Source organism: Micromys minutus (assembly GCF_963924665.1).
Source record: "Micromys minutus genome assembly, chromosome: 4".
Taxonomy (NCBI): Eukaryota; Metazoa; Chordata; class Mammalia; order Rodentia; family Muridae; genus Micromys; species Micromys minutus.
In genome coordinates this window covers 25045371-25106318 of record NC_137973.1, presented here as the reverse complement: position 1 = coordinate 25106318, position 60948 = coordinate 25045371, and the positions used below count along the sequence as shown (strand labels likewise).

At 44.9% G+C, this 60948-nt stretch overlaps 4 protein-coding genes and 1 pseudogene across 5 annotated transcripts in view; 2 read left to right on the top strand and 3 right to left on the bottom strand.

The window, feature by feature from the left end:
• Positions 1 to 391: 391 nt before the first annotated feature.
• LOC308419983 (small ribosomal subunit protein uS5) lies at positions 392 to 32894 on the bottom strand (the record flags this gene model as incomplete). The annotated part of the gene is made up of 2 exons (XM_080915955.1): positions 32644 to 32894; positions 392 to 1128 (listed from the first exon to the last, which is right to left on the bottom strand). Exons 1-2 carry the CDS (start codon positions 32666 to 32668, stop codon positions 392 to 394), a joined length of 762 nt encoding a protein of 253 aa, XP_080772081.1. The 5' UTR covers positions 32669 to 32894.
• Positions 2846 to 23342, bottom strand: CCT3 (chaperonin containing TCP1 subunit 3). Its single transcript, XM_080916079.1, has 14 exons — positions 23212 to 23342; positions 21069 to 21130; positions 19949 to 19999; positions 19802 to 19864; positions 17790 to 17886; positions 16051 to 16168; positions 13322 to 13508; positions 11289 to 11438; positions 10008 to 10140; positions 9740 to 9821; positions 5640 to 5820; positions 3961 to 4206; positions 3483 to 3614; positions 2846 to 3169 (listed from the first exon to the last, which is right to left on the bottom strand). Exons 1-14 carry the CDS (start codon positions 23240 to 23242, stop codon positions 3065 to 3067), a joined length of 1638 nt encoding a protein of 545 aa, XP_080772205.1. The 5' UTR covers positions 23243 to 23342; the 3' UTR covers positions 2846 to 3064.
• On the top strand, positions 23480 to 29761 carry TSACC (TSSK6 activating cochaperone; the record flags this gene model as incomplete). The annotated part of the gene is given in 5 exon segments (XM_080915333.1): positions 23480 to 23576; positions 24615 to 24674; positions 27308 to 27430; positions 29510 to 29621; positions 29623 to 29761. Coding segments are annotated over 5 exon segments (531 nt in total).
• LOC308419442 (histone H2B type 1-C/E/F/G/I-like) lies at positions 30346 to 30716 on the bottom strand (annotated as a pseudogene). Its single transcript has one exon. The product of its transcript is annotated as a histone H2B type 1-C/E/F/G/I-like (transcript).
• Positions 32895 to 59596: 26702 nt separating the features above from the next.
• The window catches only part of RHBG (Rh family B glycoprotein), a gene marked incomplete at its 3' end in the record, with an annotated part of 11123 nt that continues 9771 nt past the window's right edge, over positions 59597 to 60948 (top strand). Inside the window, exon 1 of the mRNA XM_080916572.1 lies at positions 59597 to 59705. The remainder of the gene's footprint in view (positions 59706 to 60948) is intronic.

Sequence of the window (60948 nt, the reverse complement as noted above, 5' to 3'; positions counted from 1 at the left end):
AAATCTTAACTGTTAAGACTAATACACAGTACAAATTTGAACCAGGTGTCCTAGCACAAGCCTTTGAGCTAACCAGAGTTACATAGAAGACCTTGTCTTTTTTTTTTTTTTTTTTTTTAAATCAGGCTTACTTACATGAGAATGTTAAGCAAGTGCTTTGACCAAGCTTATACCTTCAACCCACTCGAAGACAAGGTTTCTCTGCATATCCCTGGCTATCCTTGAACTTGCTCTGTAGACCAGGCTGCCCTTGAAATCAGAGATCTGTCTGCCACTGATCTGCTTCAAGTGTTGGAATTAGTGGCATATGGCACCACCTAGGCCAGTTTTTGCTTTTTTTTTTTTTTTTTTTACAGATTTGGTTCATTTATTTTGTCTTTTATAAAAATCCTTATGTAGTAGCCACAGCTGGAGCCTGGGTCCTCTGAACAGAGACTCTGGTGTGGGTTTTCACAAGATGATCAGTGAATTCCTGATAAGGAGACTTGGTGAACACAGTTTCTTTCCAGAGGTCAGGGGTCAAGTAGCTGTACGTTTTTGAGATGGCATCAAAGGTGGCCTTGGCAAAGTTGCCCAGGGTGGCAGTGCAGCCTCTGGCTGAAGTGTAGCAGTCATCTATACCGGCCATCATCAGAAGCTTCTTGGGCACAGGAGCAGAGACAATGCCAGTGCCTCTGGGGGCAGGAATGAGACGCACCAGCACAGAGCCACAGTGGCCTGTCACCTTGCATGGGACAGTGTGGGGCTTGCCAATCTTGTTCCCCCAGTAGCCTCTCCTCACAGGGACGATGGAAAGCTTGGCCAGGATAATGGCCCCTCGAATGGCAGTGGCAACCTCCTTGGAGCACTTAACACCAAGACCAACATGACCATTGTAGTCCCCAATAGCGAGGAAAGCCTTGAACCTGGTCCGCTGGCCAGCCCGGGTCTGCTTCTGCACTGGCATGATTTTCAGAACCTCATCCTTTAGAGATGCACCCAGGAAAAAGTCGATAATCTCAGACTCCTTAATGGGCAGGGAGAACAGGTAGATCTCCTCCAAAGACTTGATCTTCATGTCCTTAACCAGGCGGCCCAGCTTGGTGACGGGGATCCACTCCTTGTCTTCAGCTTTACCTCCACAAGCCCCTAAGACCGCTGCCCTGGCCTCCTAAGCCTGGGCCCCCGGGTCCTCCGGGCCCTCCCGCTGCACCGGCATCATCCGCCATTTGGTGTTTTCCCGAAGAAGAAGAAGCCAGTTTTTGCTTTTGAAACCAGGTTTTATGTGTGACCCTGGCTGCCTTAGAGTTTACTATATACTTTCTAATTGCTGGGAATACAAATTATAAAAGGTTGTAAACCACCACCTAAATGGTGGGAATTGAGGGAGGAGCAACCAGTTCATGTACTAAACTTTAAGGTTATATATCTGTATGTGAGCATGTGTTTGGATACCTAAAGAAACCAGAAGAGGGTATCAAATTCCATAGAATTGTAAAGCATAGTGGGTGTTGGGAACTGGATCTGGGTCCTTTGGAAGAGCACTTGGAGCCATCTCTGCAACACCCTTCTACTCCATACATACACAGGCATACATGGACACACTAGGAGACTTGGGTTTCTCTTATATGGCCCTGGAACCCACTTTGTATGTCAATTTAGCCAAGTGCTGGGATTAAAGGTGTATACCAACAACATGCCTGGTTCTCAAGGACTGGATCATGTTTACCTCTGAGATTTATCAATTTATATTCATTTGTTTGAGAATCCATTTCTTTTTTTAAAAAAAGATTTATTTTATGTATATGAGTGCACTGTCGCTCTCTTCAGACACACCAGAAGCGGGCATCATATTCCATTACAGATAGTTGTGAGCCATCATGTGGTTGTTGGGAATTGAACTCAGGACCTCTGGAAGAGCAGTCGGCACTCTTACCCATTGACCCATCTCTCTAGCCTGAGAATCCATTTCTATAACCTTACAATTGCTGAACTGGGTATAGGTCCCTATGGAAAACAAATTATGTAGCCCTGGTTAGCCTGGATCAGGCTATATAGACCAGGCTGGGATCTAATTTTTATATGTGTATGTAATATCCATCAGGGTAACCAAGAACAATGAGCTACCAAATGTAGATTCTAGGAATTGAACTTGCAAAAGCTTCTTCTGGGAGAGCAAAAGCTCTTACACACTGAGACAAGGCATTTCTTTGCAGTCCAGTCTGGCCTTAGACCCAGGAGACTCCCACCTCAGCCTCCTGAATGCTGGGTTTTCTTGTTCCCTGGCTCTAGTGTGATGTCTACAAATGTAGGTGTACGTGCCACACGGGACATTGAGGTTAATAGACAACTTGTGGGAACCTCTTTATCTTCTATCTGATATGGGCACAGAGGACAGAATGAATGCCATTGGCTTTAATGGCAAGCACTTTTGTCCACTGGACAACCTCCCCAACTCTATATTTTGTCTGAGACAAGTGCAGCACAGGCTTGTCTCCTACTGGCTGTACAGCTGTGAAGATTAGTGTGGACAGAATGAGCTGGGGGAGGGACCAGACACCTTTCAAGGCACACCTGTGGGGGATTAGTTTGATTTAAAAAACTCACCAAGCCAGGCAGGTGTGGTGGAGCACTCCCCTTAAAATATCTCTTACCAGCACTCAGAGCACCCTGGAGACAGAGGCAGCAGAAACACCACATCCAGGTCTACTCCAGTCTACAAGGTCTTGTTTAAGACTGTGGGGATGTGCCGGCAAATAGTGACTTCAATTGTCTCCTTTGCCCCCAGTAAGGTTTTCTACCTCCTCTCTTGCATTGCTAGGAGGTAGAGATGTGGCCCAAGGTTGAAAAACACATGACAACTGTCTCAAATGACTTAGATTTAATCATTGGAGGCAAACTAAATGGAAAGCTTACAATAGAAGAGATACATGTCAGTGCTTTTTGCAAACCGAGATGGGACAGACTGGGGGCTGCCCCTCAACCTGATCCTTTGCAAACAAAGATGTCCACAGTGTTCCTGGAACTCTGGCTCAGGAAAGGGGAGACTGCTGGTTCTGTGCATTGAAGTCACCTTGCTCAGCACTCACTCCTGGCCAGCATCTGGAGCACTGGTTTGCCGGTTCTGGTCATCACCCTTTTTCTTGTGGCCAGAGACAATGTCATCAATCCGCAGAAGCAGAACTGCAGTCTAAGAGAAAAACAGGTCAGCAGAGAAGGGAAAGACACTGTTTTCTTTTAGCCTTTTCCTAGCTCCTCCCACAGAATTACCATTTTATCTGGAATCTTCCTTTTCAGAGTCTTGAATGAACAATGAAGTTCTACCTAAGCAAGGGATATAACTTGTCGCCTGTTAACACTGCGTTTGTATAAGCTAAAGGTAAGTAGGGAAACAGAATTCCTTGGGAGATCTTCGGGGAATACTTTGCCTTTTTCATGGCCCTTCCTTTTAGACAAAGCACAGAAGCTGGTTATCTGGACAGAAAAAACCGAAGGTGTCTTACCTCCACTGCTGTTTTGTATGTTTGTAGCTTCACAGCCAGTGGCTCCCAAATTCCCAGCTCTTTCATGTCCACCAAGGTACCAGTCTCACCATTCACACCCCAGGTCTCACAACTGTCCTGTGTGTGCTTGGCCTACAGGTGGATACAAACAGCGAGAGTACAATGAAGCCCACGTGTGTCAGAGAACACACCAAACAAAACCACTAAAACTGAACAGCAAACAAGGCAGACTACAAGATTTTGAAGAAACGAGCTATAAGAAAATCAAAGGGGCAAAGTTAAGGTTGATGGCTGCTGAGGAAAGACACCAAAGGTTCATCTCCAGCCCCCACACAACCCGCAACCAATCAGATGTGTGTGTGAACTTAAGCATACGAGCACTTATGAGTATAAACAAACTGTCAGAAAAAAAATTTCCCCTTAGGGTAAAAACAGTGTGCTTTACCTCGGCAAGGCATGAGCACAGAGAAGAACTTACCCGAAGGGAAGTAAGCAGACGAATGGTACTGGCCCCACAGTTCTGGATCAAGGTCCGAGGGATGACCTCTAAGGCCTGGGCCACCGCTCTATATGGCCATTGTTCCACACCAGTCATGGCCTTAGATTTTTCTGTCAAGGCATGGGCCACAGCCATCTCAGAGGCTCCACCACCAGGTACCAACTGAGGGTCCAGGAGAACATTGCGGCACACTTGCATGGCATCCTGGAGGTTGCGTTCTACTTCCTTGGAGAAGCAGAGAAATGGTATAGTCAGCTTAGTGAGTCACAGAAATATCAGAGGCAAAGGACTTCCTGACTGGCAAGCTTTTAGCAAACCACAAAAATAGGGCAACTAGGAAGATCCTTGTGACCCCTACTGGTGAAGGGCAGAAGTTATGTTCACATTCTAACTCAGGAATGTGAGCACAGGAGAGTCCCTGCAAGAAGGTTTATACCTCAACTATGAGATTGGGTGTTTATGCATTGCACCAGAGACAAACAATTTCTCCCTCCCTTCTTAGTTGTGCCCTCCAGCAGACTGTATGGTGTACTGCAAACTGTCCTTAGCTTAGCTAAATATTGTGGAGAAGTTACTCCCCTTTGGAGTAGGGATGGGGTTATAATTTCAATGTAAAAGGGCTGCAGCAATGGCTTAGTGGCTCAAGGCTCTCGCTAACAAGCTGAATCACCTAAGTTTGATTCCTGGGACCCAGATAGTAGAGGGAGGAGTAGTAGTAATGCTAGGTCTATGGCTTAACTGGAGCCACAATGGGCTACCACCTGAGTTCACACTGAGCCACCCAAGTCACACACACAGACACACACACTCTTGCTGACCTGGAATTTAGTCAAGTAGACCAGGATGGTCTTAAACCCACAAAGATCCACCTGTTTCTATTTTCCGAGTGCTGGGACTAAAGGAGTATACCACCATAGCCAGCCTTTGCCCTTTGCTGGCCAAAACTCTCATAGACAAGGCTTGCTTCAATCAAACTCAGATATCCACCTGTCTCCTTCTTCTGACTGCTGGGATTAGAGGCATTCACTACCATTATCTGGCCTGTTTTTATTTGTTGTAGTTTTTGAGACAGGATATTTATTTCTATATGGTTCTGTCTGGCCTCGACCTGTCTCTGTCCTCCCCATCGCCACCCAATACTGATGTTAAAGGCATACACACCACCACGGCCCAGCTTGTGCCTTTACTTTTTAAAGACAGGACAGTCCTTCACACTTTCAAACTTGTAGTGATCTTTCTGCCTCTGCTGGGATCTGCATACTCAAGTACAAGCTGCTATACAAGGCTTCCAACACACAGATGTTTCTAGCTTGTGCCTGTCTTCCATTCCTCTCTCTTTTAAGCTGAGGCTAGCCTCATACTCTGTATATAGAACAATCCATCTTTCTGATCCACCATCATGCTTAGATTACGTGGCAATAGGGGCAGAACCTGGCACTCAGTGCTCCCACAAACCTCTTCACCAACATATGAGTGGTTCTGCTCCTTCACACATCTATGCAGACATGCAGCCACAGGCCAGAGAATCAAGCAATGAAAAATAACTGCTAAAATTCACCTTTTTCTTTTAAAGTCGACACAATTAGTTTGTTACTGTGGTGACAATTCTAGGATGGAACAATATCCTTCCCTTGGTCACATTGCCAAGGCTCACTCACCGAGAGTATCTCTTTGCTGGCTCCTCTAAGAAGAATGGTGCAGGCCTTTGGGTCTTTGCAGTCAGTGATGAACGTGAAGTACTCATCTCCAATCTTCTTGATTTCCAACAAGCCTGCTCCTGTTCCAACATCATCTTCTCTCAGCTCCTCAGGTCGGCTGACTATCCTTGCCCCACAGGCTCTATTGGGTGGAGAAGATGTAACTTCAGATGCTTTTATCCAAATAGTGGTCCACAGTCTGTGGCTAGACTGATACATTACTAGAATCACTGAGGTCTGAACTGACTAGTAGGAAAGTTTTAAATGCATGCAGGTCAAGTTTTTTAAATTTGGCTTTAGTAATGAAATTATATACACACATGGCAACTAATCACAGCTGGATTCAAGTGTTTTTTTAGATAATAAAATCTGGCCAATGAATGTCCACACACACAACTCAGTTGAGTCTGAATGCCAACAAGTAGAATTATACCAAGTAGGGCCATGGGATAGCTCAGCAGGTACCATGATTGACATTCAATACCCATGTAGTGGTTTGAACAGGTTGGGCCCTGTACTCATGTGTTTGAATCCTCGGCCCACAGGAAGTGACAATATTTGGTGTGTCCTTGTTGGAATAGCCGTATTCTTGTTGGAAGAAGTGTGTTACAGTGGGGTGGCCTTTACAGAAGAGTCCCCTCCTAGCTGCCTTCAACAGCCAGTCTCCTGACTTTTTTTGGATCAAGATGTAAAACACTCAGTTCTTTCTAGAGTACTGTGTCTGCCAAGACTCTGTCATTCTTCCAACCATGATGATAGACTGAACCTCTGAAGTTTTAAGCCACCCCCAGTTAAATATTGTCCTTTATGAAAGTTATCTTGGTCATGGTATCTCTTCACAGCAATAAACCCTAACTAAGACAATCCAGAACCAAACAACCAAAGCAGGAGAGAAAACTTCAGAAAGTCGTCATCTAACCTCTATGCAAGCACATCACAGAAAGTGTAATAAAGAACAGACTATACTAAAAGATTCCAAAGTCAAGCAAAAGCAAGAATCTGGAAAAAAAAACTTGGGGTATATGTCTACAATTTTAGCATCGGAGGTTGAGGCAGGAGGATGGTGGATTTAAGTACAGCTTTGAATTCCAGACAGTTCACATTATAAACAAGATCCAATGAAAAATGTTAAACTTTTCCTTTGGGATAGTCTCATTTAATCCAGTTTGGCTTCCAACTCCTCATCCTGTTGACTCTACCTCCCAAGTTCTAAGATCACTTATGTATACGAGTACCAAGCAGGTTCCCTTCCCCCTCTATTTTTTTGAGACAGAACCTCTCTATGTAGTCTTGGCTGTCCTGGAGCTCACTATGCAGATGAGCACTAGTGGCTCAGTGTACCTGTCATTTGCCTCTGCCTGAGCTGGAATTAAAAGCCTAAGGTAGATCCAGTTCAGAGTAGCATTTTTTCTTTTCTTTCTTTTTTGGTCTTTTGAGACAGGGTTCCTGTATAGCCTTGGCTGCTCTGAAACTCGGTTTGTATAGCAGGCTGACCTTAAATTCAGAGAATCCCCCTTCTGTCACCTGAGTACTGGGATTAAAGATACCTACCACTCACTGCCCAGCTTACATGGATACCACGACACCTTTCATGTAAACTTCTAGGAACAAGGAGAAAAACTATGCATGTCTAGAACCATTATGGAACAAGCAGACAGAACTCTCCTGAATTGAGCTATGTGCCTGGTAGGTGGTAAAGTTGGGAATCTCAAGTATCTCCCAAAGCTCCACATTCTAATGTCTTGTTCCCTTTGGCAGAGCTGCTGGAATGGCAGTCTTTATGACTTTGGATAAATAGAAAGATTGCAAGACCAAAATCAACCAACAAAAGACTAGAACCTTCCCAAATGTAAGCCAAAATAAACCTTTTCTCAAGTATTTGTTTAGTGATGAGAATTAATCCAACAGGTTAGCTTTTTTAAAATTACATTTACTTTGTGCATTTTCAGTTCTATCCACTAAGTGGGTGCCAGGTATCAAACTCAGGTTGTCAGGCTTAAAGCAGGTATCTTTCCCCACCGAACCATCAGGACATTCCCCTTCCTCCCCCGTTTTGAGATACTCTCATTCAGTTGTAAAAGATGGGCTGGAAGTAATTTGCTCAGGCTGATTTCAAACTTAAGGTCATCAATCCTCTTCCCCCAGTCTTCTAGAGTCTTGAGTGGCTGTTCTGTTTTGAGCTGCCTCTTGTAGCTCAGGCTATCTGGAAACTCCCTATGTGACTGAAAATAACCTTCAGCTCTTGACAGCCTCTCTTGCTTTGTTGGGTCTACCCAGTGATGGAATGAGAAGTCTGTACCACTAAGCCAGCTTAGGAAAAAAAGCAAGCATACATACAAACACCACACCTATGGATACACATCAACAACCAGGGTGCACAGTGGGAAGCAGAAGATAACTGTGGAGTCTGTTCTCTCCTTCCATAGGATCTGGGGATCAAATTCAGTTCCTTCAGACTTTTACGGCAAGTCACTTTGTCAATGTCTAGACCCACCAGGTGTCTAACTTTTATTTCAGGCTGCCTTTACTTCACTATGCAGCAAAAGCTGGCCTCAAACTCACTTAGATCCTCCTGCCTTAGCCATTCCAGTGCGGGATTTATAGGTGTACACCTTCGCACTGGTTTCTCATAGATCCCCTACAAGAGCAGCTAGTGTAACAATAGCCCCTCTATCAGTTTTTTAAAAAATGAATTACATTTAGTTGTAACTAATTACGTTTAGTTGTGTGTTTTGAGTTCTCTACTTTCATGATCATAATCCCAGGGATTCAATTCAGGAGGTAAGCTTAAAGGCAAACAACTCTATACCCTAAGCCATTTTAACTACTCCTATTACCAAGTTTTATTTTTCTGGTTTTTGAGACAGGCTTTTTTTTTTTTTTTTTTTTTTTAAATAGCCTTGGCTATCTTGGAACTTGCTCTATAGACCAGGCTGGTTTCAAACTCAGGAAATCAGCCTACCTTTACCTCCTAAGAGCTGGGGTCAAGGTGTATGTCACCACATCCAGTATCAATACTTTTTTTCCTCTTTTTAAATAAAATTTACTTACTTATGTGTTTAAAAATAAAATTATTTATTTAATATATACGAGTAAAATGTAGCTGTCTTCAGACACACCAGAAGAGGGCATCAGATCTCATTACAAATGGTTGTGAGCCACCATGTGGTTGCTAGGAATTTAACTCAGGACCTCTGGAAAAGCATGCAGTGCTCTTAACCGCTGAGCCATGTATCTCTCCAGTCCCAAGTCTTTACTTTTATTTAATAAGTTTTGTTGGTATTTTTTTTTTTTTGACAGTTTCTGCCCTAGAACTCACTATGTGTAGATCAGGCTGACTTCAAACTCAAATAGTTCATCTTTGCCTCCAAGGGTGCAATCACCACGGCTGGTTGTAAAAGATGGGGGACTGGCCAAAAAGATAGTTCAATGGTCAAGAGTACTTTTCTAGAGGACCACAGTTTCATTCCCAGCACTTAAATATTTGATTCACAAATGCTTGTTAACTCCAATAGACAGATGCCCTCTTTTGGCACCCTTGGTCACCTGCACCCATAGACATAGCCCCGACTGGCCTCTCAGGATCACTTGTGAACTGATTCTTCTACCTTTATGACCCCAGTGTTGGAGTTATAGGCAGGTACCACTCTGGTCATAATAAATTAGCACTAGAAATAGATACCCTGAACGTAGACATCAGTGTACTGAAATCTACAGAGGTGGATTCACTAGCAGCGATCCAATGGTTCTGCCACATTCAGAGCCAGCTATGATTACCAGCTGTGAGTGGTCTAACACCTGTAAGCCTAGAACTGGAGGAGCAGGAAGATGGCTGCAAATTCAAGGTCAGCCTGGGTTGTGGAATGAGTTACAAGTCACTGAGTGACACGATACAGAGCAAGAGCTTTTCTTAAAAAAAAAAAAAAAAAAAAAAAGAGATTATTTTTACCACGGAGTCAAAAATTTCTAATGGAAATGTATCCTGCACCACTTTAGGCAATGAGCTTACTATGCACAGCTAAAATAAGATTAAAAAAATTACCTTTCACTGGCTTACTTACCTAGCAATGCGATTATTGTCTGTTTTTCGGACTCTACGAATGGCTGTGACATTGGCCCGCATGAGGTAGTGCTGAGCTAGATCTGAGATTTAAGAGTGGACACATCAGCCAGATACCCAAACTACTCACCAGACTTTGAACTGGTTTTATCCCCAAAGTATTTAAAACAGTACACAACTGTCTTTGCCCACCCAAGGGACAAAAACCAAACCACACCACTCACCCTCTTTACCTCAAAGGCAGGCATGAAAAACAAATGGGGCCCTACCTGAGATGCCCTTTTCTGTGATGACCACATCAGGTTTCAGCTGGATAATGTCCTCACACAACTGCTGGATGTACTCTTCTTCCATCTGCAGGATTCGGGTGAAATCCTCTTCTCGTGTAATCTCGATGTCAGTCTGTGAACGAAGAAAAGGCACTGACTGAAGCTGGAGAGACGGCTCAGCAGTCAGGAGCAGCACCCACAGCTGCCTGGAACTCCAGCTCCAGGGGATCCAAACAAAAACACACATAATGTTCCCCAGACTGCCACATGCACATCCAGGCACACACACAATAAACATTAATGAAAATAACTTAAAAAAATCCTGGGATGATGAACATAACCAAGTATCATTCCAGTTACTGTACTCCCCAACCCAGCCCTCCCCTAGATCCCAGAAATGTAAATCTAAATGCCAAAACTTCACATCTGTTTCACTTATCTTAGCTGGACTGTTTGTCTTACTAGTTAGTGTGCATGAATAATTTAGACCTTAATTTCTCTTACCTTTGTTTTTAAGAAGTCTACCCAGGCTGATCTCATTCTCAGCCCTATAAAGTGTTGGGATTACAGGTGTAAGCAACCATCCTGAATTCTGGTTCCCAAACATTTTTAATAGGATCTACTGGCTTAGAACATGAAGTCCTTACTTGCAGTAAAGTTAAAGGACACAGCCAAGTTCTAGACTACCCAGGCTACACACGAACACTGTCTGAACTTTCCTAAAGTAATCTGTAAAAGAATAAATAAGTAAATAAATAAATCTTCAAACTGAAATCAAAGGAGTTGGGTTTGAAATATGCCAAAGTCAAACATCGAGAAAAGCGAATAAACACACTGTCTTGGTTGGTTCTGAACCAAGCGGTCTTCCTGCTTCATTTATCCACCCACGAAGAAAGGACCGTGTCTATATCCACATGTCTTAATGAATGCAGGACAAATTTATTTAACTTTTTGTCATCCTTTTTCCTTAGTCCTGAGCTTCAGAATCCTTACTTGGAAAACAAAGTAACATCAAGCTACTTTCAAGAAAGAACAATAAATGGCAGCACACAAGTGTCACTTGTCTGTATTAGTAGTCAGAGTCCACTTCAAAAAAAGTCTGGGAACCCAGGGGTAGTGGCACGTGTATTTTAATTCAGCACTTGAGAGGCAGAGGCAGGTAGATTTTGTTAGTCTGAGGCTAGCCTGGTCCACACAGTGAGTTACAGAACAGCCAGGGCTATGTAAAGAGAACCTGTCTCAAAAACAAAAACAAAAAAACCCAAAGGCTGGGACTCTTACCTGGCTTTCTCCTTTCTTGTACTCCAGAGAAGAATCCAGTAGCACAATTCGAGGATTCTTAATATAGCGGCGCATTCTTGGATGGGTCACATCTTTGTTAATCATAACTCCACGTAAGACACACGAGTCTTCAATGATGCCCCCGGGAATCTGAGCAAAGAAGGTTTACTTTAATACATAACCAAGATGCAATAACCGGAATTGATGATGCACCACACGGCACTTACTTCCCTGCGTGCAAGCCAAATTCATTTCAAATCTATCCCCATATATATTTCTTTACAAACAACTACTCTTTCAGAAGTCCAAGGTATCTATGTCTTTTCCATGAAGCTCAAAACCAAAATAATTAAATAGACAAGTGATAGGCAGCATATAAGTTCTAGCGCAGCAGAGCCATCAGTGAGTTCCAGGTCCCTTAGGAATACAAGTGAGAACCAAAGCACTGGCTGCAAATATGTTCTTGTTTTTGTTTTGAGACATTACATAGCTGTGGCTATCCTCAAACTCAAAAAGATCTACCTAAGTATATCTACTAAATAGTGGGATTAAAGCTGTTCACTACCAAGCTTGGCTGCAACTGTTTGATTCCTTAGAAGTATGCTAATCTTGAGCCATGACACTCAACCTAAAGCATGAATAAGATCCACAGAAATTCACCGTCTTGACAAAGATTTGAAAGGATCTATTTCATCATTAGGATATTCTCACAGATTTTTAGACTTGGGCTCCATCTGCTGCCTCTAAGATATTAAACTAGCTACTACACTACACGCTGATCTTAGTAAAAAATAGGAACGCTTTTTTGTATAGCCCTGGCTGTCCTAGAACTCACTCTTATAGACCAAGCTGACCTCAAACCCAGAGACCTGCCTGCCTCTGCCTGGTGCTCTAGGATTAAGGTGCCACCACTGTCCAAGCAAAATTTATTATGTGATGGCCAATCTTGGTTGTCAACTTGATACCTGTAATTAACTAAAACCCAAGTAACTAGCTACTACTAAAACCCTACCTGTGAAAGACTTTTCTTGATTGGATCATCTGAGGTTAGAAAATGGCCTACTTAAATCTGGACCACACCCTCTGGTGGCAGCCCACATAAAGGACATAGGACATGGATACTTGCTGCTTGCCTGCTCTCATTCCTACTGGCAATCTCAGCTAGCTGTCCTGCTGCTGAGGCATTAGAACCTACTTCTTTGGGATCCAAGCAGATTGAAGACCAGCTCAGACAACCAAACTAGAGTACTGAAGGACTACCAAAATATTTTTTAATTAATTTATATTTTATTTATATGAGTACAGTAGGTCTCTTAAGACACACCAGAAGAGTGTGTTGGATCCCATAATAGAGTTGTGAGCCACCATGTAGTTGCTGAAAATTTAACTCAGGAACTCTAGAAGAGCAGTCAGTGCTCTCAACCACTGAGTCATCTCTCCAGCCTCTACCAGAATCTTATTTTCCTGTCAGGTGACAGCCACTGTTGGAATAGTTGCTCTGATAAAGCCTGTCTCTTTAATATTCATCAGTTCTGTTCTCTAGAGAACCCTGACTATTGAAGTGGTTTGCCTGCATGTATGTGTAATGCATGTGTACCTGGTGCCCTCACTGGTCAAAAGAAGAAATCAGGCTTTCTGGAACGGAGTTATGATGACAGCTATGAGGTACCACTTGGGTAATAGAATGTGGGTCCTCTACATGAGCAGTATATGCTTTTAACTGCTATGCCATTTCGCCAATCTCAGCACTTGTAAAATAAATATCCTATCAGTGGCTAATTAATACCCACAGGCATAGATGCAGACATACCTATGTGTTTTCTTACACTTGTAAACCTGGTGTATAAAAGGTAGTAAAGGCAATGAAAAACAGTATCAGGAATTCTCCTCGATTCTCTTCTTAGGTTTTTGTTTCTGGGCTCTAAGTTAGTCCAGTTCTTCTTTCTAGTTCTAACTTCACAAAGGTACCCTACCCTGAATTGGAACGACCATGCCAGATAGGTAACTCTCAAGTACACATTGGACTAGCTTACCTTTTCTACCCTTGCATACTTCTTGATGTCAATTTCTTTTCTGCCATTCTCTTCAAACTGCACAGTCTTAACAGCATCCAGTGCAATGTTGCATGCCAAAGAGGACCAACGACTGATGACTTTTGTAGTAATAGAGCTATTGATGATGTTCAACATCATATCACGGTTATTGACATCAACGGGGGTACTGGAAAAAGAAACCCAGATAACAGTAAACACACGTTTAACACAGTAACTAATTCCTAAAATACTTTACAAAGCCAAAGAGATTTTAGGGACAAGGCAACAATTTCCAAAAGCAGCACCTAAGGTTCTAATGTTCATGTCTAATGTTCTAGATAGGCTTTCTAAAAAAAGTAGCCAGGGGTAAAAGAGTCAGGAGTTCCAGTCTAAGAAATATGGATTCCAGTTTTGAAAAAAATAGTCCCAGGCTCAACCCCAAAGCACTGCAAATTCAGGTGTGGTAAATGCCTATGATTCTAGCACTTGGAAGGCTGACTTGGGAGGATGGAAAGTTCAAGGTTATCTTCAGTGCTACATAGTAAGTTTCAGGTCAACCGGAACTTTATGAGCCCATATTGCTTCTGGGTTGAAGGTACAATTCAGTGGTACACTGGTTAACACATGCATAAAGTCCTGGATTCAATACAACCTGCACCCAAATGTCACGTTTTATAATCCATCAAATAAATCTAAAGGTTTTTCTAGAGGACCTGTGTCCAGTGTTTTACCTCTAGCTCCGGGGAGTTACACTTCTGGTTTTCTCATATGCACATATGCTAGTACATACCCACCCACATCCATACACAGAAAAACAATAAAGATCTAAGCATGATAAAACATGTCTTTAAATCTTAGCACTCCAGAGTCAGAGGAAGCATGATCTCTATAGACTTGAGGTCAACCTGGTTCACAAGGACCAGCCATGACTACACACTGAGATACCCTGTTTCAACCTGCCCCTTAAAAAAATCATTAAAACCATTAAAACAGGGAGAGAAAAGTCCTTAATGAGGGAGCAAATAATGGAACACATGATACAAAAGGATGAAATATTGGGAGTTAAAGGTTTAAGTGTTAAAGTGTGAATAAGTTGAGGGATGGGGAAGAGGAGGCAGTGATGGGTAGGTTAACAAGAAGAATGGTCAGGGCATAGTGGCATACATCTTTAATCCCAGCTCTCAGGAGACAGAGGCAGGAGAATCTCTGATGCTAGCCTGGACTACACAGAAGAAGGCTTTAAAAAACAAAGAAAAAACTACCACCACCAAAAAGAAAAGGAAAAAGGAGGGAGATGTGTTTCTGAAGGTACCCTGCACTGGGTGAACAATGCTGCTCGCAGAAGACATGGTCATTATATGAAAATATCAGTACCAGGCATGGGATAATTCCCAACAAGTTATATATGGGTCAGGGAAGGTGCAAAGGACCCTAAAACAGAAACTATCTCCACTATTTTTGTCTATCACAACTAGATAATAAAAAACTCTATTACTGAAGACACTGCACACCTCTAAGCAGTGTTATAAATTATGGCTAGACATACAGATTTGTGTAACTAAGTCTTGTTTAGAGAAGCTTCATTTTGTCCCAAGACAGAGACCAGTCAAAGTATAAGCACCTCTGAGTGTTCAGTTGCAAATGGGACATCCGAATCAATCTCCACTCAAAGCTTGTGGACATCTCAGAAGAGGGGCAATCAGAATGCAAGAGCTAGTGGATGTGAAATGCTACTTTGTGGACAAGAAAACTGCATTCATGATCTCACAGCAGCAGTGGTTACTTGTTCAAGGTCAAGCCAGTCAAAATTCCAGCATGGCTGAACACTTAACATCTGGGAGTTGCTGGAGGGAGGGACATTTTCTTTAGGGTATGGCCACAGGTGCACTATTAGCACCAAGCAAATATAAACTAGTATGTAGTTCTCTACATTCAAGCAGCCTTTTCAGGTATGACCTCTGTTTTAATGGAAACTGCTGGGTGCTAGCCTCACAGCACAGAGCCCTCAATTTGCTATCCTCATACACGACTGACTGTCACCATCTCACCCCCTATGCTTCTTAGCACATTTTAATGTCAAAGAACACAGACCTGTCTTACTTACATTTTCCACAGTAGCACCTAACATGAAATCTTGCAGACAGTAAGAACCCAAAATTAGTTTTCTTGGTATGTGGTGTATTAGTAAAGGATACAGGTCAACATCTGGTATCTCCATAGTACTATTTAAAGATTTTGGTCTCTCAGTGAACCCAGAGTTTGCCAATTCCAACAGAAAGCAAGTCCTAGGAACCCTCCTGTTTCCACTTTGGGATCACAGGTACATGTTTTGGTGACTGTCTTTTTTCTCCCCTCTACATCAGTGTATGAGTGTATGATACTTATGTGTAGAGAGCACATGTGGAAGGTCAGGACAGACACCTTATGGAGTTCTACCTTTACACAGGTTCCAAGTATTGAACTCAGATCATTAGTACTCCTTTTATCTTTTATATACACTGAACTATTTTTGAAATAAGAATTTCTTGATTCTCTCTACTTTCATCTCTTCTCCTTACTAAATCAAACCAGAATGGAAGCACCTTATATGTATGCACACATAGGTGTGGTGGATGCCAGAGGCTGATGCTGGGAATGGCTCTCAACCTATGTGTTTGGCTTTCTCTATTAAGAACCAATCAGTCAATGTAAGCCCCCCACACTATCCATTTCCAGCCCTGCCTCCATACCTGATTTTCTTCAGAGTACTGATCATATCATCCAGTGCCATTCGGTAAGCACTGATCACCACTGTTGGGTGCATCTGCTGCTCTAGGAAGTGTTCAGCCACAGACAGCATTTCTCCAGCTGCAAAAAGGATACAAGCACTATAGCAATGCACCTCACAGTGCCAAGATATGAAGGCAACTTAATTTCCTTAGGCTTCTAAAAAATATTTTTTCCTAAAACAGATCTCACTAAAGATATGTATTTGGCTGTAAACAGTGTTCTACATTTTACAACTTCTATAAACAATGTATAAAGAAAACATCTTTACTAGATACATTTTAATTTATTTAAGACTGACCTTATAGGCTTATTCTTTTCTTTTTAACTTTCTAACTAAATATGTACTTCAAATCCCAAGAAAAATACAAAGGGGAAACAAATTTATTAATATAATACCTTTTAGGATATCCAAATGAAACAGAAAAAAGGGCTCACTATAACCCCAGCACTTGGAGGCAATGGCAGGAGGAAAGGAAACTCAAGGCCTGCCTTGAGATAGTTTGACCACTGTTCTCTACAGACAATAACTTATCTCAAGTTATCTTACCCAGGCCTCTATTATCTATACTATCGCACTGAATATTTTTTTAGATTTTGTGTATTTTGTCTGCATGGTGCCTGTGGGAGGTGAGAAGATGACATGGGATCCCTTGGAACTAGTTACAAATGATTCTTGTTGGGAGTTTGGTTCAAATGTTTCGATTTAATCAGAAATCTGCATATCTACAGGGTAAAGGTTCTTGTCTCCAACTGGTTTTTTCATAGATCAATAAAGATGCCAGCAGACAAAGGCTGGGCAAAGGGGCAGGGTGGGACTCTTAGAGTTGCACCCGCAAGGGAGAGAAAAGAGAGATCCCATGAAGTTGGGAGGGAGGAGGGGAGATAGAACACAGGAGGTGCCCAGAACACAGGAGGTGCCCGAGGGAAAGTCAACCAGCCAAGTGAATATTCAGGGAATTGGCCACTTCCTCCTAGGGTCACCAATGGCAGGGGAAGGTTTAGGAGTGCCTAAATCATTGAGTTAGCTAAAGCATTCCAAAGATAAGCTAAAGTGAGTGTGCCTTTCATTTGCAAATCCAAAGAGGGAGGGTAGGAGCTCGAAGCAAAACTCAGCACTGCAGATAGTGAGTGAATAGTGGGGCTGTGAAACCAAATCCAGGTCCTCTGCAAAAGCAGATGGGTTGGAGATGACTCAGAGGTTAAGAGTACTTAACTACTTTTACAGAGGACCTGAACTCATTCCAGCAACTAAGTTGGGTGACTCAAAATCATGTGTAATTTTAGTTTTAAGAGACCCAACACCCTCTTCCAACTTCTGTGGGCATTTGTACTCCTGAGAACAAACTATCATAGGCACACTTGTGAATAAAACCTAAACTGCCCCAAAGATAAACTCCTATGCATATAAAAACAATTCATGTAAACATAGCTATCATAAAGGTTCTGAGCCTGGCTTAAAAACATACTCCAAAAAAATAAATAAAATTAACTCACATACAACAAAATATGTATTAGTTGATAAAAATGTGATCAGAGGAACTTATTAACCTTGCATTGCCTCTATCAGTAATAGCTTGGAATTAACTACTTGTTTATGGTAACTTTACAGAATTAATCTTATTTATTGCAAAAAACACATTAAAAATTAGCAATGACTTTTACAACATACTTTCTCTTCAATTTTCCACTTTCCTCTTACCAAGAATAATTACTGATGTGGTCCCATCTCCAACCTCTTCATCCTGGGTCCTGCTAATTTCAATCATAGACTTTGCTGCGGGATGCTGGACTTGAATCTTAAAAACAAAACAAACAAATAAGAACCACTTAAAAGAACAACAAAAACAACTCCCCAAACTTTTCTGTTGTTTGTACAAGCCACACATGCCCCTTAAAGACAAGAGGACAAACTTGTGGTTACTGGCTATCTCTTTCTACAATGTGGGTGCTAGGGACAGGACTCAAGCTGTCAGGCTTGGCAGCAAATTGAGCCATTTTGCCAGCTCTCAAAAAGACCTCTTAGCTTGGCCCCAACTCTTGAGTGTCATACTCCCTTATCCCTTTGTTTTACTATTATCTCTCAGATTAAATTAAGTTAAAACTAGCCCCAGGCCAGGTGTGGTAGCTCCTGTTTTTAATCCCAGAAGAGAAAGGCAGATGCTGGTGGTTCTCTGTAAATTCTAATTCAAGGCTGCCCATATATAGCAAGCTCCAAGCCACATAGTGAGGCCCTGTCTCAAAAAACAAAATAAAAAACTTCAAGGGCTGGAGATTTGTCTCAGTGGTTATTAAGTACTTGTTGCTCTTTCAGAGGACCCACCCAAGTTCAGCTCCTAGCCCTATTATTAGTGGGCTCACAAACACCAGAAATCTCTAGAAGGTACATCCTTGATTCATAGTGCTCCCCTCTTCAATATCTCAAGCAAATCACCTTTGTGGGAAAAAGTGTCACTGAGAACTCAACCTTTAATGCTTCTTTGGTTTAGTACTATAAGCATTGTAGTGACTGAATTATATCCTTTAAAGACAGATGCAAAGGCTTAATTAAACCCTCTGACCTATGAATGTGTCTTTACTTGGAAGGTGGTCTTTGTAGATGTATTCAAGTTAAAACAAGGTCATACTGGTTTAATGTGAGTTCCACTATTCTTTTACAAATAAAGGACACACAAGAATTTTTACAGAGATGGAAACAGAGACCCTTGGCTTACAAGAGAAAGGAATGAGAAACAGTATTAAAAGGCCTAAGAAATGAGATTGCGAGATTCGGGCTGGAGAGATGGCTCATCAGTTAAGAGCACTGACTGCTCTTCCAGAGGTCTTGAGTTCAAATCCCAGCAACCACACGGGAGTTCACAACCACCTATAATGAGTTCTGATGCCCTCTTTTGGTGCGTCTGAAGGCAGCTACAGTGTACTTACATTTAAAAAAAAAAAAAAAAAAAAAGAAATTCCTGTTTAGTCTTCAGAACTAGGTCCCACTGAAACCTTGCTATCAGACTTATAGCTTCAGTTCATGGGAAAATTAAGTTTGTGGTGCACCCCCTTATTTTGTGCTGCTGGAACTGAATCTCAGTCCTTCTGAATGAGAAAAGTGTACTCTAACACAGAGGTGTATCTTCTAGCCTCCCTTTGTGAGACAAGTTCTCCAATCTCAACTCTTCTGCCTTTATGCTGAGATAACAGGCATTGACCATATCTGACCAGCCAGGCATAATGTTCCATACCCAGTACTCAGAAGCCTTGAACCTGCAAGATTAATCTCAAACCCCTAATCCTCCCACCTTTACCCCTAAATGCTAAGATTAGAGGCACACTGCCATCATGCCTTGATAACCCTTGGATTTCAAACAGGGTTAATTTTTTTAGTCCGGGATGACTTTGAATATATGTTTCCACTTCTATCTCTGGCTCCAAAATGCTAAGACTAGAGGCAGACAACACTAAGCCAAGGTTATCTACATGTACCTGAATGGGCTCTTGGCATTTACAAAACTGTAAGAAAGGGAGGTGAAAAAAAAAACCAAAGCAAGATCTTAATGCACACTATCAAACCTTAAAAAAAAAAAAAAAAAAACCAAGCACTAACAAAAATGTATTCGTACACTTTTATACAAAAAAGCTTAAAATCTGTACATTTATCTTTGTTTTTTAAAATAAAGTTGTCCAAAAAAAAAAGAAAATCCAAAGCAACAAGAAAACCAAACACACCTCTCGAAGAATGGCATTGCCATCATTGGTCATCACGATGCCTCCCATTGGGTCCAAAAGCATCTAAGAAAAAGCAAAAGTGTTATAGATACAAAAAAAAGGAGGACATGGAGTTTGAGTTCCAATAAAAGGTAGTCCAAGTCCAACCTTCATCATAGACTTAGGTCCCAAACAGGTCCGGATAATGTCTGCAATTGTCTGTTGGTAAGGAAACACAAAACAAGAAGCACTGTCAGAGAATAATTTGAGAACCACAAAAAACCATTGTAGATTCAGTTTAGTATTATAAGCGTTGTAGTGACTTAACAAGGTAGCTCTGACTGGCCTTGAACTCAGAGATAGCCTTGCTTCTGATTCTCAGTAAGATCAGGCATGCTCCACCACACCCAGTGCATAACCAGTATTTTAAAGATTTATGGGTCTAATACATGTTTGTGCTACAGATGCATGCCTGGTGACCAAAGAGGCCTGAAGAGCATGTTGGTATGAATCCCTAGAACTGGAGTTACAGGAGGGTGTGAGCTACCACCTGGGTTTGGGGAATCAAATCATGTCTTCTACAAGAGTAAGTACTTGAGGCTGTAGAGAAGATTAAGAGCGCTGAATGTTTTTCCAGAGGTCCTGAGTTCAATTCCCAGCAACCACATGGTGACTCACAACCATCTGAATGGGATCTGATGCCCTCTTCTGGTGTCTGAAGATAGTGACAAAGTACTCATACATAAAATATGCAAATTAGAAATCTTAGGCCACATGAAATCAAGTCTTCCAATCATTTACTAAAAATATATTACTGAGTTCAGAATGGTGGTGCATGATTTTAGTCCCAGGATGTGGAAGACAAAGGCAAGCAGGGACCCCTGAGTTCAAGGGACAGATAGCCTGGTGTAGATAGCAAATTCTAGGTTACCCAGATAAGGTCCTGTCTCCAAAGAGGGGACAGTACTCTTTCAGAGGACCTAGATTAAAGTCCTAGCACTCACATGGTAACGCTCACAACAGGGGAACTTCTAGGCTTCTTGTGCATCAGGCATGCACACGGTACACACATACATGCACGGAGGCAAAACACTCAAACAATAAAACAAGTAGGTCTTTAAAAACCTCCCTTCCTGTATCGTCATCAGGGAAATGCTCCGAAAAAATCAAGTTTTCCTTTGTTCAACTGTATGAAGTACAGAGCCATAGGAAGTTTGCTATTACAAATAAACAAGTATTAGGGGAGTCAGCCAGACAAACTGTTATTATCACTTAAAACATGTGTTACCTTTGCAGCATTGATATTTCCAGACTGAACTTTTCTTCCAGACTCACGCTTTGTATTCTGACCTAAAACAGACAAAAACACATGTCAACAGCCCAGTATACTCGTCATTTTATTTCCTAACTTAAAGAAAATGTTTACATTTTTATGTATATACGTATCAGGTGTACCAATGCTTGGCACAACTGTGGAGGTCGGAAGACAACTTTCAGAAGATAATTCATGTGGTTGCCAGGAATTAAACTTGGTCATCTAAGTCTGGTATGGTGGCTTATGCCTTTGACCCCAGCACTCAGAAGGCAGAGTCAGGAGGATCTCTGTGATCTGGAAGCTGGCCTGGTGTATATAGAAAAGCTGTCTCAAATGAAACAAACAAAGAACAAAAAGACCTTCAGTTATTACTAGGCTTGGTGGCAGGCGCTTTTTTTAAAAACCTGCTTAGCCATCCTACCACCAACCCTATTTCTCAAGTTTTGAAAATAAAAATAAAGTTTCAGTGTATAACCAGCAGTCACTTTCAACTGTTTAAGGCTGGGCATGGTAACATATGCCTTTAGTCTAAGCACTGGAAATGCAGATGGATTTCTGTCAACTGAAGACCAACTTGGTCTATAAAGTGAGTTCCAGGCCAGCCAGAGTTACAAAGTGAGAGCCTGTCTCAAAAATCGAGTTTAGGGGCTGGAGAGGTAGCCCCAGAGTTAAAAGCATTGGAAGCTCTTGCAGAGGACTCTGGTTCTATTTCTAGCACCAATATAGCAGCTCACAATCATCTAAAACTACAGATCTAGGGGATCTGATGTCTTCTGGTGTCTGCAGGCATACATGCTGGCAAAATACAGAGAGATAACCTGAAATGCTTCAACTTCAGAATCTTGACCAATCCTTGTATGCATGCTCACATATTTCCAGCGATTCATAAATTGAGATCCCTGAGTGGACCTCAGTAGGATAGTGATTTTTCTCAAGAGTGCACATCCCTTACAACCTCCCTGGGAAGAGGAACCACAGAGTCTCAAAGTCAGTGACCAAGAAAGTCTGCTTGTGAGGCTGGAAAGATGGTTCAGCTTCAATTCCCAGCACCCCAGGGTGCTCACAACTGCCTGTAACTCCAGTTCCAGGGGATGTTGATGCCCTCTTCTGGCCTCCACAGGTGTACAAACATTCAGCGAAATACCCATACATAGACAAAAATAAACCAAAAAAAAAAAAAAAAAAAAAAAAATCACAATGCACCCAAAAGATAATTTCCAATGAATCTCAGGATAGAATAGGAAAAAAACTCTAAAGCCTGAGAGCCAGCCTGTAGGTAAACTTCTCTCAGGACACTAGAGCAGAAAACGAGGACTTCTTACTCATCTGGCCTGCTACTTAAAAGCTCATGGAGTCGTTGTTAGGAGGGGTAGTGTCAATGAACCTCTTTGTCTTTCCTCTCAGTGTGGCCACACTAAATCTGTTTTTCTCATTGCTATGTCTAACTTTGCGCCTGGCTTTCTTAATCTCAATCGCGACACGGAATTGGCGCTCTTACTTACTGAGAGGAGTGGCATTAAAGAAAACCAGAAGAGGAACCTAGGAGAACTTAACTGGATGGTGGTAAAGATCACATCCAAGATCGGGAACGCAAGGAATGTCATTTCAGAACAAGGGTTCGTGAATGACCGCTACTGAAAAGATGCCACTTCCGATCTGCCGGTAAAAGCAGCTTTACCTACCAACTTAACTCATAATTTTTTAAAGAACGACTACCACCTCCTAAATACAGTTATTAAAGCATAAATCAAGCGAGTTGCCCTAAGTCACGCCTCTACTAAGGGACAGACCAAGGAAACGAACCAAGGCCTAACGGTAAGAACCATTATTACTAACTACATGACGGAAATCATGCTGTAAAGGACACGGGGGCGTGGAGGGTGGCGACTAAAGAAGAGAACACGAATGGGAAGAAGCACACGTAAAGACTAGCGATCACAAGAGCGGAAAGTCATTTTGTCAAAAGAGGGCGACAGGAGAAGAAAACTGGGGAAGGAGGTTCCAAGGCGAAAAGACTGAAAAGCACGAGGACCGAGTCATGGCGGGACGGAGCTGAGCAACACTGGCCAGCGTGGGGAAAGAGGGGCGGAGGGAGCCATCGCTTCCCTGAACTTACTGAGCACGAGCACTGGACGGTGGCCCATCATGGCGGCACGACGCACAGCCTACAATCCAGAGCTGGGGGAAATCGGCAGAACCTTCTGGAGAGAAGAGCAGCGAAGAAAACGCTGCCTCCTCAGGACTGACACAGAAACCTGCTAACCTCTGAAGTACCGCCAATCGCTAAGCCCATTTCATTGATTGACATAAACATAAGCCAATCGTCAGCATTAACCCCGCCCTCTACGTAAGAAAGGCAAGGCAAGTTAGCTAGAGAGGGCATGATGAGGAGGACCCGGAGACGCAAGCGCTTGCGCACTAGCGTGGCCGCTCCCGGCCGCGTGCGGACAGAATGTCTGCGCAAGCGCCAAGGCCCGGGCGGTTAGCTAGCTCGCTACAGCGCATGAGTGCCACACTAGAGGGTGGGGGCTGGGGTTGAGGCTTTGGATTAATGCTGTAGGTGAGATCATGAAGCTGTTTTGTCCATCGCTTCTCGTCCGACCGTGAAGGCCAAAAAAGGCATGATAGTTCTCCACTTTTTTATTCCAGCTTTAGCGGTAGGGAGGAGTAGAGGAGCCAGAAATACCGGTTGTGGCCAGAATGATTGAGGCAGTGTAGAAGTGGAAGTTGTCCTACGGGGCGGGGCGGCAACGGCTACCCCCGGAGCATGCTGGGAGTTGTGGTTTACTTCTCTAGACACGCTGGTTTTCTTTAAGAAAAAAAAGACAAATCTTGTTTTTTAGATGTATCTATTTTTTTATTTTTATGTGTATGGTTGTTTTGCCTATGCGTATGTAGGTGCACCACTTACGAGAGGAAATCAAGAGGGAGTCCGATCCTCTGGAACCGCCATGTGGGTGCTGGGAAGTGAACCTCTGGCCTCTGCGGGACCATCTAGTGCTCTTAACTGTTGAGCTTTCTCTTTGTCCTAATGTTTTACTTCTTAGAAAAATATTTTTAATATAAGGCAATAAGGCATAAAGGAGGATCGCTCACATTTACCCCGAATATCCTAAGTTGTGTTTCTTGCAGTGTTGTGAGCCTTCCCCCCCCCCCACCCCGTTGCGCAGTGTGATCCCGGGTTAGTGACAAAGGAAGGAAGCTAGAGTATTTTAAATTGCCATATAATCTTACTAGAGTTCCAAGGCTGGCCTAAAACTCGTCATGTAGCCAAGGCTGGCTTCAAACTGGAGACAACCTCTTACCAGATCACCCCATATAGGAAAAAACAAACAAGAAATAAGGCTAGTAGTTAACCACTTAGAAGACCTGAAGAGTAGTGACATGTATGAGGTAATGTACACTGTTACACATCTGCCTCCCAAAATTAGAGCAGCTCTAGCCAATTCAGATCTTCAGGGGAGTGCTCAGGACACAAATCTCTTTGTTTGACCATGTGACCCTATTGTTCTTTCCCAGGCACCATACCTGTTGCTGTTGAGCTGGAGCAGCACACTAGTAACCCTACTAAAGAAAAAGGTGTGTCGAATCCCCTACATCCCTTTCCTCAGAAGCCAGTCTTCCCGATTCATTCAGTGCTTGCAGAAATGGCTGGCTTTGCCTGCTACTTGGTTACTTGGAAAGTACTTATGGGATTTTTAGGGTAATGAAAACAAGTCTAACTTTGCTGGCCATGGAACTCACTAGCCTCAAACTTGAGACAACCCTCTTGCCAGAGCACCCACATCCCAAGGATTATAGGTATGACCTACTATGTTCAGCTTTCCTTTTCTTTTTCTTCTTTTTTAAAGAATTGTTATATAGATCAATGTGGTCTCAAACTCAAAATAGTCCTGCCACAGCCTGCCCAGCTGCAGAGTTGACAGGCACATACTGCTTACCACACCTGGCTTTGAGGAGTTACAGTGTCAGTAAGTAGAGCACAGCTTTGCTGTCTGGAGACCCTGGTTTAATTCTAGCACTGCCGTGTGCCAGTTGTGGAATCCTGACCAAATTTTATTAACATGGAATTCCTCCTTACTGTCTACTACCCAGGACCATTGTGAAAGGTATGTTGGGGCACTGCAGAGATGGCTCAGTGGTTAAAGTTGTTGCTAGGCATGCATGAGGACCTGAGTGTGGATCCTGTAAGTCATATAAAAAGCCAGATGTGATGGCATATGTCTGCATCCCCAGTACTTATGGAGGTAGGGGACATAGAGTAGACAGATCCCTGGAGGCTCTTGGTGAGACTGTCTAGCTGAATTGATAAGTTCCAAGTTTGGCGAGAGACCCTATCTCAAAAAACATAAAGCAGGGCTGGGTGTGGTGAGTTCCAGAACAGCAAGAGTTACACAGCAAACCTTGAACCCCCCTCACCTCCCAAAAATAAAGTGGAGGGGGCAGAGCACTGGCTACTCTTCCAGAGGACACAGGTTCAGTTCCCAGCACCCTGACATGGCGGCTCACAACTATCTCTAACTCCAGTTTCAGAGGATCTGATACCCTCAACTGGCCTCCAAGAGTACTACACACATGAAATTAAATGTGAGCAATTGAGGAAGATACTTGATGTAGACCTCCAACTTCCACACACATGCACCTACACAAACACACAGAAGAAATATGTATGTGTGTATACATACACATATACCAGAGGCTAAACATGGTGACCCTTACCTATAAACCTGCCCTCAGAGGTTTGAGGATTGCTGCAAATTCCAGAGCAGCCTGAGTTACACAAACCCTGTCTGAAAAAAGAATGTGTGTGTGTGTGTGTGTGTGTGTGTGTGTGTGTGTGTGTGTGTGTGTGTGTGTGTGGTATTGCATACCTGTAGTACCAGCACTTAAGAAGCAGAGGCAAGAGGATGATCATAGGTTCAAAGACAGCCCGGGATACATAGTGAGGTCAGGCCAGCTGTGTGTCCGAGATGGCTCAGCAGGTAAGAGCACTGCACTGGCAGCTACTCCAGAGAACTGGGGTTCATTTCCCAGCACCCACTTAGCAGCTCAAAGTGGCCTGTAATGCACTTCTAGGGGGAATATACAGTGCTTTCTTCTGACCTCTAAAGGCAAAATACTCAGAAATATATAAATATAATAAAAGATTTGATTTAAAAAAGAGCCCCAGGCAGCAATGCTTTTAATCCCAGCTCTCAACCCAGAGGTGAGTTTGAGGTCAGCCTGGTTTCCAGGGTAAGTTCTAGGACCACCAGGAGTATAACAAAGGAACCCTGTCTCAAAAAACAAACAAAAAGACCAGCTACCAGGGATCAGAGAGCAGACCTCCTTCCCTGACTGGCAGTTTCCCAAGGCTTCTTGCCCTCTAGCCTTATTCTTGCCCTGTTGCTAGTGTTCTTGTTATGTTATCCTTTCTCCTACTCTGCTCCTTAAAAGATCTCTAGGTTTTCAGAATCCAGTAAATGTCCCCACATGGCATCTGCACTGAACACTGTACTCATTTTAATCCCTTCCCCCCTTTTACACTCTTACACTTAACCACACACTTGGCCTTAGCTGCGTATGCTCACCCATAACCCCCATAAAGACCTTACTTTACCCAGGGATTACGACCCACCATATTTAGTTGTCCAGAGGAGCTTCATGTAACACAGGCTGCTCTAGGGCTTGTGTAGCTGGGTTGAACTTCTGGTTCTATATCTCACATCTAAGTGCTGGGATTACAGATGTCACTATTGTGCCTAAAGTTAACATTTCATCTGACTCAATTTGTCTCCCTAACTTGATAATGAACAGTTAGAAATTATGTTATACATGTCATTCATGTATTTCTCAGTGTCTAGTACAGTAGAAAGCATGCACTGCATATCAAGGAAGTATATTAGATTTTACTCCTGCCCCTCCTGCTCTCCCCTAACTCACATTGGCTTGTTTTCTGAGGTTTTTCTATGTTTATCTTCCTGATACCTAAGATGCGTGGGTGGGGCCCTGGCATCTGCTTCCACCAGCCAGTTGCCATAATTTAATTTGAAAGACAGTCTTACTTCTTCAATCCCACATTTGAAAGGCTGGGGTAAGAGGATCTTAAATTCAAGGCCAACCTGGGTTATTGACTTAGTATGAAAAGAGGAGAAAGATCAAGAGAAATAGGGCAGGGGAAGGCAGACTAACCCTTGTTAGAATGAGTTTTGATGTAGTCACCTGATTTTCAGCCAAAGAGGAAGATAACGTTGTGTGTCTATGTCGAGCAAAATCCTCCCCCAGTTACATTAATCTTCAAGCAAATTCCCTGACAGCCACTTTCTTGAACATCCAGACAACAAAGCTGCCTTCAGGTAAGGCTGTGGGGGAAGGCCTCCCAAACAGACCTAGCCACTGTTTTCCTGCTGGGAGTCCAGCTGAGCTGGTAGAGTGCTTGGCTGATGTGCAGAAGGCCCAGAGCCACACAAACAGGATAGATACAGCGGCATACACTTGGGATGTGGAGGCAGGAGGATCAGAAAGAGTTCAAGGTTATCCTCAACTATATACTGTGCTCAAGGCCGCATGGGCTATGTGAGACCCTGACTCGTATTTTTTTCTTATTTTGTTATTGTTGTTTTGAGTTATTCTATAGCCTGGAACTCTCTCAAGAACTCAGATGCGCGTCCTGACTCATCATCCCAAGTGTAAGAATTACTGACATACAGCATCATGCCTGGCTCTATTAATTTTTCAAAGACTTAAGTGGCTGTCTCTAAGTTCAAGATCAGCCTGGTCTACATATTGGATTCCAGGCCACCTAAGGATACACAGTGAGACCCTGTCTTAAACAAGTGGGCTGGAAAGATGGCTCAGTGGTTAAGAGCACTGGCTGCTCTTCCAGAAGTCCTGAGTTCAATTCCTAGCAACCACATGGTGGCTCACAACCATCTGTAATGAGATCTGATGCCCTCTTCTGGTGTGTCTGAAGACAGCTATAGTGTACTCACATAAAAATAAATAAATCTTAAAAGAGTAATGCAAAACACCCATGAGTGTTTGAAATTAAAAAAAGAAAAGAAGGAAAACAAGTGTTGGGTGGTGGTGGTCCACACCTTTAACGCCAGCATTTAGGAGACAGAGGCAGGTGAATTTCTGAGTTCAAGGCCTGCCTGGTCTACAGAGCAAGTTCCAGGATGGACAGGGTTAGACAGAGAAACCATTTCTTGAAAAACAAAAACAAGAAAACAGACAAAAAGACAACAAGAGCATTTATTGTTCTTGCATCGGACCCGGGCTAGGTGTTCAGCACCCACAAGTAGCTCACAACCATCGGTAACTCCAGTGCTGTGAGATTCAAAATCCTCTTCTGACCTCCTTTGATCATGAACATGGTACACAGACAGATATACATGTAGGTAAAACACTTGAACACATAAAATGGGGGAAAAAATCTAAAAACAAAAACAGAGGACTGGGGTTCAATTCCAGCACCCACAAGGCAGCTCCTAACAGTCTATATAACTCCAGTTCTAGGGGAACAGATATCTCACACAGATATGAATGCAGGCAAAACAATGCACATAAAATAAAATAAGAAGTGAAAGAAATTATTTTTAAAAAGGGATGTAGCCTGGAAGAGTCAAACCCCAGGTAATATTAAGTCTCTCTCTCTCTCTCTCTCTCTTTTGGTAATAGCTTTAAAAATACATTTTTATATGTTTGAGTGTTTGCCCACACCACATGAGTGTTTGAACACTGCATGTATGTGATGTCTGTGGAGGCCAGAGGAAGACATCAGATCCTCTGTATGTGGAGTTCCAGGCAGCTGTGAGCCACCATCTGGGTTCCAGGAACCAAACCTTGGATCTCTGCAAGAGCAGCCAGTGCCTTTATCCACGGAACCATCTCTCCAGCCCTAAAGTTTATCACTGTGGTTTTCTCTTTAAGACTCGGTCTCACTATGTAGCTCTGGCTGTCCAGGAACCCATGTAGACCAGGCTTGCCTTGAATTCACAGAGATCCATCTGCCTCTGTCTCCCAGTGCTGGGAGGCATGTCCCACCATGCCCAACTTTTAAAATGTGTTTTGAATACCTACATCCAGGGGTTTCTCTAGATCCTGGAGACACTAAAGTAGATGAGACAAAAGTCTGTGTGCTCCTGCAGGATACACTTAATCGAACAGGGACTTAGACATGAGCTATAACTGAGTATGCCAGGTGACCATAAATACTACCAGAGAGGCATAACGTGGAGGGGTGAGTTGCAGTGACTGGTTTAGAGCTAAGACAGAATTGAGAGGTGAGCCTCTGAGATGGTGAGCGCTGTGATCATGCGCATCTGGGTCAGGCTGTAGCTGGGGAGACTAGTGCTCTTGTGGAGTCCCTCCGAACTCCACTCCACAGTTACAAAGCCTCCTTTGTCCCTTTGACCCTCCAACACTTCCTTCAGGAGCTGGTAAGAAGCCCAAGGAATGCCTAGGACTCCTCGAATGCATGTATGCCAACCTCCAGCTCCAGACCCAACTTGCCCAACGACAGATGGCTCTTTTGGAAAGCTTGCAGGGGTTCTGGGAGGGAGAGCAAGAACTGTTCTCTCCCGGACTTATGTTGCAATCTGTTGTTAAATCACCTACCCCAATTCCATAAAGGAACTGTGGAACAAAGATGTAGAACTGAGTCTGCTTTCTTTTCTCTCTGTTGAAAAGCTGTTGGTGGAATCTTTTGTATGTGTGTGCTCAGGAATTGAACTCAGTGCCCTCTGCATGTTAAACATCTGCCATGCACTGAGTAACACTCTAGTCCCAAGCATGTTTATTCTACACATGATTAGTTTACACATTTCTAATAGGTGCCCAATGAGTGTAAATCATCACACAAGGCACTTGGGGGATAAACACTATGTATATTACTTTTTTCAAGAGGAACAGAACCAATAGGGTGGGGATATATACATGTATATATATAATTTTTTTTGCTTTACATGACATTTATTATATATGCATCATACATATCCACACATCACAAACACAAGCTTTCTCTTGCTAGGAGCATTTTAATTTTGCTAAGAGTATTTTATTTTCTACTTATGTGTGTCTTATCACTAGTTTCTACAGTGAACATTTTTATAGAATTTCTAGCCAGATGCTTATCAGTTGATCCTTGAGCTTTGAAAACTTGGCGGTTAATCTGCTAGTATCAGCCATTTTTACCGTCTGGCTTGTCAGGATACAGCGTCCAGCACTGACAAGTGGTAGAAACGATGTCAGGTCTACTCCTCTTGCAAAATTACTTGGAGCCGGTGTACTCTGTGACGGCCTTGGTGCCCTCGGACACCGCGTGCCTGGCCAGTTCCCCGGGCAGCACGGCCGTCTGGATCTCCCCGGACGTGATGGTCGAGGGCTTGTTGTAATGCGCCAGGCGCGACGCCTCGCCCGCGATGCGCTCGAAGATGTCGTTCACGAACGAGTTCATGATGCCCATGGCCTTGGACGAGATGCCCGTGTCCGGGTGCACTTGCTTCAGCACCTTGTACACGTAAACCAAGTAGCTCTCCTTGCGTCTGCGCTTGCGCTTCTTGCTGTCCTTCTTCTGCGCCTTGGTCACACTTTCTTGGAGCCCTTCTTCGGGGCGGGAGCGGACTTCGGGGGCTCAGGCATCTTCTGATATCCAAATACCGGAAGCTCAGTATATATATATATATATATATATATATATATATATATATATATATATATATATATATATATATATATATATATATATATATAATTTATTAAGCCAGTTCTCACTGGAATAGAGACATCAGCTGCTTCACAGCCTAGAGGCTGCAAACCTAGAGGATGCCCACTCCTTGAGGCTGGGTGCCTTGGCTGTCTCAGTCTGACACCTGGAAGGTTCCTAGGGAGATGCTGGTCCTTAGTGATGGCAGCCTGGAGATGCTGGTCCTTAGTGATGGCAGCCTGGAGATGCTGGTTGTAATGTCAGTGAAGGAATCGGTGATGGCAGTGGCAGCAGCGGCGGTGGCTGCAGTAGCAGCGGCATCAGCTAGAGAAATCAACTCCTTTCAAGAGAAAAGGCCAAGCAACCAACGGTTGAACAATCTTCTCTCTGTGTCCTTTTTAAGTCTGGGGCGCTACAAGAAGGTGCCATCTACATTTGGGGTGGGGCTTCCACATCTATTAAGGTAATAAGGACTCTTTCTCAAGTGAGGCTCCCTACTCAAGTGATTCTAATTTAGGTAGGTTGGTATTAAAACCGACCATCACAGATAGAAGAGACAGCTCAGGACAGGTGAGGCATAATTCATTGCCAAATTGAGGTATTCTGAGGGGAGCATAGAGGTTGAGGGGCACATTGGAGGCTACTAGGGTACAACTAGACAAGTCTTGACCACAGTGGAGAGACTAACTTTAAGATGCTGTGTGAAGACAAGGAATAACAACAGGACGGCATAGACAAGTAGTTCTTTGGCAGACAGTTTAGACAGAAATCCTAAAGTAGGAAATAAATCATGGCCACGCAGTGGTATTACTTGCCTTCAATCCCAGCACTTGGGAGGCAGAGGCAGGCAAGTCTTTATGCATTCGAGGCCAGCCTGGTCTACAGAACAAGTTCCAGGAGGCACAGCTGTTATACACACACAAACTAAACAAAAAGTATCATTAGAAATACAGTCATCAAGGAAGACCTAATAACTTGGGAGGTAGGAATCTGGACAGATGGCTCATCATTTAGAGCACTGGTTGCTATACCAGAAGACCAGGGTTCTAATCCCAGCACTCAGATGGCGGCTCACAACTGTAACTTCAGTTCCAGGGGATCCGATGCCCTCTTCCAGACTCTGCAGGCACCTAGTGTGCATGTGGCGCAGACATGCAGGCAGGCAAAACACCAAATTACATAAAAGAAAATTAAGCTAAAATTTTTTAATTGTCTTTTTTTTTTTGATAGTCTCACATAGGCCAGGCTCACCTTGTTCAGACTTGTTCTGTAACTGAAGCTGCCCTTGACTTGACTCCTGACCTCTTGCGTTCACCTCCCAAGCGCAGAGACAACAGGTACATTTCTTTTCTTTTTTCTTTTTTTTTAACAGACTTAGTTCATTTATTTTGTCTTTTATAAAAACCCTTATGTGGTAGCCACAGCTAGAGCCTGGGTCCTCTGAACAGAGACTCTGGTTTTCACAAGATGATCAGTGAATTCCTGATAAGTAGACTTGGTGAACACAGTTTCTTTCCAGAGGTCAGGGGTCAAGTAGCTGTAAGTCTTGGAGATGACATCCAAGGTGGCCTTGGCAAAGTTGCCCAGGGTGGCAGTGCAGCCTCTGGCTGAAGTGTAGCAGTCATCTATACCGGCCATCATCAGAAGCTTCTTGGGCACAGGAGCAGAGACAATGCCAGTGCCTCTGGGGGCAGGAATGAGACGCACCAGCACAGAGCCACAGTGGCCAGGCCTGTCACCTTGCATGGGACAGTGTGGGGCTTGCCAATCTTGTTCCCCCAGTAGCCTCTCCTCACAGAGACGATGGAAAGCTTGGCCAGGATAATGGCCCCTCGAATGGCAGTGGCAACCTCCTTGGAGCACTTAACACCAAGACCAACATGACCATTGTAGTCCCCAATAGCGACGAAAGCCTTGAACCTGGTCCGCTGGCCAGCCCGGGTCTGCTTCTGCACTGGCATGATTTTCAGAACCTCATCCTTTAGAGATGCACCCAGGAAAAAGTCGATAATCTCAGACTCCTTAATGGGCAGGGAGAACAGGTAGATCTCCTCCAAAGACTTGATCTTCATGTCCTTAACCAGGCGGCCCAGCTTGGTGACGGGGATCCACTCCTTGTCTTCAGCTTTACCTCCAGGAGCCCCGCGGCCTCGACCACAGCCTCCTAAGACCGCTGCCGAATCCTCCGAGGAAGCCGCCGCGGCCTCCTAAGCCTGAGCCCCCGGGTCCTCTGGGCCCTCCTGCTGCACCGGCGTCATCCGCCATTTGGTGTTTTTCCGAAGAAGAAGCAAGGTACATTTCACCTAAGCCTTACTTTTCCTTTCAGATTGATTTCATGTGTATGAATGCTTTGCCTGCACGTATGTATGTGTACTATATGTGAGCCTGGTGCCACAGAGGGCGGAAGGTGGTGTCTGTTCCCCTGGACCTGGAGTTACAGATGGTTGTGGGCCAGCTTGTGGGTGCAGGGAATCAATCCTAGAGTCCCTGCAAGAGTAAGGAGAGGTGCCGATGATTAAGTCGTTCCTTGACACTCTCCCACAGGTTTCTGTTGAGTGAGGTAAGATGTTCCAGGCTCATCTTGTATATTTCCCAAAACCTGGGGCAACCATTTCTTTAGGAATCCTGGCTTTCTGGGTATCAGAACTGTAGAGGTTTGTGATATTGCTGAGTTGAAGACTGTTTCAAGACCCTTTCAAGGTCTAAGGTCACCACCCCTACCCGTTGAAAAGACTATCGTTTCTCCATTGAATTGCCTTTATTTTATCATCATCATCATTATCATTTAATCTTTTTTTTTACAGTCCAGTCATTATTACCCTTCCAGTCCACCCTCAACTGTTCCTCATTTCATACCTCTTCCCCCAAGCCCCCTACTCCCACCACCCCATCTCTCCAAGAGGGTGTCCCCACCCCCACCTGCCTTTGCTTTTTAAAACGTTTTGTTGTTTTGTTTTCAATACAGGGTTTACAGAGTGAGCTCCAGGGCAGCCAGAGGGACACAGGGAAACCCTGTCTTGAAAAAACAAAACAAGCATGAGCCACCTTTGCCTGGCCTCTGTCTCCTGACTCTGTGATTAAAGGCATGTACCACCATGCCTCGCTGAGTCTCCTCAACCTTTAAAGACCCTTGTTATTATACTGGACTCACTCTCATACTCTCTCTTTATTAAGTTAGTTAGATAGCTGCCTTAATTCTACATATAACTTTAATTCCCCTTTGCTAGGTAATTTTTTAATTGGCAGGAGCTAGTTATATACTCTGGGACCTAGAATGTTTTTCTAGAATGTGTTTCTTTCTTTTTTTTTTTTTAAAGTTACTTAAAAAAACTTGTTACTTATTATATATGAGTACACTATAGCTGTCTTCAGACTCACCAGAAGAGGGCATCAGATCCCATTACAGATGGTTGTGAGCCACCATGTGGTTGCTCGGATTTGAACTCAGGACCTCTGGAAGAGCAGCCAGTGCTCTTAACCACTGAGCCATCTCTCCATCCTGTAAACATGCTTTTCTGTACCTTTCCTACATATATATGCTTCAGGGGATTACAGGCATGTGCCACTACACCCGGCTTTTGAATTTCTGTGGTGCAGGGACCAAAGCCAGGGTCTGTGCATAATAAGCTAGCGGTCTGTCAACTAAGCTACAGCCCCAGCTTTTACTTTGTCCTTTTATTCCCTACTTAATATAACTTAGTAATGCTTCAGCCTGCACACTCAGCTTCACCACCTTCAACTGGAATGCCCCAGGTAGTTGATTACATAGCGTGACAATGTGGTAGAGTATATACCTCACTCCTAATCGACTCACATTATATCATTTCCAGGTGTTTATAGGTTCAAGGTCAGCCAGGTGTGGGGGCACTCAGCATGCAGAGGCAGGAGGATTTCTGTGAGTTTGAGTCCAGCCTGGTCAACACAGCGAGTTCTAGGGCAGCCAGAGCGACATAGTAAGACCCTGTGTTAAAGAACAAATCAACAAAATGAAAAACCCAGCAAAAACAAAAACTACAAGAAGAAAGAAAGAAAGGAAGGAAGGAAGGAAGAAAGAAAGAAAGAAAGAAGTCAGGAAAAAAAAAGTCCCTTAAGGTCACAAAAAAAAAAAAAAAAAAAAAAAAAGGTGACTAGGTCACTGCTCCTACTGAAGTTCCAACAAGTCCGAAACTTAACTTTTGATCGAGGGGGTGAGCTGGGGCTGGAGAGATGCTCTGGGGTTAAAGGCAGGCTGCTGCTCTTCCAGAGGACCTGGTTTCCAGCACCCACATGGCAGCTCACTCGAGTTTCATGATACCCAAACCCTCTGCTAGCCTTCAAGGGTAACAAACACAAATGGTACACATGCACACAAGGCAAAACACCCATAACACGTTTTTAAAATCTCAAAAAAGATGTAATTGTGTAGGAGTCTTACAAAACGGAAGGAGTAAAACCTTGGGTAAAAGATGGAGGGGATAGAAAAGACTCGAATGTTTAGTGCTTTTTATATTTACCTTTACTATTTTTAGTTTTGGTTTGAGACAGAGCCGTGCTATATAACCTTGAACCCAGAACAGTCTTCCTGCCTCCTGAGTGCCGGGACCGCAGGCCTGCACCTTTGCCCCCAGCCCACTGTCTCTGTTTTCAGCAGCATAACAACAATAAAAGCGTTTCAACTCTTTTTACCACTTCCAATTTCTAACCAGACACCTTCAAATGCCATTTTAAGTCCATGAGTACTCGTGTTGGCTCAGCTCTCATGTAATAAAGCTCAGAGGCCAGCGTTTCTGTCCTTTCCCGCTGTCCCGGTGAAAGAATGCAGCTCACACTGGCGGTGGGTCAGGAAAATTTGTCAGGAATACTCCATGGCACAGCAGGATTTTCCTGGGTGCATCTACTTAACTTGAGCCTGGTGCCCAAGGAAGCCAGAAGAGGGCGCCAGATCCTCGACAAACTGGAGTGACAGACAATTGTCATCTATCAAGTTGGCATTGGGACCGAACCTAGGCAGGTCCTAAGGCAGTGTTCATAACACTGAGCCTTCTAACTCCTCAGTACTTTCCTTATATCAGACTCAGGAGGCAACACCAGACCTCCACGGTGGGTCTTTCTGAGTTTGAGGCCGTTCTACAAAACATACCACTTGGGTCCTGCAGATGCCTCCATGTGCCTGAAGCACGTTGTAACCAAAGTAAGTGACTCTTGGGGTACAGTTCTTCTCTTACGATTTACTTGTATTATTTTTAGTTATATAGAGGTGTGCATGCGTGTGTGTGTGTGTGTGTGTGTGTGTGTGTGTGTGTGTGTGTGCGCGCGCGCGCGCGCTTGTGTCTGTGTGTGTCCATGTGAGTGCAGGTGCCCAAGGAGGCCAGATGTATCACATTCCCTGGAGCTGGAGTTATAGATGGTTGTGAGCTGCTCAGTGGTTGCTGAGCTGAGAACTGAGTCTTTGTTCCTAGGAAGAGCAGCAAGTGTTAACCACTGAGCCATCTGTCCAGCCCCCACTCTAGGTTCATTTTTTTACTTTGCTTTTTGTTTTTGTTTGTTTTTGAGACAGAGTTTCTCACTATGTACACCAGGCTGGCCTTCACAGAGACCTGACGACCTTCGCCTTTTAAGTATTGTGATAAAAGGCATATGCCCTTATACCTGGTTCTACTCCAGATTTTTATAGAAAAAATATTAATGCCATATCCAAAGACTATCATCCCTTTACATTATTAACAAAAATGTTAAGGCATGTGTTCAAAGCCAGCATTGCTAAGGGTTCCGAGGGGTGAGGTTTGAGTGAGAGGGTTGAGGATGAAAACAGAGAAAACGAGAAATAAGACAAAGTAGTAGCTGGACCAGGAGGTCTTGCGTAAGTGGTTGACTGATGCCAAGCACGTTTATTAAGGACAGCGTCTTATAGACTATATGGCAGGGAGGGAAGATGGCCAAGATCTGCAGAGAGCTGAGTCACACAGTGTTGGCAAAGAGAAGGCAGGATACCTAAGAAACAGCTACCTACGGACTGATGACCACTGCCCAGGCTCAGCTTGGGTCCAGGAGCCACTGCCTTAACTGCTTCGAGGCACTAGGATCAGATCAGACTGGCCAACTCTGTTCCTGGACAGGGACACAGAGCTAAGGTTTCCTCCATCCTTTCACCAGGGCCTCTGAGGAAAGCTTGGGTCAGACTGGCTTCCCTACAGACATGATCCCTGGCAAGGCAACTTGTGAGCCCTGGCCTTTTGCTGGTTAAGAAACTGTATCTTCTGAACTGGGGGAACATGTTATTCCAGTTCCCAGTAAGATTTGGGGTCTTGGTCTCATCAACCAATGTAACTGGAATTCAAAGGTACGTGCAGCTGCTGATTCCCAGGCTGGGCCCTGGTTTGCAAGGGTCAGGAAACTTAAGTCCTGCCAACTGAAGTGATACTGGGTCTTCTTGTTTCCAATTCATTTTCTCTTTCCATTCAAATTTACTTCCCTAAGATATATTTTACATAACTGGGACAAATGAAATCTTAATTTAAAGCTAAGTCTTTTTTTTTTTTTAAGAGTATTTTATGTATGTATACATGGTCGCTGTCTCCAGAAGAGGACATCCGATCCCATTACAGATGGCTGTGAGCCACCATGTGGTTGCTGGGAATTGATCTCAGGACCTCTGGAAGAGCAGGCAGTGTTCTTAACTGCTGAGCCATCTCTCTAGTTCCCAAAGCTAAGCCTTAAAAAGAAAAAAAAAGTTAATTTGGTCAACATCTAGTTTAAGAAAAATGTTTAAAAAGCAAACAAAATGAAATGGGACCAAGGAGATGGCTCAGCAGTTAGGAGCATTGGCTGCTCTCACTGAGGACCTGAGATTGGTTCCCAGCACCTACATGGTTTCAGTCTGTAACTTCAATTCCAGAGGATCTTACGCCCTTTTTTGGCCTTCATGATTACTGCACCCACTTGGTGCTCATACATCCATCTAGACAAACACTTATTATTCTAGTTAGCTTTCTGTTGTAATAAACAACACGGAGGGAGAAAGGGTTTATGTGGCTTACTTACAGGTTAGTCTATCACCAGAGCCAAGGCAGGAACTGAAGCAGAGGCTGTGGGGCGTGTAGCTTACTGGCTTGCTCCTCCTGGCTTACTCAGGTCCCTTTCTTATTCGGCCCAGGCCCTCCTTCCCAGGGATGGTACTGTTCACAGTGGGCTGGGCCTCCTACATCAATTAACAATCGAGAAAATGCCCCATAACCACCCCTGCCCAGGTAAACCCAAAGCCAAAAAGGCCACAGGACAAAACTGCTAACAAAAGGAAGAGCAGGCCAAAAGGAAACCAGGCTGAAGGAAATGGAGAAGATCTGCCTACAGAAGACAGAGTGGGAGAATAACCTGTGTCTAACCATACTTGTCAGATGGTGCAGTCTGCCCCTTGAACTCCAGAGGAATGTTTTCATCAACTGTTTTGTAATGCAAGTGTTTTTAGTGGCTATAGAGACATTTTTAAATTGGGGGAAAATTTCCATTTCATTCCCACCCTGTTCTTTTTTTTTTTTTTTTTATCACATAACTGACTGGCTGACTTTTTCTTTTTTTTTCTCCCCCCCCCCAAGATTTATTTATTATATATGAGTACACTGTCACTGTCTTCAGACACTCCAGAAGAAGGCTTCAGATCCCATTACAGATGGTTGTGAGCCACCATGTGGTTGCTGGGAATTGAACTCAGGTCCTCTGGAAGAGCAGTCAGTGCTCTTAACCACTGAGCCATCTCTCCAGCCCCCATGTTCTTCTAATGTAAATATTTTTTAAGGGTGAAATGAGCCAGGTGTGGTGGCACTGGCCTTTAATCTGAGCACTCAGGAGGCAGAGGCAGGTGGATCTCAGTTTGAGGCTAGCCTGGTCTACAGAGCAAATTCTAGGACAGCCAGGGCTACACAGAGAAATCTGTCTCAGAAAAAAATAAAAGGTGAAATGAATTGTTTACTTTTGGTACAACTAGCAGGATACTGAATCAGGAGAGGCTGTGGCTGTCAGTAAACGTTCGGCAGAACGTTCCAATGAAAATATAAAGCACACTAAATGACAATTTGGAGCCCAGTTGAACATTTGTGTTTGGAATATTTTAAGTTATCTTTGGTCTCATGTTTCTAGTTTCCTACAAATCCACAACACCCTTGACTGGTCAGGATTCATCATGGTTCTTTCTTGCTAACATTTTCGATCATGTGTGCTGACAGATGGAAATTGAGTTTGTAACTGTGTGTATAGAGCTAAAATCGTGGATCTAAGGAAGTACAGGTTCTGAGTGTCTGACAATGTGACACAAGGTTCACCTGAGGGAAACCTGTCCCCAAGTCTGAGGCTGCCACCCCATTGGAATAACTGTTGGAAATGAAACAGCAGGCAGGACTTGTGTTTGAGTTCAGTACATGTGTTAAGAATTATGTATGCATGGAAGTGTCTGTGTGCTTATTGTCAACCAATAAAACCTCAGCTATGAAAGAGAGGAAAAGAAAAGAAAATGTCCTGGGCTGGAGATGGCTCAGCAGTTAAGAGCACTGACTGCTCTTCCAGAGCAACCACATGGCAGCTCTCAACCATCTATAATGGGATCTGATGCCCTCTTCTGGTGTGTCTGACAGCTATAGTGTACTCACATACGTAAAATAAATAAATCTTAAAAAGAGAGAGACAGACACACACACACACACACACACACACAGAGAGAGAGAGAGAGAGAGAGAGAGAGAGAGAGAGAGAGAGAGAGAGAAAGAGAGAGAGAGAATGCCCCATTATACCGGCTAGTTCTGTGTCAACTAGACACAAGCTGCAGTCATCAGAGTTGGGAAACTCAGTTGAGAGAATGTTTCTATTGCTTATGCTGCCATCTCTGGGCTTGTGGTCCTGGGTTCTATAAGGAAGCAGGCTGAGCAAGCCGTGGGACACAAGCCAGTGAGCGGCACCCTCAGAGCCTCTGCATCACATTCTGCCCCCCACCCCGTTCCTGTTCTGCTTGCTTTCCTGCCCTCACTGCTTTTGATAACAAGCTGTCCTGTGGAATTGAGAGTGAAATAAACCCTTTCCTCCCCAAGTTGCCTATGGTCACACTGTTTCACCTCAGCAAGAGCAACCCTAATTAAGATGTCCCCATAGGCCAATCTGCTAGACGTTGATTCTCAATTTAAATTCCCTCTTCCCACTTACGTCTAGGCTTGTGTCAAGCTGCAGATACTAACCAGCACATCAAAATAATAAAAATAGATCTTAGAGAATCTCACCAATAACTGGCATTTTAACTTCCAGTATCATCCCCAGCTAGATCTACTTTGTAAGACGAAAAGCAAGCAGATGGCTAGGCATGATGGCACACACTCAATCCTACTTCATGGAAGACAGCTATATGGGTATAGGTGAGTTCAAGACCAGCTTGGTCTACAAAGAGATTTCCAGGTCAGTAAGAGCTACACAGTGAGACTTTGAAAGAAAAAAAATGGCAGCCAGATGCACCTCTGCCTACACCATTCTTCCAGACTGGTGTCACTGATCTTACAAACCTAGAGGCAAAAAACAATGGAGACAGAGGCGATAAAAAGGACATTTGATATCTTGGCCTTTGCCCTAACGGGGACCAAGGACCAGGGAATAAGAGGACACCTCAAAAAAAGGTCCTGTAGTTCTCATGAGTCACCTGTCCTCTCAATCAAGCTGTGGAGACCCCAGAGGTTGGATATTAAAGTCTACGTTGTACAAATGTACAAAGAAGGTCAGCACAAGGAAGTATCTTCAGTGGTGCCAAGGGACATCAGTAAGAACCCACAAAAGCAGCTAGAAGAGGAAAGACCAAAAGGCCCAGGGACACGTTTAAGACCTTCTTAGTCATCCCCCAGGTTAACCTTGGCTAACCTTAACAGTAAACAAGGAAATAGCTACTTTTTGACTGGCAAGATAAACCAACATGTTAAGGCACTTGCCACCAAACATGAAGACCTGAGTTTGATCCCTGGAACCCATGTGGCGGAAGGAAAGAACCAACTCCTACTTACTACCAGCTGTTCTTGCAGCCCCAGCAAGCAGCAGAACTTGGCAGCTTTGGTCACATGGTTTTAGAGTCGAGAATAGAATAAAGGGATTATAGAATTTCCCTTGACAGCTAAGGAAAGTTGCCGAGGCCAGGTGTGTGGCAGGGGTGTCCCTGCATGGAAGCCTAAAAAGGTTGCTGTGTGAAGTTGTGAAGGTAAAGCCTGGGTTGCCATGGAGACTGAAAGAGGTTAAAGATGCCATTGGATACCTGCCAAGAACATCTGCTAACGGAGTGGAACCCGCCCAGGAGAGAAAACTGTGTCTCAGTTTAAAAAGCGGAAAAGAATTGGAGACCCGAAAAGCATATTGACATCAGACATGGAGATGCAGAGTTTGGAATCTGCCCAGCTGGCTTTTGGCCTTATTTTGGTCTTAGGTTATTTGTTTTGTTATTTTGATTTTACAGGGGATTAAAGTTAAGAGACCACATGAATCTCAGAAGAGACTTTGAATTTTGGACTTTTAAAAACTGTTAAGACTATGATAGACTATGGGGAAATTCAGCACACTGAGAAATCAGTTAGCCCCCTTTGCCATGACAAGATAGGACAATCCTTCAAAATTCCTGCTTCACAGAAAAGTCTGTCAGATCTGGGCCTTGTGGCTGAAGATGGATAACCCACTGACAGAGGAACCTTGGGTGACTGTGTAAGACCCAAATTGACTCTTGTCTATTTGAGGCTCCCATGAATGAGACGAGAGATCGGGGATTGATGCAAAAGCAAGAGGTTTATTCGTCCAGTGCACTGGGGTGGCCTATATCCAAAGGAGAGGCGACCCCGAAAGGCTGTTACAAGCAGTTTTTATACTTTTTAGGGGTACAGGTTACATCAGCAAGGTTATAATTTAAATTCATTGGCTAAGCCTTTGAATCTATTGGCTAGCAAGCATGTGACAGGGCCATGGGATCAGAGGGTCAGGTGACTATCAGTCAGCACATTCTTCGGTTTTTCAAAAATGTTCCTGCTCCTCCCAAGAACTGTGGGTGGAGGATGGTAGGACTAAGTCTGGCGAAAGCCTCTAGGGTCCTTGCCTGGCAGCCAGCAGTCTGTCATTTCTAGGTTCAGAAGCTGCTTGCTCTGCACTTCCTGTTTACTCAGGTAAAATTTATCCTTTTCAGGTCTCAGATGAGGTTGAAGACTAAGATAGTTATGTTCTTACAGTTTTTCTTATTTAAGATTCAGAAAAGAAAACTAACAAGATATGTAAGGTTTATACATGTTAGAAAACGTAAGAGCTTAAGTTGTTCAGGATCTAAGAAAATGTCTTAGGGTCTAAGAAGGTGTTTTAAGGTTGGTAGTTCAGGTTATGAAGGTTAGAGGGTATGAGAGCTTAAATGAAATGATCGAAAGTGATTAAGGTGCAGAACTTTGAACTCACCAGACAGGACTGATAATAGAGTACTTCCCAGGGTTGCCAAATAATAAATTGCCTCAAGGGCTGACTTTTTAAAGACTTTATATGAAGGCATTTCTCTGTATTTTCAGTTGATAATTCTGTACCTTGCCGAGATCCAAGTGTTGGCAGGATTGTGGAATTGTCATTTCGATGACCAGTCACTGGGTTTTCTACTTGGTAAAAGTTCTTCCTTCCTCACCTGCCCAAAGGCAACCTAGAGATGTATCAGGTGTTGTCAGCTGGTTGGTTCTAATAAAGATCTGACAACCATTAGCTAGGACAGGAAGTGGAGGGCGGAGTTTCTGGGCAGAGGACTGATGCAGAGGAAGAAAGGGAGGGAACAGATGGGTCACAGCTGAGCAGAGCTAGCCATGTGGTGGGTCCAAGAAAGTCTTGCTATAAAACATCCCCATGGTCTTTCACAGTCTCAGCACTGGTTTAAAAGTCCAAAGTTTAGAATCTCTGAGACTCAACACAACCTTTAACTGTAAGCCCCCCCCCGTGAAAATTAAAAAGAAAATGACATACTTCCAACATAGAAGGGTGCAGAATATACATCAGCACTCCGAAGAGAGGGATTGGGGCATGGCGAGGAAACACTGGACCAAAGCAACACTGAATCCCAACAGGAAAACTTGGACTTCAGTAGCTGCCCAACCTCCCCTTGCTGACAGTAGTACACCTCTCTTTGGGGCTGTGTGCTAGCCAATTTTATGTCAACTTGACACAAGCTAGGGTCATTGGAGAGGAGGTAACCTCAACTGAGAAAATGCCTCTACAAGATCTAGCTAAAGGCAAGCTGATGGGGTATTTACTTGACTAGTGAATATGGGGGAGGGTCCAGCCTGTTGGTGGTGGTACCATCCCTGTGTGGGTGGCCCTGGGGTTTATAAGAGAGCAAGCTGAGCAAGCCATGAGGAACAAGTCAGTAAGCAGCACTCCTCCATGGCTTCTCTGTCAGCTCCTGCCTCCATGTTCCTGCCCTGTTTGAGTGCCTGTCCTGACTTCTTCTTTTGATAAACAGTGATGTGGAGGGGAAGCCAAATAAACCCTTTCTTCATGATGGCCATTACCAGGTCCATACCTGAGATTCCCGGAGAATGGCCCAAATTATGTTAGTCAGAGGCTTATAAAGACCTTTGTCCAGTCAGGGGCAAACATGCATCCTGACACACTTCCCGCCTACGTATCACCTGCCTGTGTGTGATCAAGCCCATCCTGTGCAATTGGGGCAATCAGCCTTATTTACAGATGTAAAAACCCCACATGGTGGCTTGTTATCATACATGAACCATAGCTCCCAGCATTCCGGGAGGTTATCTGTCCTTGGACAAGTGGGGCTTACAGGTTAGAGGAATTTTTGTTTTATGGATATCTTAAGCACAGTACTTTAATCTTAAAGCATAACTTTAACCCTCACCCTTTCCCTGATAGCTCATGGTTCTAGCATCTCCAATAACTTGGGTCTCAAATGCAGTCCAGGCTCCACTTTCAGACTCATGTGATGGCCACTTCAGGGCCTCTATGCAGGGACTCCCCTGCCACATGTCTAGCCCCAGCAAATTTCCTTAACAATGGAGGAAGATTACACAAACATTTACTAGTCATTTCGTGACTCTAAAGCTAGCACCACGTGCAGAACACTTCCAAGTTTGGTTACCAAATTGGGTTAAATCCTAACCCTCCCTTAAATCACATTTGTAGCAGCTTTTACTTGTGTTTTAGGAGCAGAAAATGGAAGTTCAGCTGCTGGGGTCTGGCCCTGAGGGCACCTTTTATTCCAATGCAGAGCAGCACAAGTCTTTACTTCAGCACTACATTTCCTGGTGCTTTTTGTCTCTTCAAACTTTCCATTTTGTATCTCTTTTCACCCCACTTTTTTTTTTATTGTAGACTTGCATAGGAGTAATTACCAATAACCATGTAACAGAGTAAAATATTAGGCTGTTTTGATATCTCCTCCACCAAGTAAATTTTTACTTTTTCATTTTGCATCAAGCAAGTTCTTAGGATGGGGACAGAAAGCAGCCACTTGCTTTGCCAAAATGTCATAAGGATGTTCTATCACAATCACATTCCTCTAAATAAACCCACATACATCTGTTATAACAATATCCCATAACCTGGTACCACATTCTATATCAGTTACTTTTTTATTGCTTTTATAAGTGGCTGAAAAACTTATAAAATAAAACTTTAAATTGGGCTTACAGTTTTAAAGGGTTACAGTCTGTGATGGTGGAACAAAGGCATGGTGGCAGGAACAGCTGAGACCTCACATCTTAAACTACAAGTAAGACGAAGAGAGCACACTGATCCCTTAAATGTCGAGCACTCCTGAAACCTGAAACCCCACACCTGGTGGCACACCTCCTCCAGCAGGGACACACCTCCTAACCCTTCCCAAGCAGTTCCACCAACTAGGGACCAGTGGTCCAAACATATGAATTTACAAGGCTATTATCATTCTTGAAGCAGATAGTGATGGAAGGTTGAGCTCAGTGTGCTTCCTTCTTTGTACTTAGTTTAGGACCCAAGCCAGTGGGATGATATTGTCTATATTTAGTGTGGCTCCTCCTGCATTAATTAACCTAGTTTAGATAAACTTTCAGACATGTCCAGAGACTTCAGTGGTTCTAGATCCTGTTATGTTGACAACATTAACTGTCACAAGGATCCTCCCTCGTCCAGTTTCCAGTACCTCTCAAACAGTGCCACCAGTCAAAGACCAACCCCTCACTAAGTAAGGCTGTCTGGGGAATTTTATATTCAAGCTGAGTATGTGTCTGATGTCACTCTGTTCATATGGAGGACAGCCACCAACAGATTTCTCAGAGCTATGTGTCATGGTCACTGGTGCACTCTTACTGCACCAGAAAAGGATTGGGAGCCAGACATGGTGGTCTTTAATCCCAGCACTTGGGCCACACTAGAGCACACTCTGGCAGCCTTGCCCTTCTCCCCGATTCCCTCTGCCTTACTAAAAAAAGTTAGATTACATTCCTAAAGCTAACCACCAAGGTCTGTTGCCTTATTTGGCCAATTTCTCCTCCCAAGGCTGACTTCCAAGGTCCATCTATCAAAGTATTGAAATCCAGTAATCGAAAGCCTCCTTTGGTTCACCTAGTTAACATGCTCAATTAAAATTAAACACTTTATTCTAAAAAAGGGTTTCTTCTTTATAAACCACCATTTTCCCTATTTGGGTCTCCCTATTTGTTTCCTCTCTATCCAGAGGCAGTCCTTTGTCCCCCACACTCAGGTCAATACCCCTTCCTCCTCTCCCTTTTCCCTTCTCTCCCTTCTCTCCCTTCTCCTTTGTTCCTTTACCCTTCTCCCTTTTCCTCTATCTCCTGTCTTTGTCTCTTCTTCCTACCCTCTGTCTCTCTGGGGCAAATAAATCTCCTTTGTGCTGAGAACTCGGTCTCCGGAGTCTTGAGCCAGTACTTTTCCTACACTGGATACCACTAAAGTCCAACTTGGTAAGCCAATGAGTTTTGTGGGAGTTACTCATCAGAGCAGACATGACTCGAGGACCGATGCATCCTCAGAGTTGGGCCCCAGCATTGGTGACAGCTCACAAAACCTGGAAACCTGGGGTGCCCAGCACAGCACGAAGCAGCTCGACAGGTCTCGGTATCTTTTCCAGGTGGTACGTTTGGCCTGAACCTTTACCAAGCAGCTTGTCTGGTTTCAGAGGTTTCTCTGTGACGTGTCCAGGAGTGACTCTGAGCAGTCATTATTGTTTACTCTTGGCAGGGAGGGGCCTAATGAATCTGTTCGGTTTTGGGAAGTTCCTGATTCTATTTTGAGTTGTATATTTTCTGTCTTAAAGATCTTTCTTGAAAGATGCTTCAATGTAGCAGGAAACTGATACACAGCCAAGTCCTCAGAGGGTGTTCCGAAGAACTTCAGGCTATAAGCCAAATAACTCAAGATTCCAATCATCTATACTCTGGTATCAACAAAAACAAGAGTGTAAAATAATCAGCAAAGATTTATCACTTATGCCCAGCAGCTGAGTGGCTTGGGAGACAGGATCGCATTTGAAATGATGCAGGCAGCACAAGAAGGTGGTACATTTTTGTTACCCACAGTGCAGTTCTGGATGGAACGATTGCAAAGGTTCTTCCAGGACTCACTGCTTTATCCAGTGAGTCAGCTGAAAGTTCAGGAGTAAACCATTCTTTTTCTAACTTTTAGAAGATGTGTATGGATGTTTTCCCTTTGTGTGTTTGTGCACTATGTGTGTGTGGTGCCCAACGAAGCCAGAAGAGGGCTCTGGATCTCCTGGGGACTAGTTATAGACTTTTGTGAGTAGTCATGTAAGTGCTGAGAATTGAACCCAGAGTCCTCTAGAAGAGCAGTCAACGCTTTAACCTGCTGACCCGTTGTCCCTGTGCCATAGCCCCAGCCCCACATCTTCTAATCTTAAAGAATAATGACTTGGAAGATGACAGGGCTGGCTTCCCTCGTGGTGCTGGCACAACTTCAGTTGGATGTTGTGCAATACTGAATGAGCAGTTGAAGGGACTCTAGCCAGCCCAAGTGTGGCAAGCATGGCCCTGGCAGACCTTGTCCGTCTCCCCCATTCCCTCTGCCTTGCTAAAAAACCGTTAGATCACATTCCCAAACCTGGCCCCCAAGGTCTATTCCCTTATTTGGCCACCTCCTCCTCCTGAGGCTGACTCCCAACATTCAGCTGTCAATTAAATTTGACAATTTTCCAGCAATCAAAAGCCCCCTTTGGCTGCCCTAATTAACATGTCCAAACAAAATTAAACACCTCCTTCCAGCAGGGTTTCCCTCAACCTATGTAAATTGTCATTTGTCTATGGACCATATCTGTCTCCTTTCTATCCAGAGGCAGTCCTTTGTCCTTCTTGAACAAATATCCCTTCCCCGATCCCTTGTTCCTTTCCTCTTCTCCTTTATCTTCCATCTTCTGTCTTTGTCTCTTATTCCCTGCCCTTTGTCCCTCTGGGACAAATTAATGTGCTTTGTGCTGAGAAATTGGCCTTGGGGTACTTGTACCAATACCAGTTCCTGCAGTGGTAAGTGCCCCCAAATCCTACATCCTGTATTACCACAGAACAGACATATCAGACAATGGTGACTGAATTTGAAGACAGTTAAAGATGTAAAGAGTATGAAATTGGGGGAAATGCAAAGGAAATATTCTGTTTTTTCCTACTGAAGGGTTAAAATAAAATAAAACTTCATTTTGGAAAATTGTGAAGCAGCCGCTTGGCAGAAATCCGAATTCCCCCAGGGTCAGTACTTCTGAAATCACAGTTTGTGCTCAGGGTCTCAGCTCGCAGTCAGGGTCACATTCTACCTAGCAACCACATCACTTTAAAGCAGCCAATCATGTAAGCGTGTGAGGCCGAGCTCCGCCCTCTCAGAGCAAAGCACAGGACACCAAAAAAAAAAAAAAAAAGGGAGACTCACTTCTGGGTGTGCTTGCCTGCTTGCCTCTGCAAGGTTAAGCACCCCCTGTCTTAAGTAATACTTTCTGCCTTGCTGAAATACTTTGGGTTGTGTTGTCATTTTCTTAGAACCCTAGAATGCTGGAGGTGGGAGGGGCGGGAGAGTTCACAGAAAAATGTCTGTTGCAGTACGTGATGGTTCCTTTGTGACACCCTCATGACCGTGTCTCAGAGAAACTCGCCTTGGACATTTTCTTGATTACTGATTGATGTGAGAGGGCTCAGGACACTGTGGGTGGTGCCATCCCTGGATAGGTGAGCCTGGGTGGTGTAAGAAAGGGAACTGAGCAAGCCATAGGGAGCAAGCCAGTAAGCAGCATGCCTCCATGGCCTCTGGTTCAGTTTCTGCCCCCACATTTCTGCCTTGAGCTCCTCCTGACCTGGCTTCCCATCATGATGGAGTATACCCAGTAAAGTGACTTAAACCCTCTTCTCCTTGAGTTGCCTTTAAAAAAAAAAAAAAAAAAAAAAAAAAAAAAAAAAAAAGGTTCATTTATTTCATGTATATGAGTACACTGTAGCTGTCTTTAGACACTCCAGAAGAGGGCATCAGATCCCATTACAGAAGGTTGTGAGCCACCATGTGGTTGCTGGGAATTGAACTCAGCACCTCTGGAAGAGCAGTCAATGTTCTAACCACTGAGCAACCTCTCCAGCCCCCGAGCTGCCTTTTGCCATGGTGTCTATCACAGCAACAGAATAACTGGAACAGTGAATCCATTCATTTATTGGGGCTACGTACAGGAGCGTGGGTGACTCTTAGCTGTAACAAGAAAAAACACCACTTGGCATGGTTGACAGAGTTAGATGGATATGGGTCACGGTGACATGAAATGACAGTAAAACTGGCATTGTTACCATGCCAGGCAGATGTGTTCATCAATATGCTGAGTCCTCTGAGGTTCCTTGGCGTAGGTCCTTAACGTTTCAGGCCCACTACCAGATGTTCCCTGCCGACGTGCAGGCAGATCTGTCTCCAGAAGGGTCTCTCCTCCCCCATTGAGTGCTCTCTGATTCTGTAGCCTCACAGAGGGGCCTTTATGAATCTTGTGATATTCTGGGCTTCCTGAGTGAGTCCTGTGAGCTTCCATGTTTTAAGCTCCTGGGTCCTGTGAGCTTCCTTCTCCTTTCTCTTCATTCCTACTTGGATGGTAGAGACAGCAGGTTTCTCCCTCTGGCTCTCTAGGTCCCTGCTTCTTTTCTAGTACTGGTGGATTTTCATTGCTCTGAGACTGAAAGAAGAAAAAGGAGGAGAAGGAGAAGCAGCAGCAGCCTAGAGGAAAACCGAGAGGAGCCTATGCCTCTCCTGTTCTCTGTGCCTCCACCCCAAAGTCCGGCCAGTTGGCTCTGTCTACAATCTGTTTTGTTGTTTATTTGTTTGGTTTATTTTAGTGCCGGGGCCTGAGCCAATCTAGGGCCTTGTACATATTAGGCCAAGTGCTGTACCCTTGGGCTACATTCCCAGCTCTTGGTTTTAAGAAACAGGGTCCCTTATGTCACAGAGGGTAACCTTGCACCCACAATCCTGCATTACACCCAGAGTTCTGAGACGACAGGCAGGCGCCATTATGTTTGGCTGAGATTTCTGACACAAGGGTCTAGTTTTTCCATCCCAATATGGCTGGCATAGGCTTTTTGCCCAGGGACTATGCAAACTCAGCCCACTCAACCGCCATTTTCTTCTCTGGGTAAGTTGATGTGGTGGTTTGAATAGAAATGGCCTCTGTAGGCTCATATATTTGAATGCTTGGTTATTACGGAGTTGTGCTACGTGACAGAAATTAGGATGTTTGGCCTTGTTGAAGTAGGTGTGGCTCTGCTGGAGGAAGTGTGTCACTGGGAGTGGGTTTTGAGGTTTCAATGGCTCAAACCACACTCAATTCTCTCTCTTCTTGCTGCCTGAGGATCTGGATATAGAACTTTCAACTACCTCCTCACCATATCTACCTACGTGCCGTCATGCTTCCTGCCATGACGGTAACGGGCTAATTCTGTGGAATGTAAGCTAGCCCTGATTAAATGCTTACCTTTGTAAGAGTTGCTGTGGTCACGGTGTCTCTTCACAGCAGTAGAACACCGGCTAAAACTTTGAGTTAATTCTCTTTTCAAGGGCGAGCCCTTCTCGCTTTGTGTTAAAACCCAGTTCTCCGTGATGGAATAAAAATCAAGAAGTGAGGCATGGTTGTAGGTGTTGCAGCTCTGAGGGGAAAGGTATTCTGGGAGCTGGGAGCCAAGGAATGCCACAGAGTCACACCGTACTACAAACCTCACACAATAGATTAATTGGGAAAATGACAAGGGGGTAGCTGCCTCTGCTGAGGTGAAAAGCACGAAGAACTGACTGGAATGTGGGCTTTATATAGGGCTTCTTAGGGGCAGGGCTTTCTAGGGTGAGGGGCTTCAGGATGGGGATTGGTGGGTTTTCAAAACCCAGAATTGAGCTCAGACTTTTTATTTATTATATTTATATGAGTATACTGTAGCTGTTTTCAGATACACCAGAAGGAGGCATCGGATTTTATTATAGATGGTTGTGAGCCACCATGTGGTTGCTGGGAATTGAACTCAGGACCTCTGGAATAGCAGTCAGTGTTCTTAACCACTGAACCATCTCTCCAGCCCGAGCTCAGACTTTTTACTCTACGATGATAGTGCATACCTGCAAACTCAACACTTCGGAAACAGAAAGATTGATTTTAGAGCTAACTTCGGGAACTGGAGGAGATGGCTCAGTGGTTAAGAGCACTGACTGCTTTTCCAGAGGATCTGAGTTCAAATCCCAGCAACCGCATGGTGGCTCACAACCATTTGTAATGAAGTCTGATGCCCTCTTCTGGTGTGTCTGAAGACAGCTACAGTGTACTCACATACATAAAATAAATAAATCTTAAAAAAAAAAAAACCCCAAAAACCAACAACAACAAAAAAACAAAAACAACAACAACAACAACAAAAAACTGACTTGGACTACATAGCTATGCCAATCTCTCAGAAAACAAAGGGAAGGCTGGCAGGATGACTCATCAGACAAAGCACTTGTGGCCAAACCGGATGATCTGAGTACAATCCTTGGGACTCTCATGGTGGACAGAGAGAAGAAACTCCTGAAAGGTGTCATGTATCCTCCACAAGCAGGATATAACATACCTGTGTTCTCATGAGCATACAAGTGCTTGTGCAAGTGTGTTTGCGCACACACACATACACATACAAGCACACACACAAATGCGCACACTTGCAGGCATGAACACACACACACACACACACACACACACACACACAAATGAATAAATAAATGTAAAAACGTATCGTTTTAAAAAGGAGGGAAGACCTTGAAGTCACATCAGTCCTTTTGCCTCCACCTCAAATGCTTGCTCTCCCACACCCGGCTGTTGTGTTTTTATGATGTGCCGCAGCAATGCAGATAAAACTCGTGCTCTCGGGTCTGACTGGTTTGACCTGTAGGAGGGCGGAGCACAACAGGTTTCTTGCTTAAGAGACTGGGAGAGTTTGAGCCTTTGTTTCTCACAGATTTCAGAGCTGGAAACGGATGGGATTCCCCCAGAAACGGATGAGATCCCCCGGAAAACGCGGTTCTTCTCCAGGTTTGATGCTGGCAGAACCACCAGGGATTTTGATTTGCTGGGACTGGAACAAGGCCCAAGAACTCTTCTCTGCTCTTGGGCCTGGCCCAGAGTGTGGAGGCCCATCTGCCACCATAGCGTAATGCTGTGTGACTCTGGGTGCACACTGAGCTTGTCGGGATAGTCCCGGACTCCTCTCAAACCTGCTCAGTGAAAACTCCCGGAATAGGCTTAAAATTTGGCACTTTTTCCACGGTCTTCCCCTGGCACAGGTGGTTTTCATGTACACTAGGGTTTAGGATGTCAGTCAGAACCCCCAGGCCAGAGTAGTGCACCTGGGAAAGCAGGGTGCCACCCACCATTCAGTTCTACTGTCTGCGGGACATTTCAAGAATGTCCTGGTGTTGGGTGGGTGTTCTAGACTCCGCCCTTGCAGTGGTTTGAATGAAATGGCGCCTGTAGACTCGCTCGCTTCTCAGTTGGACTATGCGGAAAGATTAAAAGACGTGGCCTTAGTCTTTGGAGGAGGGCGTGGCATGCCTCGCTTTCAAGCACACAAGGGCCCGTGCTCTTGGAGGAGCTATGTCACTCGGAGTGGGCTCCAAGGTCTCGAAAGTCCTCACCAGGCCAGTGTCTCTCTTCCTGCTGCCTGTGGATCAGGCTGTAGCTCTCAGCTACTTCTCCAACGCTATGCTTGCCTTTCTTCCTCTATGCTGTCTGCCTTGATGCCGATGTACTCACCCTCGAAAGCTGCAAAGCAAGCTCCCAACTGAATGCTTTCTTTTACAAGAGTTGCCGCAGTCATGGTGTCTCTTCACACGGCAAGAGAACACTGTTCACAACACCTCCCTGTTCAGAGCTCTCTTACCGACAGGTCTGCCCAAGGAAGCTCTTCCTGCAGCAGGGCCCAGGTCTCCCTTCTGCCACCTGTCTTTAAGCTCTTGGTGAATGGCGCCCTTCCCAGTCTAGGCCTCCTGTGACCACACAGTTGCTTTACTCTCCAACTGTCTACACCCCAGTCTAGCTCCTCACTCACTGCCATCTCAGACGTGTGGTTAACTGGATCCTGAGCTCGAAAGAGAATTAGGTGGATTCAGAATTCTGGAAGGTTCTCCAGCAAAATACAAGGAGCTTCTGGCTGTCTCTTCCTTGGCCCAGCCTGTCTTTTCCCTCCTGAAGACAGGCTCTTCTGGAATTTTTCCATCATCTGACATTTGCAAGCTACTTGATAGGAGTCCGACTTGCAAAAAGTCAGAGCACTAGTTTCAAAGAGTGGTGCATTTTTAAATGGTACAACTATTTTTTTTAAGATTTATTCATTATATATAAGTATCCTGTAGCCGTCTTCAGACACACCAGAAAAGGGCATCAGATCTCATTATAGATGGTTGTGAGCCACCATGTGGTTGCTGGGATTTGAACTCAGGACCTCTGGAAGAGCAGTCAGTGCTCTTAAGCACTGAGCCATCTCTATAGCCCAGTACAATTATTTTTATAGGAATTCTTATAGCCCATGCTGACCTTGACCTCATTATGTGGCTGAGAATGACCCTGAACTCCTGATTAGCCAGTCTCTACTTCCCGAGAAGTAGAAGACTTCTCACACACACACACACACTACCAACTGAAATAAAATGAAAATAAATAAACCATTACAGAGTGAGAGAAAGCAAAAGAACACAGCCCTGCTGAGGACAGGAGGTACGGAGGTACACCTTCCCCTCCTTTGGTGGTTGGAGAGAATGCTCTCTGGCCCTGGGTGGGGTGTAACTGCAGCAAGCACAGGCCTATGCTGGTGAGGTGGCTGCCCCCAGGTGGCTGAACCTCGTAAGATGGACCTCAGAGTCTCTGGTGAATCCACACACTCCCAAGGCAGCTGCCTCACCCGGGTGGGATGGAGGTTGCATACCCCACCTGAGGAGCAGTGCTGTCCCCCTGCTGGGACCCCTTCCTTAGCCATCTGTCAGGCTGACTCAAACAACAGCAACTGAAACACAGATCTCATAGGCCCTTGAATCTTCGTGCCCTCTGTAAGGGCCTGGCAGCCAGAAGAAAGCCCCTGAATAGGCAACTGTGTCACTGGGTGTACCACAGAGGCCAAGCTCAATTCTCATGCTAGGTGGTCACCAGCTGCTCAGAGCCAGCAACACTGGCCAGACCCTCACCTCCTACACCACACATCCTCCTGCCTCCACATCCCTTGGAGGGCCTTGAGTATAGACAAACAAGCTTTACAATATACAAGGAACCATATAAAACCATCTATAAGGAGCATTTCTACTTGATTGTCATCTTTTCCAGAGAAGAGAGATGTTCATTAAAAGATCATCACTTGGGCAGGGTTTGAGGCCCCTGCCCATCCTGGAACCAAGTAGAAAGATTAAGAATTCAAGGCTCAGCTGGTGAGATAGCTCAGGGATCAAAAACATTGGTTAAGAACATCCAGAGGTCCTGAGTTCAATTCCCAGCAACTACATGGTGGCTCACAGCCATCTGTAAAGGGACCTGATGCTTTCTTCTGGTGTGTAGGTATACGTGCATACATGCACACATTATATGGTACATGCAGACAGAGCACTCACACTCATAAAGAAACATATAAATATGAGTAAGGGCAACTTTAAAAAACCAAAAGAATTCAAGGCCAATCTTGGATAGCCTGAGCTACATGAAACCCAGTCTCAAAAAAAACAAAACAAAAAAACAGTATTGCTACATAAATTTAGGGAGAGGGGCTGGTCTAGGAGAGAGAGCAAAGAACGCCAGGTATAAACGTGCCTGGCAGAGGAATGGGGTGAGATGGGCCATAGCTCTCACATGTTCAGAGTATGGAAAGTTTGATGGGTTTGATGGCAACTGATCCCTGAAAGAACCAGAGAACCTTGGGTCGGCTCTTGTTGGTGTTCAAAACTAATAGCTAAGCGGAACATAGCCTATGCCCTAACAGTAGCAGAAGTTTATAGGATTTAAATAAATATTTAGGATTCAGTTACCAAGGAGGCTACCAACACCTCTTCCCTACCCTTAAAAACCACAAAAGAGAGCTGGAGAGATGGCTCAGTGGTTAAGAGCACTGACTGCTCTTCCAGAGCTCCTGAGTTCAATTCCCAACAACCACATGGTGGCTCACAACCATTTGTAATAAGATCTGATGCCCTCTTCTGGTGTGTCTGAAGACAACTACAGTGTACTTATATACAATAAATAAATAAATAAATCTTTAAAAAAAAAAAAAAAAACACAAAAGAGCAGGGCCGCGGTGGCATACGCCCTTATTCCCAGCACTTGGGAAGACACAAAAGGGGCAGATCTCTGAGTTCAAGGCCAGCTTGCCTGGTCTACAGAGTGAGTTCTAGGACAACCAGGGCTACACAGAGAAATCCTGTCTCAGAAAACAAAAACAAGAAACAAAACAAAGCAAACAAAACACCCCAAATCCCACAAAACTGGCAGTCAGGAGACAGGGGCAGGCAGATCTCTGAATCCAACGTCAGCCTGGTCCACACAGTGACTTTCAGGCCACCAAGGTCACAGAGTAAGACCCAGTCTCCAAAACAAAATTGAGGCCCAGTTGTCTGTGCCCCAGCAAGCTAACAGCAGGAGACATAAAAAGAAAATCCAACTTGTTTCCTTTTCTTCACTAGTATGTGTAATAGCCACGGCCAGGCTTGTCACCAGCCCATCGGCGAGGCCCGTGCGATTAGACCTGACAGTATCTCCATATGGCGACAAGGGGACTGGGCCTTGAACAATAAATGAGTAAAGTCAGCGAAGTGCCTGGCGTTTTACTCAGATTGGAGTCCAGTTTTTGTCCCTGGTGTTTCAGAACATGCTGGTTTCCATGTGCAGCCGCTGCCTTTGAAAGCGCTCTCCTAGGCTGGAGAGATGGTTCAGTGGTTAGAACACTGACTGCTCTTCCAGAGGTCCTGAGTTCAATTGCCAGCAACCACATGATGGCTCACAACCATCTGTAATAGAATCCAATGCCCTCTTATGGTGTGTCTGAAGACAGCTACAGTGTACCATATACATAAAATAAATAAATCTTAAAAAAAAAAAAAAAGCGCTCTCCCGCCCAGGCATCAACCGTGCCACACCCCCAGCGGAACACAAGGCTCTTGTGTATAACATGCCTTTAGTTTTTAGATTAGATGGGGCTATTCTCTTTTAAATTAAAAAAGAATTAAAAAATTATATTACCTTATTGTATGCGTGGTGTATTTGTGGCGATCAGGGGACAGCGTGTGAGAGCTGGCTCAAGGGATTGAACTCAGGCCATTCTCCAGATGTGGCAGCAAGCCTTCAGCTCCTGAGCCATCTCGATGGCCCCTTTACCGTCATTTTAAACCAAGGCATCAGGGCTGCTGTTGAGCCTTAAAAGCTTGATCTACTCTTGGTCAGCTCCATTCTAAAAACTCACTGAAGTGGGTTTAGTCGTGTGGAATGTGGAGACAATCTCCCAGAACTTGAGCCCAATGCCCAACATGCGGCAGCAATTCAAATAGAGTGCACTAAATGAAGAAACAAATGGGGGAAGGCAAGGAGAAATAAACAAGATATGAAAAAGTAGTAAATGAAGAAATGAAAAAGGCCTTTTTCTCCAAGGTATTTTGCAGTTAAGCGTAATACAGTAAGTAATCTGACTCAGGCAAATTTTTTCAAAACATTATATTTCCGCGTGTGCGCTTGTGGTGAGGGTGAGCACGCGTGGAGAGGCCAGGAACAACTTTAGGGTCTGGCGTCTCCTTCCACTTTGCTGAGGCAGGTCGTTTCTGTTTCTGTACAGTTTCTATGAGTTTCCAGATGCTTTTCTGTCTTCATCCTCATCTGCTATAGAGTGTTGGCATTAAAGATGTCCACCCCTGCCCACACACAGAGACATCAGGCTTCTTCCCGGGACCTGAGGAAAGCGCTTTCATTGCTTAAGCCATCTCCCTAGAGTCTCAGGACAGACTTTTAACAGAGGCTAACATGGTAAACCTCTAGAGAGAGGTAGTCATTTAATTTTGGTCCTGCCTTGCTTTGATATGTAATATGTATGTGACAGTACACACGTGACTGCTCTGTTTAGACACTGGCACATTGGCTGTTGGTTTGGGCAAGGTTGAAGTCTGGGGTTCATCCAGCTAGAACATGGGAAAAGAGGAGCTCTCTGGCATAGTGTTTTTGCTGTTCTCACAGGAGAAGGCTGGGGGGGGGGGAGGAACTGCCCTTCCGGTGTCCCCCCACAGGTATTGCTTCCTCTGACTCCCAGGTTAGGAGTGCCTCTCCATCAGAGCACTTTGGACTATGATTTGTCTGCTCACTTCCCCATTAGACCCTGCCCAGGGCACAAGCAAGACCTTGTTCTGTTTTATCCCAAAGGTCTGATGCAGTGGCTAGCACACAGTAAGTACACAATATGTGTTTGTTGAATTAAAAGTCTTCCTTTGCCTAAACTACTTAAGAACTGTGTGTACCAGGCATGTTGCCTCATACCTTTAATTCCAGCACTTGGGAGACTGAAGCAGGGGGATTACCTTCAGTTTGAAGCCAGCCCGGGCTGCCTAGTGAAACTCTGTCTCAAGACAAACAAAGAATAATTCTGTGATGTGATGTCTTATGCCTGGGATCCTGGGATCCTAGTGCTAGGAAGTAGAGTCAGGAGGATCCTAAATGCAAGGCCACCCTCAACTAAACAGCAAGTTCAAAGCCAGCTTGAACTACTTAAGACCTTGTCTCCAAAGAAACAATAGAGGGAACAGAGGAATATGCCTATTCTAGCTCCCCCAAGACTCTCAGCTCCTGCTCTCTGCATGACTCCTGCTCTCTGCCTGACTCCTGCCTTGAGCCCCAGACGGTTGAAGCTAGTGACCCATTTAATGACCTTGCTTAGCTAATCAGATGAAAGTAATCACCACATCTGTGAAATGTTTGCCAAAATGCCAGCCATCTCTAGGAATCATTTGGAGTCCTTATGGGAAATGTTATTATCCCCACTCACAGACAACGAGACTGGGGCTCAAAGGGCGCTTAATAATCTGCCTGAGTATAGATATGAAGAAGGAAGGAAGAGAAGGAGGGAGGGAGGGGGAGAGAGAGGGGAGGGATGTCTGGATAATTGTAGCTTTGCTGATTCTCCTGTTTGCCCCCTAAGCATACTGGAGATGATCAGTGAGACTATCAGGGACAACAGTTCCTAGAACCAAGGCAGCAGGGAGAGGAAGCCTTGGCGGAGAGCATCCTGGGGCAACACCGAGTTACTCAGTAACCTCAGACACTTGATTCTCCAGGGACAACCTGCATAGGCCGGGCTAGAGCAAGCAGGGATATCAACTCCCTTTGGCGTTAAATGCTTGGCTGGTCATGACTGGAAGCCAGAGATGGAAAGTCAAAGATTGGGCAGATCTCAAGGCTAGAATGGAGGCTGATGGTACAGATGTCCCTCAGAGGCCTGCAGTGGTGAAAGGAGGGAGGCCTGATACCCATCACCTCATAGGATCGTGGGAGGGGGGACCATGGGTCAGACCTCAGTATGTGATCAAAAGAGCCACATGGTGAATGGTGGGCTAGTGAGTCTTCCCAGGAAGCAGACAGGCAGGGGAGCCTTAGGGAAGGTCTTCAGGGTCTCATTCTATTGGTCCAGAGAGAATATTGGCTGGTGTCTGTCACATGGTGTTAACACCTCAAGGTCACACCTTACAAGGGAGCAAATGTCCCATGTGCAGACCATATGCTGGCCCAGCTCATACCTTTCCAAAGAACTTGTGAGGCCCTCCCCTGACTCAGTGACTGAAGAGCTAACATATGCTAGGCTGGGGCCTCCGGGGTCTAAGCCCATTATATCCTTGTATTAAAGTATCTGGTTCCAACCCTAGGACCTAACCCAGGGTAACCACCACCTGAGTGTTTATCAAGTGAATGAATGAAGAGGAAGAAAGGGGGAGGTCAGATCCTGGAGGAGCTGGAGATGAAGGAAGGCATCCAGGAGACAAGAGAAGGTTAACTCAGACCAGAGCTCTCTCTTCTCCTTTCTCTAGCTCTGGAGGCATAGAAGGCTGAGCCTGTCTAGACCTGTTGCAACAACCCAAGCAGCTGGTGACCCCAAGCAGGGCTCAGGAGACTCACCTGGGACAGGAGATGGCCCCCCAGGGAGTGTTCATAGATGCTGAGCCTCTATGTGTAACCTTCCTGCTGACTGGGGAGTAATGGAAAGTCTGGACAGGACCCACATGGACCAGCTGGGAGCTGTGCCACCAGAGACTGGTCTCAGGTCTTTTATATGCCTGGCTGGACCCTTGGCACAGGACAGTGGACACCTCGAATCCAGGTGTCCTCCCAAGTCCATACAAGGGCAGGGGCAGCGGCTCAGGACCCTGCTGAGACAGTGGAAGAACCAGACGAGGAGCAACGGGCAGTGAGCGGTGCGTCAGCAAGCTGTCCTACTGTCCCTGCCCGTTTCTAAGAACGGACAGTGCCCCTGTGGATTGCAGGGTTCAGAACCAAGAGTGCAAGTGTCCACCGCCTGCTAGAGTCTCCAGGGACCAAGGCTGTGGGCTCTGCAATCCCTCCTGTTGGAGCCATAATCTCTTGCTCAGGTGGTAGAGGCAGTGGCTTCTGAGAGGGGCCATGTGGCTTATCTCCACAGCCAGGCAAAAGAGGATGTCAGTATTAGTCTGATTCCTTCCTACTCGCCAGAATTGCAGTGGACAACGCTGTAAGAAGGGCCTCCTTCCTTCGCAGACCTCTGCTCCCCCAAGGAATGTGGATTGTGGTGGGATAGCAAGAGACCCAGCTGTTGAGCCTCAGATGAGGCTCCTCCAGTCCTGGAGGGGGTCTGCCTTACCTCCCTTCTCCAGTCGTGCTCTTCATTATGAAAGGTCCAATAGCCCTGACTTTTTCCATCTCTTGTCCTATCGTTGCTGGGAAACCAGGTAGTACCTCTAAGGGATAGTAGCTTCTTGGACGCCACTCTCTTACACCAAGTTTGAGGGGGCAAGTACCTTTTCCCCTCTCACCACCCTTCTGGCAGCTGGGGCACAGTTGGTGAAGCTCACACATCATCCGGGCCTCAGCAGGGCCATGGGAAACAGGACCTGACCTGTAGGGGGCTAGTCTCTGCCAACCTCCAGCTGAGGGGTGGGGCTCCTTTAGGAACTGCACGGCCTCCGGGGGGCGGGGCCTTACCTATGCGGTGGCAGGAGTCAGTTTGGCCAGCACAGCCCTGCTGGCGCCCAGGAGAGCACAGCTGCGTTCATGGCCCGCGTTCCCCGCCACCGGCGCCTGGTCCTGCCGCTGCTGTGCTTGTTCTTCCAAGCCACCACCGCCGTCCTCTTTGCAATCTTTGTCCGCTACAACCACGAAACCGACGCTGCTCTGTGGCACTGGGGCAACCACAGTAACGTGGACAACGAGTTTTACTTTCGCTACCCAAGTGAGTGAGGGCGGGCAAGGGCGTGGGAAGCAGAGACTCCAAGCCCCGGGTGTGTAGGGAAGGGCGTTGGTGGGTACTCCTCCTACCAAGATGACTGCCAGGGCTTTAAAATAGTCCCCTCTCTCTAGTGTCCCTCTTGTTCCAGGCACTGCTGGGGATGGCACGTGCTCTATCTCAGGCTGAGGAAAGGTAAGGCTCAGTCAGGGTCACGCAGTAAGGGGAGCTGGGGTTTTGATCCAGTCGTAAGTAGGTCCGGTGGTAGCCACTATCTCAGCTTCCATTGGGACGAATTTGGCTTTGTCCAGGAGTCCAGCTTGACCACAGGAAAGAGAATCTTGTTGGGACGTCAGGTAGGGTGTTAGAGAGGAGAAAATAGAGTTAGGTGTGAAACATGTACCGGCAGCGAAGATTGGCTTTGGCACAGGCGTTCGAGGCTTGTGAGAGGACACTGGACCAGTTTGCCAGATTCAAGGCCATAGTGAGGCAGGCTAGGGTATTGCTTGGCAGGGCGTTATTATCTTATCTCATAGTGTAAGGTGGCTGTGTTGTGCCCATTTATCACCCAACCTGGGTCACACAGCTGGAATAGGGCTTACACACCATAAACCTGACTACTGGTCATTTGCCTCCTGACAAGGTTCTGGATGGGGAGTTAACCCCCAGATGGAGACAAAGCATTCCCCTTCAAGGTTATAATTGACGATCTGGACGTCTGGGGCCACGCAAACTGCCCCTCCCTCTAATGCCCAGGTCAACCTTTTCTAATTCCAGTTCCCCATTCAAGTGACAGGAAGAAGCTGGTGGTTTGTGCCTATAATCTCAGCACCCTGGTGGTGGAGGCAGGAGGATCTGGAGTTCAAAGCCAGCCTCAGCCACACTGTGAATCTGAGATCAGATTGAGCTAACAAAACTCTGTCTCAAACAAACAAAAACAAACAAACACCAAAAAGGAGTAAGTAACAGTATCTCTATTTGAAGGGCCTGCAAATACAGCCACATGGCTATTAACACCCACTTTCTACAGCTGAGCTGGTGGCAGGCTGCCCTGGCCCCAGCAATGGGGACATAGAGGGCAGAGGGAGACTTTGGACTGTGGCAGCAAGCACCAGACCCCAACCAACCACAGCACCTCCTTCTCCACAGTTCATTCTCAGGGGTGGCAGGGATTGGCAGCATTCAGGCCTCGGAAGCTAAGATCAAAAGCAGACCCCTAAAGCCGGCCTTCGACTGCTGATCACTAACG

What these genes read in the sequence shown, in the direction of transcription:
- CCT3 (XM_080916079.1), bottom strand. Translation starts at nt 23,242, where the DNA reads ATGATGGGCCACCGTCCAGTGCTCGTGCTCA. An exon ending in CACATCAGTAATTATTCTTG is followed by an intron (nt 16,169 to 17,789) that starts GTAAGAGGAAAG and finishes TCCTTTTTGCAG; the next exon opens with CTGGAGAAATGCTGTCTGTG. An exon ending in CACAGAAAAGGGCATCTCAG is followed by an intron (nt 9,822 to 10,007) that starts GTAGGGCCCCAT and finishes CTTAAATCTCAG; the next exon opens with ATCTAGCTCAGCACTACCTC.